This window comes from Mauremys reevesii, linkage group 6 (assembly GCF_016161935.1).
Source record: "Mauremys reevesii isolate NIE-2019 linkage group 6, ASM1616193v1, whole genome shotgun sequence".
Taxonomy (NCBI): domain Eukaryota; kingdom Metazoa; phylum Chordata; order Testudines; family Geoemydidae; genus Mauremys; species Mauremys reevesii.
In genome coordinates this window covers 118,751,485-118,823,573 of record NC_052628.1, presented here as the reverse complement: position 1 = coordinate 118,823,573, position 72,089 = coordinate 118,751,485, and the positions used below count along the sequence as shown (strand labels likewise).

Here is a 72,089-nt window from a genome sequence, read left to right as displayed (position 1 = left end):
CTTTCAAAATTCTACAAACCCACGTGGCCCTCCTCGCTATCCACCATCTCTGACAGAAGCATGGAGCCTGCACAATTCTGCAATATTGTCGTAAGGGTTGCAAGCACAGGGTGCACGATCATGGCGTATTTGAAGAGCGCAAGAAGAACCAAATGAGTGGAGAACACGACAATTCCTTGGAGGGCAGATTGCTGTGGGGCACAGCAAAAACAAATTCAATGTTGTTGGTGGCATTCACGGAGCAGCTGCAAATGGCAGAGCACCTCTTCTGGGCCCAAGAGCAAACACTGACTGGTGGGATCACATTGTAATGCAGGCTTGGGATGATGAGCTGGGGCCACACAACTTTTGGATGTGCCAGACCACATTCCTGCATCTGCACACTGAGCTCACCCCGGCCCTCCTGCACATGGACACCAAAATGAGAGCTGCACTGACAGTGGAGAAGTGAGTGACGATTGCACTGTGGAAAGTTGCAACTCCAGACTGCTACCGGTCAGTTGGGAATCAATTTGGAGCTGGGAAATCCACCGCGGGGGCTATTGTGATCCAAGTGTTGAGGGCCATTAATCGCCTCCTGCTATGCAGGACCAGGACTCTCAGCAATGTGCAGGTCATAGTGAATGGATCTGCAGAAATGGGGTTCCCAAACTGTGGTGGAGTGACAGACGGCATGCAGATCCCCATTTTGGCACCAGAGCACCTAGCCACTGAGCACATCAACAGAAAGGGCTACTTTTATATGGTTATGCAAGCACTGGTCAATGACTGGGAAGCGTCACCGACATGAGTGAGGGCTGGTCAGGGAAGGTGCATGACGTGCATCTTAAGAACACAGGCCTGTTCAGAAAGCTGCAAGCAGGGACTGCCTTTCCAACCAGTGGATTACCATTGGGAATGTTGAAAGAGTGATCCTGGGCGAGCCAGTCATAGAATCATAGAAGATTAGGGTTGGAAGAAACCTCAGGAAGTCATCTAGTCCAACCCCCTCGAAGCAGGACCAACACCAACTAAATCATCCCAGCCAGGGCTTTGTCAAGCTGGGCCTTAAAAATCTCTAAGGATGGAGATTCCACCACCTCCCTAGGTAACCCATTCCAGTGCTTCACCACCCTCCTAGTTAAATTGTGTTTCCTAATATCCAACCTAGACCGCCCCACTGCAACTTGAGCTCATTGCTCCTTATTCTGTCATCTGCCACCACTGAGAACAGCCAAGCTCCATCCTCTTTGGAACCCCACTTCAGGTAGTTGAAGGCTGCTATCAAATCCCCCATCACTTTTCTCTTCTGTAGATAATTGGTTGTACAGTAGGAAAAGTGTCTTCTTATATAACAAAACCCCCACCAACTTAGCTTTCTCAAAACTTTCATATATAATTTTTGGGCTGAAATCAAGCTAAGAATATTTCAACTCAGAAGTCAGAATATTTCTCCAAGTTATGAATAAATGAAAACAAAAGCTGTCATCAAAACAGCTTTGCTATTTAGCTATACTGTTTGTTACCAAGAAAATGCTACTCTGCATGAACATATATTCCAAAGGATTTATATTTCAATAGCATAACATTGTTACAGATTCACAGCCATGAAAATGTACCAGTAGCAAGGAATGAAAAAAAATGCAAGAAAATCAAATCAACCAACAGTTAAAATAAGCGACTGCCTAAACTGTATTGTGGAAGGATACATAATAGATGCCGTTACAATTAAAGATTCTAAGTTATCAATTTAACATTAGGGGTAATGAATTTTCCTTCTTGTAGCTTCGCTCTCTACCCACTCCCTTCTTCTATTACCACGGCATGGAATATGTCTGAAGTTTTCTAGTGCACAAACTCTCCCTTTTGAATGTGTTGTTAGAAATGTAGGAAGCTCCTGGCAATGATAGACAATTTCAAGTCATCCAAATATAGTTGTCACTGACAGCAGCCTTCTTTCTCTTTCAGGACAATCAGCCTTCAGTGAATTAATCATGCTTTGCTGTTTTGAGGTTTGTCAGACCATTAGTCTTTCAAGCCGACTCTTTAGAAGATGACCTACTTGTGACAATCACTGTATACAAACACGTTTATCTCCAGCTCCATGTCACATGGAAAACAAAGATGGAGAATTTAAAAGATTCTTAAGGTTAAGCCATGGACCCAACCGACAGTTAATAGAAATAGATATCCAGGAACTAGAAAATGTACACTTGGGAAACCAATGGGATATTCAGCTGTGAGACGAGGGATGCAGGGATTCCTTGCATCGGGAGTTTGAACCCCTTCTGCCTACATATGGGGCCCAAGTGAGCAGTCTCTGGGCAGGAGGTGGGGACACTGGAGGAGTCTGAGGCCTATGTCTAGTGAAAAGCCCTGCCAAAGGGGAAGAGCAAGTAGAGAAAACCCGCAGAGGGGAGTCCCCACCTTGACCCCTGACATGCTGTTCTTATTATATCCACACCCTTTCACCCACACCTAATCTCCTTCCCCCTCCTGCTCTGCCCCTCATCTCTGAGATCCTCCTTACTTCCTCTCCCTTTACCCACTTTTTCTCTGTGTCCATTTTCCTTCCAAATCTAGCCTATACCCCTCCCTCATACCTCAGTTGGGGTCTCCATGTGCTACCTCCCCATCGCTGCCCTTCTCCAAGCAGGCCATTCGTTCGGTTTTAAGATGCACACCCTGTTTTCCTATGGTTTGTTCGCTGTCCGGTGCTGAGACAAAACCGGACGTGGTTTTGTCCGGTATCAAGCCTGGAGGATGCCATTTTGAAGAGCATGCTGCTCCGCCCCCACCAGTGAGATGCGTGCAAGTCACACTGGCAGGGGCAGGGCAGAGCGCTCTTCAAAATGGCATCCTCCATGCAGCATGGGTGCGTGCGAGGTCACGCCAGCAGGAGTGGAGGGGTGCGTGCTTCAAAATGGCAGTCTTCTGTGCAGGAGTCCATGCCGTCCCCGGAAGTACCAGAATGTCTGGTATTCTGGGGATGTGGCAGTGGCACATGTGAAAGAGCTCTTAGGAAAAAATCTCTCACAAATGAAAGAGCTCTTAGGAAAAAATCCATCCCTGGCATAACACCATTAAAATCAGGGGGTTATTGCAGGGAAGAACTTGCCCCTACACAGTTAAGCTGTGCCCTGGCACAATTCTGATGGCCCAATAGAGTGGTAGCCATAGAAAAAGGAACATGTGACCATTAATGTGAGCAACCAGGAAATGACAGGAAGATGGGTAAGGATGTGTTGCAATGACTCTGTGTGCTGCAGACTGTTAAGAGCTGATGTAAAGAGCTGTACAGAGGAAGCCAATCACAATGCTCATCACAAGTTTTATTAGTCCTACCAAAGCCAGGAACAATGCTACACATTCTTGCGTGTCATCACAGAGTCTTAGAGTTGAAGGCCAGAAGGGACCACCAGATACTCTGACCTCCCATTTATCAGAAGTCACTCTCACCAGCCAGCCACCTCCACACCAAGGCAACAACCCAAAGTTTTACAGGCCCACCGGAGACTAAACCATAGTGTGTCACAGGCAGAGAACCCCTGTGGGACTGAAGCACTCAAAACCTCTGAAATGGCAGGGAATTGATTAGGTGAGACATACCCAGATGATCCTAGCATATGACCCATGCGGCAGAGGAAGATGAAAACCAGCCCAGGTCGCTGCCAATGTGACCTAGAAGGAAATTCCTTTCTCAGCCCACATATGGTGACCATTTAGACCCTGAGCATGTGAGCAAGAACCAACCAGCCAAGCATCTGAGAGACAGACAGAATGCTCGGTGCCACCTCACAGCCCTGGCCCTTCCTGTTAAGAATCCCATCTCCAGCTATGGCCATCTCATAGAATATCAGGGTTGGAAGGGACCTCAGGAGGTCATCTAGTTCAACCCCCTGCTCAAAGCAGGACCAATCCCCAACTAAATCATCCCAGCCAGGGCTTTGTCAGGCCGGGCCTTAGAAACCTCTAAGGAAGAAGATTCCACCACCTCCCTAGGTAACCCATTCCAGGGCTTCACCACTCTCTGAGTGAAAAAGTTTTTCCTAATATCCAACCTAAACCTCCCGCACTGCAACTTGAGACCATTACTTCTTGTTCTGTCATCAGGTACCACTGAGAAAAGGGAGAGCAAAAAAATCTACTGGCAACCATTTACATATATGTAGATATGAATTACTATCATAACGCAGACTTCAAAGACTATTATTAGGTACTTCAGATGCAAACACACCCCTGGGCAACCAGGGCTAGAAACGTGATCCTTCACCTTCAAAAATGTGAGCCTCTACCACTTGAGCTAAAGAAAATCTCACAATTGGCAGAACTAGTAAAAAGGCCCCACCTTCCCCTTGTGCACGAACCACTAGTGGGCAACACAACTCACAACACAGAGCTGGTATGTTGTAGCACGCTGAGGTGTAGGCTCTGATAAAATGTGGAAATTCTGACTATTACCACAACCTTCCAAGCATCTCAACGTGGGGAGGGTGGACGACACATACTTGAATTCTCCTCTTCTCTGGGAGAAGCAGTGAGAGCGAGGCAGGGTTGTAAATGAACAAGAACACAAATATAGCTAAGAAAAATCCCTTCTTCTGTGTTGTCTATCTAGCAAGTTATCTGCCCCCCACCCCCTCCGATCACTGTAAAATCTGAGCAGCTCCCACTTGTTAATGTATTGACCCTCACAGCACCACACGAAGCAGGGCACCAATCCCAATTGTTCAGAGGGGGGACATAGAGAAAGTGACTTGCTCAAGATCACATGGGGCAGAGGAGGGATTAGCACCCTGGGCCACTCTTCCTCTGAGCTCCCCCCTTCTCTTCTTGGTGTCTGTCTAGATTTAGCTCCTTCTAGAAAGTTAATGGCAGGATCCTTCACTTGTCCCATTACTGGTCAGATGGTTCATGTTTCCTCTAAGGCTGCACTCTTCAGACTCAAATGGACTCTCCCTAGCCTAGCTAATCCCTCTTTGCTGGCTTTCCCCACTGCACTCGCTCAGCGATTGCTTGCCCAACTTGTAAGTGTGTCACTATTCCAGGGCCACCCAGAGGCTTCAGGGGGTCTGGGGTCTTTGGCGGCGAGGGGCCCCCACCGCTGAATTGCCGCTAGGGCAGAAGGACCCCCCTCCGCGGGTCTTCGGGGCACTTTGACGGCAGGTCCCGGAGCAGAAGGACCCCCCCCCCGCCACCGAATTGCTGCCGAAGACCTGGAGCGGAAGAAGCTCAGGGGGCCCGGGCCCTGCGAGAGTTTTCTGGGGCCCCCAGAGTGAAGGACCCCGCTCCAGGGGCCTCAAAAAACTCTCATGGGGGTCCCTGCGGGGCCCAGGGCCTGGGGCAAATTGCCCCATTTCCCCTCCCCACCCCGGGCAGCCCTGCAGTATTCCCTGACCAAGCCACGGACAACAGCAAGTTGTTTGTCTTCTGCTTTTTTTTGTGTGCCTGCCTGCAGTAAAACAGTTCTTAGGCACAACTGCAGCACAGAGGCCTGCTCAACACTCATGTGGAGCGTGATGCCTCTGTTGCTGTCCTGGGCATAATTCCTGTAGTCATTTTCCTCCCCCACTCTCTTGGTCCTTAGGCTAGTCTTCAGGGAGAGCGTGTAGGGTGCTGGGATGTACTGTTCTATCTCCACCATGGGACACAGAAATGAGAAAGGATGACAACAACAAAACAGGGATGCGTGCTATCAAAACCCATTGTCTTTTCACTTCACTGCACACGAGGAGCTAGCATAGCTCCACACAAAACAAAGGGAGGGAACATTAAACAAAACACAAATGTCATCTTACTGTTTCAAAAGAATGAGACTAACATACGAAGCAGCAGGTGAGTGCATTGTTTCTAGAGTACTGAACAGGATTACTTCCCGAGTGATTTTTTTTCAACTAGAATTGGGTCCATGAATCTCCCAATGAGTTTTCTATAGGAATGAAGCAAAGTTTACTGGTCACAACTCAACAGTGCTATCTTCAAAATGAAGAATTTCACATATAGTATGATGCGCTGAAAAGACTGATCACTGGGCTATTTACTTGGGGGGAAGTTCACCCCTGTGCAGAGGGCCAGCACAAGACCATTGTGTGAGCTAGTTGAAAATCAGAATTTCCATTCTGCAAGAAATTCTGATATTTCAACTTTTGTTTTCATTCTGATTCAGGAGATATCCACATTTTCCTTGAAATAGAAAATGCTGAAAAAACTCATTTAGAAATGTCAAAGTATTTAGTTACGTTTCAGTCAGACATTGAACTGTGCCCACCTGAGCTGCTAGTATTTCATAGAAGTAGTACTCTGATTGTCTCATGTCCTTAGCCTCCAAAATGGTCTGGGCTACCCTAGCTAGACTACATCTCACATGATGCACCATGGCAGTTCAGATAGAGGTGAGACTGCAGTGCATCAAGGGAAATGTAGTCCCGTCAAAGAGCTCCTCCCACAGAAGAGAATGGGTCCATGAGATAGCTGCAAGGCATCACTCAGGCAGACACAGCTTAATATCAAATGACCAAAAATGAATTTTAATTTGGCTCAACAAACTGTTTTCATTCAAATCAATTCAAAACATTTTGCTTTAATTTACCCATCAGAAAACTGAAAAATTTCAGCAAAATCTATTCAATTTCAATGTTGCAGCAACTGCAGTTTCCATTAAAAAAGTATTTTGATGGAAAATTCCCAGCCCATGATAATCTATGTACAGTATCACTTATGTTCTGAAACCACAACGGAATACAAGAAACACACTGGCTTTGTGACTGGCCCTTTGCAGAAGTGTGAATTTCATTCTCTCACAAATAGGTGTGTCCTAAAGGTATAGCTGGAGTGAATCAAAACTGTGAGCCACACATCATTTTTTGTTCCAAACATCCCTGAATACTGGAAGACTTCAGAGCTGGGCTTGAATGTTCCATCTTCTCTAGCTTTGTTGCGTGGAAACTCACATTGCAGAATTAGATTTTTAAAGAGGCATATAAAATCAGATTAGAGTTTAATGGCTTGATTAATCATGTTTTAAGGCACCCGCCCTTTAACAATGTTTAATTTTACAAGCTGCAACTACATCTGCTAACAATAATTTGGTTACATTTTGTAACCCAGGCTAATGCAGGGTGGGCTCTTTGTCCCTCTCCGGTGGCGGCTAGATTATCCATGCAGGTTTATGAGCTCACTGTTGCCTCTCAGCTAATTTACTCAGCAAAAGCAGTAGACACCAAAGCTGGCAGAAAAATGTCCTGGGAAATTTCATTTTTTCCCATTTAAAAAAAAATGTGTGTGTGTGTCTGGCGGGGAGCATTATATAACCATGAAAACTTGATGGGAAAGCTTTTGTTTTGGTCCAAAAAAATTTTTTTTTTCAATGAAAAAATAGCAACTGATTCTGGTAGATGCCAAGGGTGAAATTGTGGCCCCATTGAAGCCAATGGCAAAACTCCCAGTGATTTCACTAGAGCTAGGATTTCACCTTTGGACTTTTCACTCCAAAGGTCCTGGGTTCAATCTCTGCCAATGACTCAACCCAGGGCGCCATTACATCGCATCACGCCCTGTAAGAGGGCATATCCCAGCTGCTACAGGTTCTTCCAACATTTTCTTTTCTGAAACATGTACATAGGTAAAGCTGAGCTGCCTGCAGCGTCTGAGTCACTCTCAGCTAATTTCCAACCCTCCGCATTATAATACTCTCATCTCCAGAATTCACATGCTTGAGCTTTTTCACTAAAAGTTTTATCACAACGACAGATTATGTGCTACTGTGTGTGACAAAAATGCTGCATTTCCATTACAATTTGAACCACTGTTTGTATTAACCTTTCCCAAACTATGTTATTACTTTCAACGGAATTATGAATAGAACATTCAGCAATGATATCTAGGCTGTTTTGATGCGTTTTAAGTACAAACACAATGAGCTTTTAGTTCTTGTCCCAGATTTAGTCAATAAAAAGACCAGCTATCCTCCTCCCACACATGCCAGTCAGGCGTGCTTTACTAATTCCCCTTAAAAGGACACTTTTCTCTTAGAAGCAGATTTGCCAGGCAGTATAATAGGAGTTAATCTTTGTAGAGTCAGTGGCACTTGCTGCACAGAAAGATAATGTTTTGTTATTTAAAGGGGTTTGCTGCCATTTGTCACAATATGACAAATGCTGCTTAGGGTTTATGTTAGAGGCTTTTTTTTTTTAATTTCTCCTTTCTTCAGGCCTTCATAAGAATCACACTGATAACACAAACAACACAGCACCAACACAAGGATGGGATTTGGGGGGAATTCTTTTGCTCTGGCAACTGTGTAACCATGGAAGTAATATTTGGAGAGATTCAGCTGCCAGGTAGAAGGCCAATCCCTTTCAAAATGAGTTATTTGAACAATAATCAAGACGAGAGACATGCTGAAGTCCCCACCACTGAAGCCAGTGCCGCCAGCTCACTTTGAGCTCTCCAGTATGTAAGCAAGCACTCTGCTGGTCCTTATTAGTTGAAGTCAACTATTTTTTGTCAGGGTCCCAATTTCTTGGACAAGGTGTAGTCAAGCTCCAGACTCCAGAGAAAATAATAATAATTAAAAAAAAACCAACAACAATATAATAAGTAAATAAAAAAATGTCAGGGTCCATTCAAAAGCATCAGGCAGTTCGGATTTGGCTCACGGTCTGTCTATTGACCGTCCCTAGTTAAAGCAATGGATTTGCCTTTTGTTGCTCTATTTAAAAATCAGGGGCTGGAGAAAAGCCTTTCTAAAGTGTGACGATGCTTTCATATCATTTACTGAGGGCTGGATGGGTATCTGGATGGGTAGCTTTGGTCCCCTTTGCTCTCAGGGCTGGCTGTGTTGGAGGGGAGGGGCTGAACATAGTCTCCACCCACTCCTATCCACCCAACAGTGCGGGAGACCAAGGTACAACGTCGTGGAGGCTGCTTTCCCTTCTATGTTGTGAGCAGCTATGTGGGTAGCCCATGAAAGGGACTAAAAGGATCCTTCCACCACCTCACCCATGTGCATGGGAGAGTGGCCAGCATGGCTGTGTGCCAATTCTCTGGATATGCCACTTGCCCTCCTCCCCCATTTCTTGCGATGGCACGCGTGCTTCTGACTACAATACATGTCAAGATTTCTTGTTTAATTTCCTCAGTAACCAGGAACAGCAGAAGGAAAATGGGTTCTGGAATGTGACCTTGTGTTGCCTCTGTTTCCCCAGTAAGCCTGAGAGTGGAAAATCGTATACAAATACATTCACTAGTCCGACGCTGGAACAACCCAGCTATATCTGTGCCCTTATTTGCTTGTCCTCTCTCATTTAGACAACACTTTTTTCTTGGCATGAAGGTTTGGGAAGGAGCTCCTCACACTACACAACTTGAAGACAATGAGGACACCACACTGGCACAGCTGACTTCCAAATAAGTATGTTTATTAACTATGTATGAATATACAAGCCTACCTATCTGTACACACCACTGCTCCAGCAGGGTTCTGATGGCTTCTGCAAGAAGTCTGAGGGCTCTCATCTCTTGACAGGGATGTTATCCATTTCCTATGCCCTACCTACAATAACTATGTTGAGCTGAACAGGTTTGAAGGTTTGGAGAATGAGGAAGGGATACAGCAAGTGGTAGCTGACGGTGAGAGGCCAAAGAAAAATGACTGGAGTACAGAAGGGTATGCTGTGCTGTTTAGGAAGATGCATGCAAAAAAAAGGGGGGGGGGCAGTGTATATATATCAAATGAGGTAAAATGTAATGAGATAACTAGCGCTGCAATGGACAATACAGAGTCTGTTTGGGCAATACTTAAATGGGAGAGGAGAGGGATAATGGAATGGCACAATATCTGATCGAATACTTTGCCTCGGTCTTTAATGAGGCTAATGAAGGGGGCTAAGGAAGTGTGAGAGAGGACCGATGGGAATGAAGATATGGGAAGAGGATCGGGATATTCTTAGGAGATTGATGACCTTGAGTATTAGTGTAGTTAGTAACAGATGAAAATAATAGTGAGAAGTATGCATTTAGGCATTTAGGGATGTCTAACAAGAACTTTTTTATAGCTGGGGGGACACCAGTTGGAGGTGGAGGAGGAGGAAGGACCTAGGAGTCCTGTTGATGATCGCAAGATGACTGAGTAGGCAATGTGATGTGGGACCTTATTAAGAGAGAGAAGTTTATGGAGAGGGGATGATATGAGGATAACGGGCTGGCTTAATAGGTAGGTCAATGTGCCTGTGTGATGATAACCTTTTTCCAGAGTTTTTGGAGAGAGTCTTTGCCGCATGCTTCGGGTTCAGCTGACCGCCATATTTGGTCTTCTTACATGCAAATGGATATTTTTGCATGAAAATGATCTTATTTGCATATGCATATTTGCCCTGAAAGTGCTCATCTGAACATAAGAATGGCCATATTGGGTCAGACCAATGGTCTGCCTAGCCCAGTATCCTGTCTTCCAACAGTGGCCAATGCCAGGTGCTTCAGAGGGAATGAACAGAACGGGGCAATTCTAATTCTTTTTTTTAAACCCAGTTATACTTTTGGCCTTCGAAACATCCCACTGCAATGAGTTCCACACTGACTGTGCATTGAGTGTAATAGTACTTTCTTTTGTTTATTTTAAACCTACTGCCTCTTAATTTCATTAGTGACCACTGGTTCTTGTGTTATGAGGAGTGATAACTGTCACTTCCTTACTCATTTTCTCCACAGCCATCATGATTTTATACATCTCTACTATATCCCTCCCTTAGACATATTTTTTCCAATCTGAACAGTCCCAGTCTTATTAATCTCTCCTTGTATGGAAGCAGTTCCATGCCCCTAGTCATTGCTGTTGACCTTCTCTGGACTTTTTCCAATTCTAATGCATCTTTTTCAAGATGTGGTGATTAGAACTGTATGCAGTATTCAAGATGTGGGCGTACCATGGATGGATATTGAGGCAATATGATACTTTCTGTTTTCTTATTATCTTATCTTATTCTGTTGGCTTTTTTTGACTGCGGCTGCACATTGAGTGAATGTTCTCAGAGATCTATCTACGATGACTCCAAGATCTCTTTCTTGAGTGGCAACAGCTAATTTAGACCCCACCATTTTGTGTGTATAGTTGGGATTCTGTTTTCCAATGTGCATTACTTTGAACTTAACATTGAAATTTATCTGCCATTTAGTCATCCATATACAGTGTTGTTGTAGCCGTGTCTGTTCAGTAACCCAGTTTAGTAAGCTCCCTTTGTAACTCTCTGCAGTCAGCTTTGGATGTGAATGTCTTGAGCAATTTTATATAGTCTTCAAATTTTGTCACCCCACTGTTCACCCCATTTTCCACATCATTTATGAATATATTGAATAGCACAGGTCCCAGGGCAGATCCTTAAGGCTCCCCCCTTTTACCTGTCTCCACTGTGTAAACTGAACATTTATTCCTACCCTTTGTTTCCTGTCTTTTAACCAGCTACTGATCCATGAAGACGACCTTTCTTTCTTATCCCAGGACTGCTTACTTTGTTTAAGAGCCTTGGATGAGTGACCCTGCGAAAGGCTTTCTGAAAGTCCAGTTACACTACATTGCCTGGATCACCCTTGTCCACATGCTCAGTGACACCCTCAAAGAATTCTAGTAGATTGGGGAGGCATGATTTCCCTTTGCAAAAGTCATCTTCACTCTCCACCAACATATGTGTATCTGTGTGTTTGATAATTCTGTTCTTTATTATCGTTTCAACCAATTTGCTCAGTACTGACTTACCAGCCTGTAATTGCCAAGATCACCTCTGGAGCATTTTTTAAAAAATCAGTGTTACATTAGCTACCCTCCAGACATCTGATACAGAGGCTGATTTAAGCAACAGGTTACATACCACAGTTAGTGGTTCTGCAGTTTCATATTTGAGCTCCTGGTGTCTTATTACTGTTTATCAATTTGGTCCCAAACCTCCTCTTATGCACACCTCCATCTGGGACAGGTCCTCAGATCTGTCACCTAAAAAGAATGGCTCGGGTGTGGGAATCACCCTCATATCCTCTGCAGTGAAGACCGATGCAAAGAATTCATTTAGTTTCTCTGCAGTGGCCTTGTCTTCCTTGAGTGCTCCTTTAGCACCTTGAATGTCCAGTGGCCCCACTGATCATTTGGCAGAAGAACGCCCTCTAACACTACAGAGTTCTGGAAATATCGGTCAAAGCACTGGTCTCTTTTATAATAAGCACCGGCATTTCAATACATTCAGGCATCATTCAATGCTACTACCAATACCGGCTTGGTTGACTCCAGTTAGCAGAGCACTCATAAAGTGCTGACACCACTGTCTATATGTGTGTCTGTAGGAGAGGTCACACTGGACAGGGGCTCAACAGGCTTTTCCTCAAGTTTAATCCAGGTAGGCATGTGCTATTCTCTACCTAATAGAGCACAGAGAAAAGAAGCTTTCCCCCTTTGTTTTTGCTGTTTTTTGGACCGGGCTATAGCGTCCTGCTCTGATTTTACAGCACACTGAAGTCAGATGCATGGGTTCTCCTTCCTTTGCATCTGGTGCTGCTGTTTTCCACCACCCGCCTCATCTGCTTATCTTTGGCTTCTGCAAAGTAGAGCGGATTATCTTAAACCTTCCCTCTTGGACGGTGGTCTGTCTATCACAGCTAAATCCATGTTTCTCAGCTCTGACTTCACAGCTCACTAGACCAGAATTAAACCATTCTCAGGCATTTCTGCTACGGCAGCTAAATATAGCCTGGATAGGGAATCCTGGGATGAAAAGGAACCCAAATCCTAAGTAAAATGCAGAAGCTACGTTGCATCCCCTCAACAAACTGTTACAGCAAACCCACAAAATCAGACTCGGTCACATTTTTTTTTTTTTTACTCAATATATGTGAAAAGAGGGAGCAGATTCTCACTCACTCTCCCCCTCCCCTCCTGCCCAAGACAGGCCGAGGCAGGGCCGGCCCTCGAGAAAATGGCACCCTGGGGTGAGTTCCCCACAACTTCAGCCCCTCCCCCGGCTGGGAGCCAGCCTGATACACCTGCCCGCTCCACCAAGCCCGGATACCAGCCAGGCCACAGCGCCTCCCTGACCACAGCACCAGTCACCCGTGACGCTCACCCATAAGGCCGGCCATGGACCAACACCACATTCTGGTCTCAATTACACCCAGTCTGGTGGAAAACTACCTGGGATTACTCTAGGTTTACAGCGACGCATCTCAAAACGAGAGCTCTGGCTCCTCAGTGGCAGTCCAGCGACGTAGCTTTGTTGGACTCAATGGAGCTACAGCCCTTTATGTCACCACAGAATCTAGACCACCAGCTCTGGAGCTCCTCGGGCCTGAATCGCCACGGTGTTACTCCAGTGTTATGTGGGTGCATGCGCTCGGCTGTCGAAGGCATTACATAAAGCAGAAGCAATGCAGCGGTGAATTCTCTCCCTGCTCAAGACAGACATTGCCAATGTCGTCGGCCTAAGGCACAGGAGGTGTGGGCTATATTTCAAAAAGAAATGCTTTATGGGCCACAAAAGATTTCCAGAAACATTTTATCGAGATGGCTGCTGCTAGAAGAGATAGATTGTTACCCGATTCGAAAGATTCATGAGCCTGACAAGGCGGAGCGCCTGCAAAGGAGCCATTTAACATATGAAATCCATGGCCTTAATTGTTAGAAGGAATAAATCTTCATGTGCTCCCATTCCCCACAGCGAAACTCCTCTCTGACTGATTCTGGGAGAGCTGCTGGGCCAAGCCAAGCAAACACAGGCCAACAGGGCCCTGCTGACTGAGTTACAGATCGCTGCGGTGTCCAACTTCTGACCCTCAACACCCCGAATGGCTCTCGCGGGAAAACAATGGGTATTCGGATAAGGCATTGGGCTGTGTACCCTCGCTGCACCCTGTGAGAAAGGAGAAGGGTTTGGATCAGGCCTGTCATTTCAGGGAGGAGATGGGGGTGTCCCCTCCACACCTGCCTCCCTGGAGCAACGTCGGTGGGAGCCAGGCACCCCCTGCAGCTGGTCAGCAGCTCCCTTCTTCTGGCCCCCTGCTGCATTGCACTGAAGGGTGGGGAGTAGCTCTGGTAGCCCCATGGCCTGCTTCCCTGCTGGGCTGTGGGAAATAGGAAAGTGTTGATGGTGGGGAAAGTGAAATATGCCAGGCCCCAGGCTGGACACCACTGAGAGCACTCACCGAAGATGCACCAGTGACGGACAAGTCAAGGCCACTCCTCAGCCATGCAAGGTTCTTTTGGAGCATGGTTGGGCTTGATGTGGGAGACGTGGTGGGATCTGTAGGTGGAACAAATGACTGTCACCAGGGGCTGAGCCAGGGACCTCCAGAGCTGGAAGCACGACGCTTTGCAGCTCGGGCTACACAGCCTGCTTCTGTAGGTGGGTCTGTGACAGACTCGCATCCTCTGGGCATTGGGGACACACGACAGACACTGACCAGCGGGTTACAATACTTCTGGGGAAAGAGGGTCTTCAGGTGGCTTTCTAGAGCAAGGGGCAGACTCTTGGAGAAAAGGCACTGCTCCTGGTGAGGAAGGGTACCAGAGTCCATCCCTCAGCCGTGGCAACGTCAACCACGGTGCACCCAAAACGAGGGTGGAAAGGCTAAAGCCTCTGGCCTCCACAGCGCAGCAGGGCTGAGGCTCTTGCCAAATGCATAACATTTCCAGCTGAGTTAAGTAATCCCAGCCCCCTCCCTTTCCCCTCTGAGTCTGATTCAGAGGTCGCCATGGAAGAACAAATGGCCATGTCCGTCTTCCCTGCTCTTTGCCTCAGACTTGCTATGACACTGCTCAGCTTCTGACTGGCTGGAGAGGCATATCCCAAAGCCTTAGCATTGGAGCCCATCACAGCACAGAAAGAGGCCTTTCATCTCCTTAACCTATCTGCCGATGCTCATTTGCCGTAACGTGCACGGGGAGATGTGTCAAACGACTTGACAGTCATTTGAATTCTGGCTAGCAGGTTCTCCACTGAAACAGGAGTAATACCAGACTCCCAACACAGACTTGAGGTTTTTGGCATTCTCTGGGTGAGACGTTTACCCAAGGAAACTCTCTCTCCCTTCGCTGGTCTTTTTAGGCTAGCGAATAAACAACTGCAACTCCTTCAGGCTCCAGAAACAGATCTAAAGTGCCCATCCTGAAGTGAGACCTCCCTTGGGGGCAAAGACCATTTCTTCATAGACTCACGTCAAATGAGACATAAGTATGTGCTGAAAGTTAAGTATGTGCTAAGCGTTGTCGTAAATAGGGATGGACTTCAGCATGTGTTTAAGTGCTTTCCTCAATTACATGCTGTAACATTTAGGGCCAAATTTTCAAAAACAGCCTCCAGTTTTGTGCATGTCGTTTTAATAGCTGATTCTTATACACCCATCACCACAGCAGCTGGGTGCATTATAAACATTAACTTAACCTTTTATGATGTTATCTGCCCACAATGGACTCCAGATCAACCATGAATAAACTAACAGTCATCCACAGGTAATCAACTAAGACAACATCTACCTGATTCATGCACATATTTTCCATAGGCATATCCAAATTGAGAGTGGTGTGTTAACAGACACATGTGCAAAATACCCAGCACTAACAGAGAGGAAAGGCTGAGGACCCTTTGGAAGTGATGCCCATATTGCCGAGCTAATAAGACAAAGAGATGCAATCCGGTAGCTGGTAAAATTATATTTCAATTCGCTGTAGCCTGCTGGAAAGTAAAACCATGTTCCATGCATAGCATGGTTTCAAATGTACTAGAAGGTATTCAAGAGAGTTTTCACGTCTCAGACCCGGGAAACCAGAAATGTAATCTACCTCGGAAAAGAAAAATGAAACAGTAACGACACCTTATGTCCAGAAGCTTGTTAAGAGACATTAAAGAAAGGGACCTTTTGTCTGTCTTGTCTATTTAGACTCCAAGCTCCACAGATCAAGGGCTTGTTTCTTACTGTGTGGATGTGCAGAATCCAGCACAATAGGGCTCAGATCTCAGTTGGGGCTGGTTGGAGTTATTGTAATAAAACAAAACAACATTCTGTACGGCAGTCATTCATTTGCTGTTTTTGTCGATTCACTTGGTTTTCAAGACTATGCCTGTCTGCGAGAGGGTGCACCTGGCCTTCCCGGCTCCCCCGCGGCGCTACTACACCCTGCCAAGGAAGCAGCTAATCAGGGCACAGCAGACTCAGATAAAAAGAGCTGCAGGGCCCAAGCAGGTCGGCTCCTGGCTGGGACACAGGGTGAGGAAGGGTGCTCTGCTCTGGCCAACGGTGCTTGAGGGATAGCCAGGGTTTGTTTCTGGCTGCACTGGCACTGCTGGGTTTACAGGGAGAAAGAGGACCTAAGAATCTTAACCCTGAGAGAAGGATGAAGCTGAAAGGAGCCAGGTAGGGAGAGCCCGAGGGAAGAAGCAGCAGCAGCAGCAAACTGAAATTGAGCAATGCTTAGCGTCTGTGCATCAGGTCCCTGGGTTGGAACCTGGAGTAGTGGGTGGGCCCAGGTTCCCCTACTGGCCACAGGCAAAGTGGCATAAACCCTGAGAAGAGAACAGGCCCTACTTTAGAGCCCAAACAAAGGGTCAAATTTAAAGGGCCCAGAGCTGGGGCTGAAGACCTTAGCGAGGGCAAATAGATGGTTAGTTACTGGACTCTTTAATGCCCTGGAAGGGGTTCACTTGGACTTTGTGACTAGGCTGGAAGGCCAAGCCACAGAAGATCCACCAAGGTCAGCTGGCAGCCCACAGGGGGCGCCGGGGCAAAAAAAAAGGGACTGCAGTACCACACCCAGCCACTAGGAGATGATCAAGAGGTGAGTACTCCCATCACACCATCTTTTTAAAACCAGGAGAAGTAGCTACTTTGGGGTTAAAATGCTTTGAGACCGTGCACTGAAGGCAGAATGCCATTGTCAATGGTCCTGTGACTATCGTGTAGGACCACTTAATACCGGGTTATGGGTTTTCTGTATTTAAATAATTACGGATTGAAATGTAGTCTTGGAATGAGGCTGAAGTGTGGATGAGTTGCTAGGATAGAGCATTGGTCTGAGGGATAGAGAGGTAGGTCGTAGTCCTTGCTGTCCTGCTGAGGAACTTTGGCCAAGTGACTTCACTTCTGTGTCCCCTCCCATCCTTTGTCTGCCTGGTCTGTTTAGACTGTAAGTGCTTCAGGGCATGGAGCGTCTCTTACTGTACGTGTGCAGCTTCTTACGCAATGGGGGCCTAGCACTGCTTAATATAACTACATACAGAGACGTTGCAGTCCTAGAGGCGAGCACGAAGCCCCAGAAAATGTGCGCTGTGGAGGGAGGGCGTTGGAGAAATGTTTTTGTGACCTCACGCTTTTAATTTGTCTTCGTAGCCTTCCAAATCCTAGCGAACAAAAATAGCAACAGTCTCTGAAAATGTCACAAAATAACTATTTTGATTAAAAGAAAGGCACCAAAGATTGAAAATAATATTCCTAGAAAATCAAAATAATTCATGTGACATTCAAGTAACCTTTAAAAATCATCCCTTCGAGATAGACGTAACCTTTTTACTTAAGCAATAAGAAACCACCTCTGCACAGGTCCACATTAGAGCTGACTTTTTTCTGATCAATTGAAGAACTGCACAGTAGCAGCACAAGGTAAATGAACACAGGGCAGCTTTAGCCACCAAAGACGACACTAAATGCAGCTGGCTCAAACCAGCTATTAGCAGTTTTCATGCTTTCAAATGGGCAGGCTTGTTTCATTGGAATCTTTTTTAATTTCAAAGGCCAGATTCTGTGGTGGGATCTGGTGGCCTCTTTGCACTCCCCACCCCGGGGGTTCCCCTGGGGTGAAGAAGCCCTATCCAGATGTGCAGGTGTCATAGCTGGCTCTTACCCCATCTCCCAACTCAATGCAACCAGAGCATTCAGTCAACCTGCAGCTAGCAGACAGTCCCTTGGTGGGCTGTTATCTGTTGGTGTAGTTTAGAGCAGCCCCTGAGTTGCTGTAAAATTATTATTACCATTGTATTCCAGTAGCTCCCAGTAGGGATCCAGACTGAGATCGGGGCCTGATTGTGCTAGGAGCTGTATGTACACAGAGCAAGGGGCAGATCTTTCCCTCAAAGAGTTTACAATTGAAATAACCAAGCCAGGCAAAGGGTGGGAGAAAGGAAGTATTATTATCTTCATGTTACACATGAGACAACAAAGGCACAGAGAGATTAAGTGACATGCCCAGGGTCGCACGTGGAATCTGGCAGAGCAGGGAATTGACCCCCGCCCCCAGTACCACATGCAATGCCCTAACCACAAGGTCTTCCTTCCTCACATTATGGTGAGGATTTTGGTAAGCTCAGAGAGCTGATAGGTAAGGTCCCATGGGAATCAAGACTGAGGGGAAAAACAGCTGAGGAGAGTTGGCAGTTTTTCAAAGGGACACTATTAAGGGCCCAAAAGCAAGCTATTCCGCTGGGCAGGAAAGATAGAAAATGTGGCAAAAGACCAGCTTGGCTTAACCACGAGATCTTGCATGAGCTAAAAAATAAAAAGGAGTCATATAAAAAATGGAAACTAGGACAGATTACAAAGGCTGAATATAGGCAAACGACACAGGAATGCAGGGGCAAGATTAGAAAGGCAAAGGCACAAAATGAGCTCAAACTAGCTATGGGAATAAAGGGAAACAAGAAGACTTTTTATCAATACATTAGAAGCAAGAGGAAGACCAAGGACAGGGTAGGCCCACTGCTCAGTGAGGAGGGAGAAACAGTAACAGGAAACTTGGAAATGGCAGAGATGCTTAATGACTTCTTTGTTTCGGTCTTCACCGAGAAGTCTGAAGGAATGCCTAACATAGTGAATGCTAATGGGAAGGGGGTAGGTTTAGAAGATAAAATAAAAAAAGAACAAGTTAAAAATCACTTAGAAAAGTTAGATGCCTGCAAGTCACCAGGGCCTGATGAAATGCATCCTAGAATACTCAAGGAGCTAACAGAGGAGGTATCTGAGCCTCTAGCTATTATCTTTGGAAAATCATGGGAGACAGGAGAGATTCCAGAAGACAGGAAAAGGGCAAATCTAGTGCCCATCTACAAAAGTTTAACTTCTGTGCCAGGGAAGATAATGGAGCAAGTAATTAAGGAAATCATCTGCAAACAATTGGAAGGTGGTAAGGTGATAGGGAATAGCCAGCATGGATTTGTAAAGAACAAATCATGTCAAACCAATCTGATAGCTTTCTTTGATAGGATAATGAGCCTTGTGGATACGGGAGAAGCAGTGGATGTGGTATACCTAGACTTTAGTAAGGCATTTGATATGGTCTTGCATTATATTCTTATCGATAAACTAGGCAAATACAATGTAGATGGGACTACTATAAGGTGGGTGCATAACTGGCTGGATAACCGTACTCAGGGAGTAGTTATTAATGGTTCCCAATCCTGCTGGAAAGGTATAACAAGTGGGGTTCCGCAGGGGTCTGTTTTGGGACCGGCTCTGTTCAATATCTTCATCAACGACTTAGATATTGGCATAGAAAGTATGCTTATTAAGTTTGCAGATGATACCAAACTGGGAGGGATTGCAACTGCTTTGGAGGACAGGGTCATAATTCAAAATGATCTGGACAAATTGGAGAAATGGTCTGAGGTAAACCGGATGAAGTTTAACAAAGACAAATGCAAAGTGCTCCACTTAGGAAGGAACAATCAGTTTCACACATACAGAATGGGAAGAGACTGTCTAGGAAGGAGTACGGCAGAAAGGGATCTAGGGGTTATAGTGGACCACAAGCTAAATATGAGTCAACAGTGTGATGCTGTTGCAAAAAAAGCAAACATGATTCTGGGATGCATTAACAGGTGTATTGTGAGCAAGACACGAGAAGTCATTCTTCCGCTCTACTCTGCGCTGGTCAGGCCTCAACTGGAGTATTGTGTCCAGTTCTGGGCACCACATTTCAAGAAAGATGTGGACAAACTGGAGAGGGTCCAGAGAAGAGCAACAAGAATGATTAAAGGTCTGGAGAACATGACCTACGAAGGAAGGCTGAAAGAACTGGGTTTGTTTAGTTTGGAAAAGAGAAGACTGAGAGGGGACATGATCGCAGTTTTCAGGTATCTAAAAGGGTGTCGTCAGGAGGAGGGAGAAAACTTGTTCACCTTAGCCTCTAAGGATAGAACAAGAAGCAATGGGCTTAAACTGCAGCAAGGGAGGTTTAGGTTGGACATTAGGAAAAACTTCCTAACTGTCAAGGCACGTCTACACTACGGGACTATTCCGAATTTGCATAAACCGGTTTTGTAAAACAGATTTTATAAAATCTAGCTATCCCATAGTTCTTGAGATCCCAGTGCCTGATGGGGCAAAAATCATTTTCTGGTTCTGGGTACAGCCTCACCCTCCCTCCTCCCTGAAAGCGGCAGACAATTGCACCTTTTTGCTTGGTGAACTAGCACAGCAAGCATGGACCCTGCTCAGCTCCATACCTTCGAACGAGGCGAGTAAGCGCTTGGAGATCCTGATGGTAATGGGGCAGATTCTATCCACTGACTGGTGGGACCGCATTGTGTTGAGCCAGCGCACCACACAGCAGGTCGTCAGGAATCAATTCAATTTGGGAAAAATCTACTGTGGGGGGCTGCTGGATGCAAGTAGCCAAGCAATCACTAAGCTGCTACTTGGAAACGGCAGGCCATAGTGTGGATGGCTTTTTTGCAATGGGGATTCCTAACTGGGGGGGCGAGATGGAAACCCATATCCCTATCTTGGCACCGCAGCACCAGGGCACCCAACGTGAACGGAAGGGGTACTTTTCAATGGTGCTGCAAGCACTAAACGGCGCAGCAAGGGAATTACTTCCCAGACCAGAAAGATGCCATGGCTCACAGCCAAACCAATGTCCCCTATGTTATTGCTGCTTGCTGTATTCTCCACAATCTGATTGACTCAGTCCCTGTAAGCAACTCCTCCCCTTCGAGTACAGCTTACTTATGCAAATAAAGTCACTCTCATTTAAAAAAAGAGGGAGAGAAGTAAGTGTGTTTTGGAGGGAGGAAGGAGGGGATGAGAAGCCATTAAAAAAAATTCAGAGTAACGACATCCTTCTGGTTTCTTACACGTCTGGGAGAGAGGAGGAGGAACATGGGGGGGGGGGAGGGGGGGGTACAGGGGGGCAGCAGCACTCTGTGATCCTGCTGCTGCTCCTGAAGCTCCACAAGACGCCGAGCATGTCAGTTTGATCACGCAGCAGCCCCAGAGTTGCATCCCGCCACCGCTGATCTTCCTGCCGCAACCGCTGATTTTCCTGCCGGTCTTCCTGCCGCCACCTCTCATCTCGGTTGTCCCTCCTGTCCTCACGTTCACTGGCCTCTTTCCTGTAATTTGAAACCACATCCTTCCACTCATTCAGATGAGCTCTTTCATTGCGTGTAACTTTCATAATATCCGAGAACATCTCATCTTCTTTTCTCCCGCTTATCTGGCGCTAGCCTTTGGGATGGAGGAGGGATGGTTGAAAAATTTGCAGCTGAATGAGGGAGATAAATATTTAGAAAGATACATTTTACAGAACAATGGTTATACTGTTTCACAGTGAACATCACTATTCACCTAGCACATGTGATTTCCTACAAGGTCGCATTTTTCATCTTAAGACACAGGTCCAGGCATCAGAATTCAGCTTGCATGGCATGGTAATGTCACTGTCTCAGTGATTCCCCCCCCAACGCATGGCTAATACCACGGCTAGCTCCTGCTAATCAACAACCCCCCTCCCCAAGAAAATACTTATACCCCTTACTTAAATTCCTGATTTTTAACCAGGTTATCCTGAACGATATCACTTTGCTGAGGATAACAGAACAAGATAAAGAGCGGATGCTTCTTGAATGCCAGCAGTCACTGCAAAGGCTTGGAGTACCTACAGGGCGCTTCATCGAGATGTCCCTGGAGGATTTCCTCAATCCCCGGACATGTTAACAAACTTTGTCCTCAGGCAATCATTAAAAAAAAAAAAAAAAAAAAAAAAAAAACATTTTTTGCTATTTGCAACACTCACCCAGCTCTCCTCCATCGGCATTTCTCTGGAATAGTTGCTTGTGAGGGCTGGCCTCCTGCCTGCATAGACATGGCAGAGATTACAACCCCCCCCCACCTCGAAATCCAGGGGGGGGGGTACTTGTGCGCAGCCCCCCCCCTAAATGTGCAGCTCAGCATAGAAGAATGTTTTTTTTTTCTGCCCCCCCGGACTTCTGCTTGCTTTCTTTTTTTCTCTGGTAGGCTGTGAGCTCCTTTACTTTCACTCTGCACTGCACGGAGTCCCTGCTGTGGCCTTTACTCACTTTTTTTTTTTTTTCTTTTTTTGGAACGCAGTTCTGTTAGCACTGAATCCTCTCCCCATATAGCGATCAGTGGGAAGCAGGAAATGAATTTCAAAAAGTTCGCGGAGAATGCTGTCCAGAGGTGGTGTGGCTGGGATATACCGCCCGAGGCCAATCCGTCGATTGCGCCACACTAACCCTATTCCGATATGTTAATACCGATATTAGCAGGAGTACAGAAACCGATTTAAAGAGCCATTAAAATCGATATAAGGTGCCTTAGTGTGGACATTAGGAAAATCGGTTTACGCCCTAAACGCTGTCAGGCTTCAGGGTGGTTAAACACTAGAATAAATTGCCTAGGGAGGTTGTGGAATCTCCATCTCTGGAGATATTTAAGAGTAGGTTAGATTAATGTCTATCAGGGACGGTCTAGATCTAGACAGTATTTGGTCCTGCCATGAGGGCAGGGGACTGGACTCAATGACCTTCCAGTCCTAGAATCTATGAATCTATGAATTACAGCCAGCAGTGAACCAGCCTGAGGTTGAAGAAGCTGTAAGCCCCCAGGCCAGAGACTTAACGACAAGATTATCAGCCTTTTATCATGCTTTAGTTATAGTCACAAGCTATAGCAAATACAGCACAGAGATGAGAAACATGGATATTAGACTTAGGGCAACTTTGCATAAATACACGACAAGCAATATTGTCCAATGTGACTTTAAATCTTCATTAAATCCCTAATGTTATGCACTGAATTAACACCAAGAAAGTTTACAGAACCTAACATTTAGCCAAGAAATGTGGGTTGTGAACCACCCCCCTTACTAAAATATCTCTCTGTCGATATCTATATTTATATCCAACTAGCTAGCCAAGCTGCTGATTATCTACATGAAATCCTCTAACTGGATGTGCTCCAAATTGTTTGATTTTTTATCAAGGAAAATTTGGCCCAGGGAAATGAGAGGGAATGCATTAATACATTGATATCACTGCTTAGGGTGTTGCCATCTTCAGAGGAACCCTAAACAGCCTTCCCCGTTCCAGCCTGTACTTACAAAATTATTTCTCCAGTGATTAGAGTCTGAAACCAACTCTTGGGAATAAATCTTCTAGTTCCCCTTTAAAATATGGATCAAGAAAAGTTCCCTACACATGTTCCTTATCAAGGATTTCATGTATCTGAATTCTGTTTGAGAGCTGCATCTTTTTGCCTCCTTTTCACTCTGATTTGTCTTTGAAAATGTCTGAAACCTAAATTCTCACCGCATCCATTGATAAAAATGTCTGATCAGCAGGGATCCGTTTGCCACAGAAAAATGTGGTGTTTGCGTTTTTACAGAGAAGCAGGTGGGGCTCCGGCTGTCAGATTTCATTTTAATCATGGGAAAATGCAGATTTTTGTAGGTTTTTTTAATCAGAGAATTTTGTTTATCGTGGAAAACTAGGATCCCTGCGTGATCAATGCTTGTTGTGTTATGTTTCTGCAGTTTTGAACTCCTCACGAGGCCCTTGACTATTGCAGAGGCAGCATTCCAGTGAGCTGGAACCTGCACTGGGTGACAAATCGTTTTCCTGCTTCAACTCTCTAAAGAGCTCCCTATTTGGGATGGAGTTCCTGAAAGAAAAAATCTTGTTAGAATTAACTTACCGGAGCTGTATTTTCAGTGCAAAGGGAATCATCAAGCAGAGAGTCAGTGAAAAGCAAAGTGAGGCTGGATGAAAAGTTCTCAAAGCACTTTATAACACTTTATAACAATGGCTTTTATTCTCCCCATCTTGCAGATGGAGAAACAGAGGCATCAAAAGAGAAGTGATTTGTCAAAGATCGTGTAGAACAAAACCCAGTCCTGGGCTATAATAATCACTGTTGCACACACACCGTGCTTCAGATATGGTAATGACTGCAAACCCAGTTTAAAAAAACCCCACCCTTGCATTTTGTACACATGGGGCTACACTGGTGGGGCTGGCACTGGGTGGGAAGCAGTTTTCCCATCCTGCAAATATTTTTGAGACTTTGAATGTTTTGCCCAATTTGAATCAAAAGAAAAAGTCGACATCTCAAAATATTTGCAAACCAAAATATATATTTTCTTGTTTTGAAAATGTTTAGTTGTCAGTCTAATTAGCTAAACTTTCTAGATGAAAAGTTGTTTTGAACCCAAAAGCTAGAATTTTTCATTTTAAAAATGTTGAAACAAGACATTTTGAACCTAATTTCCAAGTCAGGAAATTCATCAAACCTAACCTTGCTTTGTGAACAGTTTTGGTTTCAACAAATCCACATTTCTGACAAAAACAATTATCAAAACATTCCCAACCTGCTCTAAAAGGGTCTACTTGTAACCCATACAAAATAGGTCAAAATGGAGGTTCTCATCATCAAAAGACCTTCTCACTTAGAAGATGGAAACAAGAAGACCATGAGACCCAGACACACCTCTTCTACTTACTAGTGCTAATAATTCTGTGCCTTTCACCACCGTTATCACCAGGGCCAGCCCTAGACCAAACGGCAGGAGTCTTCCGCGCCTCCCCTCCATTTGTTAAGCTTTTGAATACCTTATTTTTTATTGCCTTTGTAGCCCATTTCATGACTTTGATGCACAGTTTGCATGCATGATTTATTCCTGCCATATAAAATTATACATTTGCACACTAGGATCCGTAAATCTGTATTTATTTATGCCATATATGAGCTAATACAAATATTCATTTCCTCTAAGCTTATAGAAACTTTCGAACTTTAAGAATAACTGCAACTTAGTATTAAATAGTGTTACAGTGGGTAACACTTAGAATGTTAACCCTAGTCCTTTAATTCAAAAGGTCGTTTACAATTATACAGTAAAATAAGATTCACAGTACTGCATCTGGGCTCTCACTTCACTTCATTCTGCTATCTCACTGACTGACCGGCGACTCTCAGCCCCTTATATACCCGCTAGGGCCTAGCTGACAATGTTCTAGGCGGTTCGAGGAAAATGTAGTTCTCAAAGCCTGGAAGGTTCCACGAGATTCTACAGTTCTGGAACATTCTAGGTGGTTAGTGGAAAAATGAATCCACATAGGGAATAGCTGAAACATCTTACTTCAAACATTCTATTTTCCCTTTTGTTGCTAACAACAAAAACAGCCCCCCGAGCCTGGTGCCCCCCAAGCCCAGCAACCCAGGTGGTCACATGGGTTGCCTGCCCCTAACTCCGGTCCTGAGCAAGTCCTCACACAGCACTGAGCACAACCCATATGTCTAATATGACAGATTCTTTCTGAGACTCGGTAAGGCTATATGGTTGGCTATGCTGTCTATAGCAGCTGCTCTCAGCCAGGGACCCGGGGGGCTGCAAGCAGGTTTCAGGGGGTCCGCCAAGCAGGGTTGGCATTAGACTTGCTGGAGCCCAGGGTGGAAAGTTGAAGCCCTGTTGTGAGGCAGAAGCCCAGGGCCCCAAGCTCCACCACCCGAGGCTGAAGCCGAAGCCTGAACAACGTAGGTTTGCGGGGCCCACTGTGGTGTGGGGCCCCAGGCAGTTTCCCTGCTTGCTACCCCCTAATGCCAGCCCTGGCTTTTAATCTACTGGATATGCAGAAAAACAGTTGTTGTGGCACGGGTGGGCCGTGAGGTTTTTATAGCGTGTTGGGGGCGAGGGTTGAGAACCCCTGCTCTGTAGAACAGGTCTACTCATGTACAGGTACCTCACAGTTTCAGTGTGTCACATTTCCCCTTGTAACATCTGGTCCAGAGAAGATGTCAGCCTACCCCCAATGCCAGCTGTTGGTCGAGTCCTGAAGATCTGTGCAGAATTCTGCCTGTGCGTGTTCTGTACGATTTTGCAATAAGTGTTTCAAATGAAGATTTTGGGGGTATTTTATGGGGGAGAGAACAGGTGGGATAATGAATGGGGACAGGAGACCAGGAAGCAAATAGGTTGATGGAGTCTGGGGTGAAAGAGAGGAGGCAAAAGGAAGAGATGGGAGAAAAGGCCCAGCAAAAATCTCTGTCGATTGCTGGAGACTCTCTCAAAGACTCTACCAAACTCCAGAGAAATAGTAAAGAGTCCCTCTAGGGCAGTGGTGGGCAACCTGCGGCCCCCATTGGCCAAGAACGGCGAACTGCAGCCACTGGGAGCTGCGGGGGACCATGCCTGTGGACGGTCAACATCAGCAAAATGGCTCATGGCCCGCAATCAGATTACCCTGATGGCCCCACCTGCTCTAGGGGAAAGGTGGGAATACTCAAGATGGGGGCTTTTTAATGGGTTGCATTGTAATATCATCCCACCTTTTGATTTTTCATCTATCAATCTTCTATCTAACTCCATATTTTTAGTGGTAGCTTGTTTGGGGTTCAATGTTTTACTGTTGTTTCAACCATCACCTCCAAACCCCAGAAATCAAGCCATGGATTTAAACGTGCTTAACTTCACTTCAGCTTAAAGCCATGCTTAAAGATAACCATATACTTAATGCCCTAAAGCAAAGCATTAAAAGACAAGCTGAACTTTAAGCACATGCTTAAATACAGTTGGCTTTAATAGGACTATTCATGTGCTTAAAATTAAGCATGTGCTTAAGAGCCTGGCTAAATCAGGGCCTAAGCATATTAAAAACAATCCATAAATGGATGCATAAGAGTCCTATAAAAGATGACAATACCTGTGCTTTATATGGAAAGGGATTATTTTAATAGCTAATTTGTTTTTATAGAATATTTTCTACAAAATCAGTGTTCTCGGAGCTCAAGAACAGGTTTTATAGACAAATGTGACATTTCTACAGCCTGTTTTGTCTCTCTTATAACTATGGAAATATACAGCATTTTTCCATAACGTTTTTAGGGGGACTAGTAGGCAGACTTCTGTGTCTGGGGAACTGAATACAAGTGATTAGACTGAAGATGAAAAACTTACAATGACATTTTAAGATCTTCAAAGAAACCTAATGGTGTTTACATGCCCTATAGCCATTTCTCTTGGAGGCAGGGACTCTCTCTTTGATCTGTGTCTGTACAGTACCTAGCACAGTGGGATCCTGGTCCATAAGTTGGTCTCACAGGTGCTATGGCAATACAAAACAATGTTAATTATGCTCAGGTCAAAACAATGTTACCCCTTTAGACCCAAGTGGGTAGGCAAAGTTTGGAGCCCTGTAGGTGTTTCTCATAGGAGAAAGTGATGATGGAGTCAAGTATCTTTGATGCAATCCTGTTTATTTACCAAAAAAATGTACAAAGCCTTATTTCCCTGAGCACAGGAGGAATCAAACAATAGGAGACGATTTCTTTGCTCACAATTCCAAGCCTCTTTCAGGCAGCACTCTGCCCAAACAGTTTTTGCAGTATGTTTTTCTCAGGGCCATGCTCCCCAGCTTTTGTTGAGGCAGTGTCTGGAACTTCCTTGCTGTCTCGTCTTCTCTCTGTCTCCTTCCACACACTTCCAAACAATACCCAGTGAAAACCATCCACCCACATAGTTTTAATTCCTGAGCAGACTCACATGGGCCTTTGTTTTGGGCTGTGACATATGTCTGTCTTGGTTTGAGTCCCCTATTATCTCACATTTTATCCTTAATGGAAGGCGGATGCTAAACTCACCAATTTCAAGGAGGTTTAACCCAGCCGATGATGATGATTAATAATAATAATAATAATAACAACAATACCAAATCTAAACCTTGAAGTCATATAAAGTTTCAAAATTGTCTTGATACTTTATGTAAACAGACAAAAGATTGTCAGGAAAACACAAGATTTATGCACGAATTCAGGATCACTAGACAATATTATTCAGATAAACCGTTTTTATTTATAACACCGTATCAGCAACTCTCCAGGGGATCCGCTTTTAAATACCCTCCTGAGAATGCACTGCATCAAAAAGAATGACTTGATCTGATTACAAATGTTATTGCTCTAAGCACACACAAGCTGCATATTAATGGAATACTTATTGAATTGAGGGGGACCTTCAGAAAGGGCATCAGTTTATCCGTATGGTTATATGCTGCGTGGCCTCACTAAAATGATACCAATTATAAATAATTCACATGAAAAACTCAGACACACAACCTCTGCAAACGGGAACCCTGGGGCTGGGATGCAACCGCAGTGGCACTGCTGAAGATATTAAAATACATTTGCATGTGTGTCCTCTTCTAACACTTTTCCCTCGCCTGGAAAACGATTTGAAACAGAAGTTCCATTTCCTCTGCTGGATCCCCTTTTAGGGGAGGTCTTTGTCTCTCTGATTCTTAACTGCAGGGAGGGCAGAATTTGGTTCTGGATGTGTGAAGAGCACGCACAGTTCATGCCATACCCTGCTGTAAAGAGTTCTGGTGGGATTTTCCAAAGTATCTAAGGGTCTGTCTACTCTGCACACTAAGCCCAAGCCTGTGGGACTCATGCTTGTGATCGTGGTTTTTCCAAACCCGTGCTTGAGCATCCACACTACATTGTAAACCTGGGCTGGTGAATGTAACCCTGGGTCTTAGGACCCTGCAGGGGGTGGGGGTCAGAGCCCGAGTCCCACTGTGACTCAGGTCTGCAGCTTGAGTTGTGTACACACTGCAAAATGGCAGGGCTCAGACCGGAGTCACAGTAGGATTCAGGCACTGACCCACCCATCCCCAGCAGAGTATTAGGACCTGGGTCCTAAGTGCTTGCTGACCCGAGTCAGACTGATTTGTGTGTGGACAGAAACAGGGCTTGGGCTCAAACCTGAGTCAGAGCCTGGGCTTCATGTGGAGTGTAGACATGCCCTAAGTGACTTAGGAGCACAAGTCCTATTGAAAGCCAGTGGGACTTGTTTTCCTAAATTGCTTAGATACTTCTGTAAAGCCCAGCCATAATTAAGGCCAGATCTGCACTACAGACCTATATCGGCATAACGGTGCCGCTCAGGGGTGTGAAAAATCCACCCCCTGAACAACGTAAGTTATACTGACCTAACCCCCAGTGTAGGCAGCGCTGTGTTGATGGGAGGGCTTCTCTCGCAGACAGAGCTACCTCCGCTCGGGGAGGTGGATTAACTACGCCGATGGGAGAATCCCTCCCCTCGGCATAGCTGTGCCTTCACTTAAGCACAGCTGCAGCAGAGGATGTGAAGACAAGCCCTACCTCACACTTCTATACTGTGGTCCATGGAACACTTCCAGCCTTTGGAGCATCTGCTGCTGCTCTGCAGAGAGCTGGCTGGCTCTCCGGGTTTGCAGCTGCTTCTACGGCTGTTCAGGCCCTTCACTGCAAAGAGAGTCTGGAGGCCAGGGAAAGCCGCTAGAAACAAAGAGGAAGAACCAACCAGGCAGCTGCCTCCACCGGGGTGGCGTCGATGTAAGAGGAGGAGGAGAAACAGAAGCCAAGTCCAGGTGCTGGAGCCAGCACTGGAGCAAAGCTTCCCCACCAAGTGGAAGAAAATCCAGGGGAAGAGGGCTTACACAATTCCTTTTTTCACCCTCATTTGCTATGTTCTGGCTTATGGCTACTAGGCAGGGCCTACATTTTAAGAGAAGTAGGTGTTAGGGAAACTCAAGCTTGAGTTTTTTGTCAAATAAAGTACAAATAAAAGGCATAGCTGTACAAAAAGGTAGGAAATTACACACAGAAAACATTAAAAAAGCGTGAAGGTCGCAAAGTCAAACACTCAGGAGTTAGGAGATGCCAGAACCAAGGTTCCCTCTGTCCCAGCATTGCCCCCTCCCAGCATATGCAGCTGAATCGGTGCGATTCACACAGAAAGAGGCTTGTTCGGGATTGAGAACAGGAGGCAGCATATTACAGTATTGGCAGCCCAGCCCTTTCCTGTTGGCACCTGTGGAAGCAGAGGGGATGACCAGGCCCAAACCTGGCTGCCTCGATCATCTCCACATCCCTGCATAGGTATTTCTGCAGTGGTACCAAGCGGGGGATGGCTGGATTATCTGACTCTGCCCGGAGCTGTCACTTTGCTGCCAGAAGCTCCTTCTGTGCACGTGTAGGTATCTGCACTTCTGCAAACCTGTGCCCGAGCTGTGGGATTCAGGGGCTCTGCCAAACCCAGAACTCTCTTCTAATTCAGCAGCATATTTGTTTGCAGCTTGTGGCCCAAGCTCTTTCCTTGCCAGTTGCTGAAGGCTTAGCTTGTGTTCTGGGAGCATCTTAGTGGCAGATCAACTCCTAGGGCAGAGGTAGTTCACTGCTCTATTTCTCTTTGCAGTCGCTGCCTTTCAGAGTCTGCAGGGCTTTGAAGCATGTTCCATGCAGTTCTCTAGGTCACTCGTTCCTGCCCCGGCTCTGTAGAAATGTAATCATCATTTGTGGGAATCAATGGCCCAGTGCAGGATCAGACCCTTGAACAGAAATCGTGCTGTATGCAGGGGGGAGAGGGGAGGAGGAATGTCATGGAATTAACAGACCGCAGTGGATTCTGTGGGTATACTTGATTATTACCACACAATGTAGTGACGCTGCGGAGATTGAAGTGCCGCAGCTCCTGGGGCCTGGCTGCTAGCGAGGAGGGGATGGGCAGGCTGGGAACCTCTGAACGCAGGACGCTTTGAAGGATCAGGGACGAGCCAATCTACCTCTGATCTGCTGGGCACTGCCGTCTGTGTGCAGTCGCAGTAATGCCACCAGGGGGATGGGTTAGGAGGGGAATGCTTTAGCTCCTGCCAAGGGAGAATGTGTGTAAGGAGTCACCAAAGGTCCCCGCGTGGCTGGTTTCAGGTGATGGCTCCAAACAGCCACAGCTAAGAGTAAAAGGCACGGGGCAAACAGACTCACAAAGGGCAGGGGTGGCCCTGCTGCCATCCCCTGCGTGAGGGGATTATGCTGAGCTGGGAAAACTCCCAGGGCCACATCGCTCCCTTCCCCGGAGAGGGCCATGGGCAGAGACAAGCGTGTGAGGTTCACCTCCCTGCAGCCCCTCCCAAGCAGCCCTGAGCGGTGGGAGCCCGCTCCCTGCTGAGCGCACAGAGGGCTCCTCCACCCGCCCACGTCCCAGACTCCACAGGGAAACCATCACACAGAACTGCTCTCCCCTCCCAGACCTAGAGCCCCACTGCATCCCCACAGACGAACTTCCATAGGAGTGAGGTTACAGGGGGAGCAATCCATGCAGGAGCTGAACCCCCTTGGGTCACCCCCACCTGGGACAGATCCCCAGGCGGTTCCTCCACCCTAGTGGTAGCATTTAGGACTGTCTGCCCACCCTGTGCTAAAGAAACAGAGCGCCAGGATTCTGCCCAAACCTTCTCAATGCCCTTCTTCAACATTGGAGGCAGCCCTGGGCGGGGGTTTCCCAGAGTGGGACTTCCCTCTTGGGGACGTACCGGCAGAGACAGCTGGGGAGGGGGAATGTTCTCTGAGTATTCTCTCTCTAGCTAGTAACCCAACACCTCCAAAGGTTTGTCTGGTGAGATGACAATATTCCCCCTCTCCCATGAATGGTACATTCCCAATGATAGTTATGACCGTTTCAGATCATCACGTGCTGTGGGGGCTAATTAGCCAGAGTGGCCAGACATGTTCACTCGCAGGGTTTCTACAGGACCGCTCGCGAACAGAATTGGCTTGCAGCTGGGGTGCGGCCACAGAACGCACGGAGACTGACTGATCTCTCTTCTGTCCCCTGGCCGAAACCCTCCTCCTAAAAACTAGTCTTTGGGGTCAGACATCACTGCGATAAGGGGAAAGTTATAGAGATCTGCTGCTTGGCGCTGGAGAATGACCCCTTTCCTGCATCCCTGCACCTTCTGCACTACTGCTGCTGATGGCACTATGGTTTCACAAGGTGACTTTCTCCCCACGGAGAGAGTGGGGCTCAAGGCCTGAGCTGGAGAAGGGGCACTTTCTGCAGCAGAGCATTATTATAAAGCTAAGGACGCTCTACAGAGAAGATTGCTGTATTTTTTTCTCTCACTATGGCAGGTGCTGCCCCACTTCACAGATCCACCTGCCCCTCCAAACACACTCCTTCCACTGGCTATCGGGAAGGGATCTGTCACTCGGCAGGCTCGCTACGCAAATATTTATTAAGTGATTGCAGACCATGCCAACAACTGCATATTCAACGTAAGCATCTGTGTAGCAGCAAACCACTTAACCTTTATGCAGGAAGCAGACAGTCTGAGTTTAAAAGGAGGCTAAAGGAGCAGGGGAAGGTGAGTTCTGTCATTAAGCTACTGGCTTGGGACTCAGGAGATCTGGGTTCAAATCCTACTGCTGCACCAGAGTCCCTGTCTGACCTTGAGCAAGTCCCTTCATGTCTCTGTGCCTCAGGTCCCCATCTCTCAAGGAGGAACAATACCTCCTTTATATATCTTGTCTGGAAAAATATCCCCTTCCGGGTTTGTACAGCACCTAGCACATTGTGGGTGCCACCAAAAATATGCTCTCAAACTTTTTTTTAAAAAGGTAAGTACTTGTTTTAAATCAGTTTGAGAAATGAGGGGCTGAAACTGACAGTCCCAGTCAATGGGGATTGTTCGAATGTCCCATAGAATAACCCCCAGGAACCTGGATATCTGATTCATTTCACATTATTGTCATTTCTTTCCACCAAAAGCAAATCACTTCCCACTACACGATTTTTTTTTGGGGGGGGGGGGGGGATGGAATGAAGGCCATGTCCAATTGCACTGTGGGCTCTCACTGAAGCTTTGCTGCCAGACGAAACCATGCTGCTCGTCAATTACAGTGTGAAGCAGGCCCAGGATGAAATGCAGACAACAGAGGGCTGACGCAAGCCATTGTCCATGCACGAATGAGATGCTGTTACTAATAACAATTGCCTGGAGTTTGTCTTGCAGAGCAAATTCAGGCCTGAGATTGGAGGAGCAGATCTATTCTCCTGGCCCTGTGCAGAGCAATGCAGGGCCATTCTCTCAGCTTAGTGTCCTGGCATTGTCTATGGGTTAGGGGGACCTGCGAAGGAGCCCTGTGGGAGAACCACTGCATTCTTTTCCACTCGGGACTTTGTCCTTTTTTGCTTTTTGTTCCAGCCGCACTCTGGGGCAGCATGGAACTGGAAGGGCCATTTGCTGGCTGGAGGAACAAGAACCAAGCTGTCACCGCTTACAAGGCCTGCTAGTGTAATCTGCTCTCATGCAGGCCACACCAGGAGGGTGGGCTTCTTCCGTGTCCTTCCTCTCACCCATACAAACTCCAAAGGGCTGAGCACAGTTTAGCCCAAAGAGTCTGATCTAATGTCCCTTCCCCTCTCAGTCTGCCTGGATTCAGCCTCTGAACTCTTATGTCAATACTTTACCGGTTCTCAAGTCACCCTAGAAACTTCCAGCATAGAAAAGCCCTGAATGTCTAAGGCAAAGAAAGAAGCAGCGTCTTTGTTGTGTTGTCTATTTTTGTTTTCTGTTTTTACAAACTCTTTCTAGGCCTTTTGTATACACCACAAAGATGCAAAAAGAGCAAAGTGCAATCCTATTTCTGCTTAGCAAGTCACCTTTAAACCCATAACATCACAAAGAAAACTCCCTTACATAGTGCCTGTGCCTGACTACCAAAATCTGCATAACCTGACCCAGCGCCCATTAAAGACCACGAGAGTTTTCCCGTGGACTGTGCTGAGAGTTGGACTGAGTCTGCAGAAAGCATGTGGCTTGTATTTCATCTTTCAGCTTGGCATTATTTTGCTGTCTGCAGACTGAATGCCTTCCTCCCATGGGGGAAAAAATCCCTGGGGGAGTGGGGCGAAGCCCCCAGTGGAAATTTCACAAGATGCTCATTGAATTTGCTTTGCATCTTCTGATTAAAGGGGAGGGGAAGAGAGGAACAAAGTCTACACCAGTGGTTCTCAACCAGGGGTACGTGTACCCAAGGGGGTACGCAGAGTTCTTCCGGGGGTACATCAACCCATCTAGATATTTACCTAGTTTTACAACAGGCTACATAAAAAGCACTAGCAAAGTCAGTACAAACTAAAATTTCATCCAGACAATGACTAGATTATCCTGCTCTATATACTATACACTGAAATGTAAGTACAATATTTATATTCCAATTGATTTATAATTATATGGTAAAAATGAGAATGTCAGCAATTTTTCAGTGATAGCGGGCTGTGACACTTATGTCTGATTTTGTAAGCAAGTAGTTTTTAAGCAATATGAAACTTGGGGGTACACAAGACAAATACGGCTGCTGGAAGGGGTATAGTAGTGTGGAATGATTGAGAACCACTGGTCTATGAAAGCTTGGGTCCATGGAAGAAGCAGGGTGCAGATGCCTGGTCTGTGAACTTTCCACATGGCTACAGGGTCTTTCCTCTTCCTTTGTGGAGACAGTGAGCCATGCTGCCGGTGACTGTACCTCACCCACCAGTGCTCTCTGCCCACCTCTGGGTGCTGCTAGAGATGGGGGGGGGAGTTAACGGTACTTGTAGTTAGTACAATGACCTTTCCATGGTTATCTACTCAGATAGCAGTAGGCTCCAAAGTGGAGTGGGCTGCACATTCAAACACCCCAGCAGATATTATCTAACACTAGATAATCCCCCAGGGAAAGATCCAGTGACTGGGAGCTGATGTTAGAGACGTTGAAACCAGAAATAAGATGCACATTTCTAATAGGAAGGGTAACCACCAGCTTACCTAGGGACGTGGTAGGTTCGCCATCATTTGGGGTCTTCCGGGCAAGACTAGGTGTCTTTCTACAACTATCTGCTCTCACTCAGCCAGAAGTAACTGGGCTTGATGCAGGAATCAGTGGGTGGAATTCCCTGGCCTGTGTTACACCGGAGATCAGATGAGATGATCGTTAACATTTTCTTCTGGCTTTACTCTGTAAGGGGAAAACATCGCCACGGATTTATACAAAATGTAAATAATTGATATCAAAACAACATAAAACACGCCTGGACGGAGAGAGCCCATCCCAGAGCAAGCAAAACAAGACAGCAAAGCATCTGCCTGCTCTGGGCAAAGCTCAGCTAATCATCTCTCTCTTCTGAGAGACCTGTTTCTTTCTGATCAGCATCTATCTCAAGCAAGGCTTTAGCGCTTCCTGTCTCCCAACAGAGAAATGTGCTTATCCCCACAGTGGATTCACACAGCAGAGCTGTCTCATGGTTCCAGTCAACAAACGCTGTTTTAGGGTGAGAAAAGTTCTTTTGTTATTGCCAATGTAATTGGCCCCACATTGGCAAGAGGAGCATTTGATGGGCTTTTTAAGCCAAGTCCTTTTGTTTTGGGGGTAGTGTTAATAGACTCTCCTTGCCTGGCAGCTCTGAAATACAGAGGATTGCAGAGCTGGATGAGTTTAGTATATTGCCCTGGTCTCTCATTTCCCCTGCAGTTTCTCTCTTGATCTCCTGTTGGGCCCTGCCCCCACAGTTCACATGCCGTGCCAACATCTTTAGACCCCTAATGCAGTTGTTGCTCTCTTCGCCCCAGGACACCAATGATTCTCACACCGTGCGATCTCCTTTTCTCCTCCAACAGCTCCAGATCAGCATTCAGCCATTTGTCTTCCTTTAGGAGTGAGAGAAATACTTGGTTTTCACTGCTCTGATCAGTCATTTTCTGCTTTGCAACACCCACCTGGTGCAGCAGTTCCAGCTCTTCTTAGCTGGCTGATCACATTTCAGATCCAGATTGTCAATGGTAGCCCATACGCTATCTGGCTTTGCACTGACCCAGATCTCCCCTGGACCAGGTTCCTGGATGGGGTGGGATCTTCTTGCCATCCTTGATTAGGGTTGACAACTTTGTAATATTTAAAAAAATGGACATTCCAGTAGGCATGACGGAACCTCCCCTTCCCCATCCTTCCCCCGCTCTCCCCCGAGGACATGCCCCTGCCCGCCTCTCCCTCCTAGCCCCTCTCCCCCCAGCACTCACTGCTTTTCCCCTCTCCCCCCGTCCCTGCATGGGTCGGGAGGGACTTGCCTGCAGAGCCGGAAATGCAGGTGGGGGCGGCCCTGGCTGAGTAGGGGCTGGTGCAGGTGATGACTCAGCATCTCCCCCATACACAGTAACCGGACTTTGGGTGTCCGGTCAGATCAGACTTTCCAGTCGAAAACCAGACACCTGGCAAGCCTATCCTTGATTAGTAACGTGTGCTGGGACTCCTGGGGCCAGCGTGGGAGCAAAGGAGCAGAGCCGGATTGGCCATTAGATTTCAAGCTTCTTATGCTGTGTCACCCTCTGATTACAGAAATTTTAAAATTAATAATCAGTTTCTGGGCTGGAGCTGTATGCCCAGCAGAGCAGCTGGGCAGAGGATGCCCCAGTTACTCCTCTCCCAGCTACCCGCATTACCTGGTGAACGGGGAGCAGTTGCCACCAGGTCTGGGTGGGTGGCCAGAGGGTGGGGACTGGAGATCCAGCCACACTGTGCTCCACTCATTGCAGCTGAGCTGGTGCCGAAGAGGACATGAGCTGCACTAGCAAAAGGGCTGGTTTAGACCCCTTCCTCCTGGAGCCAGGAGTTAGCAGGGGCCAGATTCTGACTCACGGTATGTCCACACCACATTTGTAAGTCCAGGCTCAGACCCCACCCCCTTCAGTCTACACACAATCCTGTCTGATTCTATCCCAGGCCAGCGGGCCACACACGGGTGGAGGATTCAAGCCTGGGCCCCGTGGGGACTCAGGTCCGAACTCCATCATTTTGCAGTGTGGACAGATCCTGGGCCCGGCTTCCCCAAGCTGGGTCCTGAGAGTCCAACAACACTATCCCTTAATCCCATGCAACTGTGGCCTTTGTCCTGTCTATCCCAAGAATGACCAGTTGAGGCCGCCCCTTGCTCCAAGTACAGCTGCTAGGCATATAACCCGTCCATTTTATTCTGACCATTGAGCCGTAAGCAGAGTGAACCGTCTCCTGCGTTTGTAATGGCCACCGACATGAAGAAGTCCTTTGCCAAGCATGCTCCCAGCTGGTCGAGAGGCACAGCCAGATTCCTGGGCCAGCGTAGCTAACGGGTGTCCCTTGCTCGGGCTGGATCACTGAGTCCCATGACAGCCCCTAACACCCTGAAAGCAGTGACCGGTTGTGTCTGATCAGACCAATGGACACACCACCTGCTCTGCTGCCCAGCTGCTCCCTTCATTCTCTTGCTTGATGCCCACAACACACTGTGCCCTCTTAAGAAGCTGCTATCAATTCCCCTCTCCTGCAGTCCCATCCTGGCGCTCTGCAGACACACTGCAGCCCATGCTTCTGCCCCCGTGGAAGGAACAGTACGTGATTCTGTAATTAGACACTGCATGAGGGTCGCTCAGAAAGGGCCTCGCCTGACCTCCTTAATGCTACACCAGGGCCCAACAGATTTCAGAGATCCAAGTGCTGCTACTTGGATGTGTTTCTTTGTGAGGAGCCATATGTTCATATGTGTGGAATTTATACTGGGTGCGTGTCAAAGCGAGCCAGCCGTGGAATATTTGAAGAATGGAGAAGAATGAAAGTGAACACGTACCTCCATCAGGAAGGAAACCCACGAGGAGGTGTTGGCAACACTGAGGGATGATGCCCCTTCATACACCACAGTAAAAAACTGGCTGCTGAATTTATATGAGGGAGACTCAGCACTGAGGATGAGCCAAGGTCAAGACACTCCAGAGAGGCCCCCGTACCAGAAAACGTTGATGCAGTCCACAAGGTGGTGACGAATGACAGGAGATGGACAGCCAGGTTCATAGCTGAAACCATGGACATCGATCATGGGGCTGTGCACGCTGTCCCCAAGGAAGACTTGGGCGTGAGAAAGGTGTCAGCAAAGTTAATGACCAGAACCTGAGCGCCGATCAGAAGAGAGCTTGACTTGACATTTCCAGGGAAGTTTGGGAACTTTGCTTCTCTGGGACAATGCATCACCCCACACATCCCAGGTGGCAGTGACCAAATGTAGCTTTCAACTGTTTCCCCAGCCAGTGTGTCCACCAGATTTGCCTCTGTCAAATCTCTATCTGTTCCACAGATTGAAGGAAGACCTTCATGGGAAGAGTTTAAATGATGCTAACAAGGTGATCTCAGCAGTCAAGGGAGTTTCTGGACATGCAGGAGAAGGAGTTCTACAAGAAGGGCATAGCTAAGGGGCAGGTGTGCACTCGACCAAGTGCATTGAAGTCAAGGGGGACTAGATTGAAAAATAAACAAATACAATTGAACACAATGATATTTTTTCTTTGACAGGCTAGAAAATTGCTGAATGCCCCACATACCATAATGCATATGCACAATGAGCAGAGTTAAGGGTGCACAAGCAACCTACCTTTTGGCATTTTCTTACTCCTCGATGCTTGACTTCACAACCTTAGTGGCATTCATTTAACGTAGCTTTTTGTACATCATTCCTAAGGTTGTTTTAAAAAGAAAAAATTCTCTGATGTGAAACAAACACACCTGTGCCTATCATCAGCAAGGTTGGAAACCTGGATCTTCATTCCTACAGAACAAACCTCTACCATATGAGTTAAAGGATACAGTACAGAAACTGGCAGGAGCAGTAGGTTGTTCTCTTTTGAGGAACAGTCTCTAGAGGATACCATGTAACATTGAGTCAGTGGGTTGCATGAGTAGCCCCCAGATTTACTGACAGCCTAGCTGAGTCCATAGAGTTAGCACATTCATTCTGAGAGATGAATTTGCCAAGTCTCTGAGACATGAGCCTGCTATGTTAGAGATCTGGGTTCTGTTCTCAGTTTGTGTAAACTCTTAGTGGTGTATGAGGCTGGTTGTAATAATAATCCCTGTGAAAGGCACAGAATTATTAACATCAGTCAGCAGAAGGGATACTTGAATTTTTGGTCTCCTGGTTCCTAGCCCAGTGCACATTCCCCTACATCCAAACATTCTGATGGGGAAGTGGAGGAGCCTTCTCCATTTTATTCACGTCCCATCTAGGAGGTTTAAGTTCTATGCATTACAATGAAGTGAGACACCAGGGCAGTACATGTGCAGTGCTAATCTAATGTTGAAGGGTTGGTCAACAAGCTAGGAACAACCTGTACTGAAGAAAATACAGACAGGAAATTCTCTTAGTTTTAGTAGATCACAACTTTGTCCAAATCTGAACAGCTCTCCCTTGTCCTCAGGGTCACCCTGCCTACCAAATTTCAAGTTCTTGTTGCAAACCATGGAGGCGCTAGCACTCTTCACAAACCCAGCCAAATAATTATAATGGAAAGTATTAGGCAACGTGAATATAGGGGTGGCCACTGCTACATGTTGACTTATGTATTGAGTTGGCAGAGTGGCAAGTCTCTTGATTCCAGTCCTCTACTCTAACCATTAAACACATCAAAGGTGCCACCCACTCACCTGCATCACTGCACACCAATTTCTAGGAGTGGTAGTGAAAAACGGCCTCTCGAACTGAAACTGCAGGCAGGCCAAATCCAAGAAATCACACCAAGATTTTGCCCATTCCACAGGGACTAGACACACCTGTAAAAAGTGCTGCGTGATCTTTAATGAGCACGAGAGATCAGGGACTCCATTTCACATTTCATCAGGAAGACGGATTGATAGACAACAGGTGTTAGCTCGTAAAAGAAATCAATTAAAGAAGGTGCTTCAAGGTGAATCCTGTATAAGAAAGGAACCTGTGTGCCTTGATTGCCGCTTTGTGGCACGCTACAAATCGCCAGCTCTCTCATCACAGGGTTAAAGTAAGAAAGTTCTTATGTGCTGCAATAGCTGGATGTGTTGTGGTTATGATTCCCTGGAGACAATTTATGCTGCATTGAGTGGTTAATAGTCCCTCTACTCCATTGTATTCTGGATTAGTGCTTTTGTATTTATTGTGGAAAAACCAGCTTTTGATTTTACACTGTGTTTCCTTTGGATGAAAAACAAGGCAGCTACCGAAAGGAAAAAAAAAATTAAAATGCATCCAGTACAGAAACCTAGTTCAACAGCTCTTATGCACACGAGTAATCCCAGTTACTGCGCCAGGACTCTTCACATGAATAAGGGTTGTAGACCCTGCCCCCAGACAAGGGAAAACAAAGAACCTGCACAGTTCCTATTGTGAATCTATTGGCTACGGGTTAGGCCCAAAGTCATGGGGCAGAAATGCAGGACTGAATTCTTCATTTAAAATGAAAGCAATGACATTGTGATCAACCGATGTGGCTTTTAGAAGAACATCTGACACCGGAGTTTGTTTTGCACAGCAAACCATAAATATTCAGGATATTTCAAATGAGATCGTCACCCACACCCAGCAGTCTGAGAAGTGGAACGAGCCCTTCCCTCCCATGGGCTGGGTTTTCTTTTGTTTTCTCTCTTTCATTTAAGGAATCAGACTTTCAATACCAACAACAAGGCTGCCAAAACTCAGTGAATTATTCAAGTGAAAAAATAATGCAACTTATTAATCAATGGCTATTAAAGGCCATCTTTCAGTCTGGTAAATAATTCCACAGTTCACGCCCCATAGCCGGTGACATTTATACTTCATCAAACATGCTTGAAGAGGCATTGATTTTAACCAGATTGCACAGAAACAGTTACATTCCAACAGAGCGTAGAGAAGAAAGAAGGCAAAGGGAACAATGGATACTCATTTCACACAGGGGCCCAGGTTGTAGCAGGGAGCTCTCCTTTGTCCTAGGTGGAAAAGAGGAAGAAGGCCCAGTGGTTAGGGCACTAGCCTTGAACTCAGAAGAGCACAGTTCAATTCCCTGCTCTGCCACAGATTTCCTGCGTGACCTTGGGCCAGTCATTTAGTCTTTCAGTGTCCGAGTTTCCCATCTCCATGTAAAAAGGGGGTAACAGCCCTGCCTCACCTCACAGGGAGGAGGAGAACATTAAACATGGTGAGGTTGTGGTAACAGGGGAGGAAGTGGGAGTCATAAATGTGCTGTATTTCTCCCCTCTTTGGGCGTGGCCTTCCTGGCACCAGCATCTGTGGGAGAGGATTGCACGAGGCCCCCACCTGCAGTGCTACCCAGATTCCCCCCTAGGCTGCATCCACTCCTCTCCAGTGAGGAAACATCCGGTTTTCACAAGCAAAAACTTTTCATTTGAAAAATTCTGACCAGTTACGGTCGTAACACTGTTGGGCCCTGCCAGCCTGCAGGTAGCCAGCCCCAAGTGACTGGAACACCAGCAAGTGTGCTAAGCATTGCCTGATTGGTCTCTGGGGAAGTCAGTAGGCAAGAACACGATCAAGCAATCAGATGTTATCCGCTTCCCGCGATACAGATGGATTCTTGTAAAGGCAGGCCCTGAGCCACCATGGCACCAATCCAATTGTACATCAGCACATCAGTCCATGGGCACAAAACTGCCAACAGGGGGCGATAGAGGAGACAGCTGTATGCTACCCAAGGCCTGCCCCATGCTGGCCAGTCGTGCTGACTTCCCAGCTCCGGAGTGGCATAAAGGGGATGGGATTACACTGTGTCTACAAGAAGGGTGGATAAATCATACGAGAGAGTCGTGCAAATAAACAGGTTCAAAACCAATGTGCTAGAGTAAAGAGGCACAAGGCCAGACCCTCCGCTGGTGAGAATCAGCAGAGCTCCATTGATTTCAACGGGGCCACGCCGCCTGACAGCATTTGAGGACCTGGCCTGCTAGATTATTCACCAAATATTCCCATAAACAGCTCTCTCCTGCTCAGACTCTTTCTACGGCACCATGTAATGACCTTTTATGCCATCCTCACTCCCTCGCCATGAATAGTATGCGCCTGTCTCAAGTCCTGTAATTAGCTGTAATTCACTGTAGTATCCAAATGAGGCAGGCGGAGGCACAACAGCAGCGGGGCTATGAATAATGCCTATTTCCGGCTGCAGAATGCATGTTGACAAGCCTCAGGACACTTTATACTGAGTTATTACTAATTTAATATTTAGTAGTATTATTGTTCCAACCACAACCATTTGCCTGTCTCTTTCCAGCTCTGGACTAGGCAAAATTAATTGCGGCTCCTTCTAGGCATAACAGACAGCAAGCAATAATTAGCAGTAAATGGGCTAAATGAATCCTTGGTGCAGCTTCCTAACTAGGGCTGGTGATACCAGGGGTGAATATGGCTCAGGCAGGCTAGAGCTGTTGAAACGCTCACGCTTGCCTTTGCAGATACAAGGGGCTCAGGGCAATAGACGCTGGGTGCAGCAGAGACGGGGAGTGTCACAGGGTTCACTCAGTGCTAGAGCACCTCCTTCTGTCATTCACTTGTCCCACAGCCCCTCTCTCTCTCGGTGACTCGGGGGTTCCCTCTCTTCATGACTCCCTGGCTAGGTCACTATAGAGTTCCCCCTTCGGGGTACCAACGTCCCTCCAGACCAGCTGTCCGTCTGTCATCTCCAGCAGTCCTGATGGATCCAGACCAGGGACCCTACAATCAGCAGCTAAGTTCTGTATAGTCTCTGTCTTCTGGCCTCATTGTTCTTTCCCTGGGCTACTTCCTACTTCGCCTCCCACAGGCTCCCATCTGGGTAAGCCCTTCCCTCAGTGCCAGAATCCCAGAGCTCCTCCCTCTCCCTGATTTTTCTCCTTTTCCCTCTCCAAGCCTAGAGAGTGACTGCTGGCTTCCACACTGCAGCCCCTTTCTGCTGCAAACTTCCTGGCTTTATACCTCAGCCAGCTTCCTCCCCACCAGGGCTTTATCGGTCATTTTCAGTCAAGCCAGACTCTCCACCAGGTGCAGCCTAGACAGCTAATTGGCCCTTATCTGCACCACCTTAACCCCTTCAGAGCTGGTGTGGGGTGAACACCCCATCACAGGTAGTCACGAAGGAACCAGTTACCACTGCCAGATTCTGAGGCTGGTTTATGCTGGCTGCTCTGAACTATGCCAGGTAGTTTTGGACCCAAGGGAGCAGCTCACCAGCTGGTGAATACGTTGGAGCTGGTATAAATTGCTGCACAAAGGAACAGTGTACAAGTTTTATTGTCCTACTAAACCCAGAAACTATGCTACATATTCTTGAGTGCCACCTACTGGCACCTTTTCTATTTACACATATACAAAGACAGAGAACTCTTGTAGCAGTCACAGCACTCTTGTAGCAGTGCCCCATGTCGATAGGGGGGTGATGTTGGAGACCACTGTACATCACCCAGGGATTCCCGCTGGATAGGCATCCTTTGCTGGCCCATCATGATGGCTTTTCAGCTCTTTGAGCCCCCAAAGTGGCACCAAGGAGTCTGAATGGCATCATATACCTGGTTTCTTATCGCCAAGAAGAACGTTAAAACAAGGCAAGAAGCAGTAAAACTATTCAGGTTGCGGGGGAGGGATAGCTCAGTGGTTTGAGCATTGGTCTGCTAAACCCAAGGGTGTGAGCTCAATCCCTGAGGGAGCCATTTAGGGAATGAGGGGGGAACTGTCTGGGGATTTGAGCAGGGGGTTGGACTAGATGACCTCCTGAGGTCCCTTCCAATCCTGATATTCTGTGAAAAAGAAAGGCCTCCCCTGCAGCTGAAAGACTAGACATTGGAACAGAAAGACTAACAAATGCAGAGACAAATAACAACCTGTCCTCCTAGGTCATAAAGCTCTCTGAACTCTAGTGTTTCAGCAGCAATGCTTCCCTCAAAGGCCAACATTCTCCCTGATACTCATCCTTCTCTTCAGTTAAAACAGGAAGCTGCAATGGCCCCTTTGTGTGTCTAGCTAAAGGTAGTGCTTAAACACAATTCCCACCAGGTGTGTGGGTGAAATAATATGCCTTTGTCTCACTGTCCCATCTCCTGTCAGCCAGGAGAAACTCAATGCCATCCTTGGGAGCCAAGTTCTTCCACGACATGCCCAGCACAGGACCCCTGGGAAATTGTCCACATTTACCTGACAGCAGAACTTGGTCCATGGAGTAGGTCAGATTAGTAGAGCCCACAATGTAATCATTTACAGGGCAGATTTCGGTCTCCATTCTGTTGAGAGCAGACATTGATCTCCATTTCTGCTCTGGGATACAATCTTGAGCTAGGAACATATTTACATAATCAGCAAATGGCTTACTGATGTGGACATAAGCTGTTTATTAGCTTTTAAAATCCATCTTGCCTGTCAGATGTGAAAGGACTGGCCTCTTGAGATATCAAGAGCCATTATGACTAATTAACTATCTCTGTCCTGCTTTTCCAATCAGATCAACTTCCAGCAACAATTACAAGTCCCACTTTGATTGGGATAATTTTACATTAAAAGCATTAACTAGTATTATATTCTCATTGTTACACTAATTTTCCTTGATCTGGGTTATTTTCCTTACAGATTTCCCCCCACCCCACCCCCCCACACTTTTATTTGTAGATAACAGCTATTACAGAATAAGCTGCTCATACAGCTCTGCCATGAATTTCCCAGGATATAAGTTAAAAGGCATGTCTGTCATAAGTAGGAGTCTAAAGTTGGGCTTCTAAGTTCACATTTAGGCACCTAAACAGCTAGTCTGATTTCAGAAGTGATGAGCATCCTGTAGCCCCCACTTATGACAACAGCAGCTGGGGGGATGGGCTGCTCACTGGCAAATCGAGCCGCTAATTTAGCTACCTAACCATGGACTTAGGAGTCTAACTGCAGGCCAAGATTTTTAAATATCTTGGTGTAATGGGGTTGGCACTCACCTCTCACAAATGCCCCCTTCAGGTTGGGCGTGACTGCGTTATTTAGTTCTGGTGACCCCTTTCAGTCAGGTTGGTTTTCAGCAACTCAGCATTTGGGCTGAGTCACTGTCTGCATGTTAACCAGCACAAACCCCTTCCAGGGTATACAGTCCACCGGGGCCACTCTCAGTACCCCTCTGGTGGTGTCTATCTCTATAGCCCTCCCTGGGCTTTGGTCTTTAAGTAGTCCAGTCCTGGTATCGGGGGTATCCTCAGGGCTTCCTCCCTGGAGACACTTTCTTCCTGCAGCCCTCCCCAGCCTCAGTCCCTACTCAGTCCTAGCAACCAGTTGCCTCAATGCTCGCCTGGTCTCTGCTAGCAAACCCTCCGTGGCCCTGCTGCTCTTCCAGGCAGCCAGGACTGCAGTCCTTTCTTCTTCTGCTCCAAGCTCCTTTTATATGAGCCTCCTGGGCCCTGATTGGCAGCCACTCTAGCCTGCTCCTTCCTTAGGTGGGTGTGGCAGAACCCTGAGGCTTCCAGCCGGGGGCCTCTGGACCTAGTCCACCCCATCACACTTGGCCAATGTAGAATAAAACAAATGGAATTGTCAATATAGTGTAAATAGTTTCAGGATAGTATTTAAGATCAAGCCCTCATTAACATCTCGCTGGCTTCGCCCCTGCTTGTGATTTTTACAATGCAAATGATTTTCCTGCAATCTCTGATACAAATGAATAACCCACTGTCCTTGGACATACCTGCCTTGAGGTGTCAGCCGCTTTCCTTTGTCTGGAAAAACCTGTTTATCACCTTCCCCTGACGTGCCTGGTTTAAACACATTTGAGTCACATATTACCAGCACATCTGTATAATTCTGTGTAGGTTAATGGTACAAACGTCACTTAAGAATATTAGTGATCTGTCGTGCATCCGACGAAGTGGGTATTCACCCACGAAAGCTCATGCTCCAAAACATCTGTTAGTCTATAAGGTGCCACAGGACTCTTTGCTGCTTTTAGTGATCTGTGAGTAATTAGATTTCCAATTTTATATGATTGCCACCTTTCGGATAAATATAACAGCATGTGAGGTGCACTGAGCATATCGGGCCTCACAAGAGCTGTTGACACAGAGTAGAGAACCACCAATGGGCCTCTGTGTCACAGGGGCATAAAAACATAAGAATAGCCATACTGGGTCAGACCAAAGGTCCATCCAGCCCAGTATCCTGTCTACCGACAGTGGCCAATGCCAGGTACCCCAGAGGGAGTGAACCTAACAGGTAATGATCAAATGATCTCTCTCCTGCCATCCATCTCCACCCTCTGAAAAACCGAGGCTAGGGACACCATTCCTTACCCATCCTGGCTAATAGCTATTAATGGACTTAATATAAAGATAATATAATACACCTCTACCCTGCTATAACGCAATCCAATATAACACAGGGTCTGGCTGCTACAGGGAGCCCTGGGCCCTTTAAATCACTGCTGGAGTCCTGCCACCCCTACCCTGACATAACAGGGTTTCAGCTATAACGCAGTAGGGATTTTTGGCTCCCCACAACTGCATTATAGCAGGGTAGAGGTGTATATGAGCTAGAAAGGACCTTGAAAGGTCATCAAATCCAGCTCCCTGCCTTCACTAGCAGGACCAACTACTGATTTTGCCCCGGATCCCTAAGTGGCCCCCTCAAGGAGTGAACCCACAACCCTGGGTTTAGCAGGCCAATGCTCAAACCACTGAGCTATCCCTCCTCCCACATTAACTTAGCATGATCCTGAAAACCTCTTGCTCACACAAGGAGACTTTCCTCTTTCAGGTAGTCCCATTCACTAGTGTAAGGATTACTTATGTGGACCTAGGTTTGCAGAATCTGACTCTAAATTCCACCATTTCCCCACAAGTGAAAATATGAACTGAAACGATCCATTTTGCATGTATTTCAATACATCTCCAATTAGCTTGAGGAAAGGGTGAGTTAGCAGCACGACTGTTGCTTTTCACTTCTCTTTTTAGTTGTTAGCAGAGGGCAACATTTTCAGAAGCCGCTGCTGATTTTGTGTGCCCACCTAAAAATTGAGGCACACCAATGTGTGACAGCATTTAATGTACACGCCACCGTCCTTCTGATTTGCCAGGGGTTCCATGAGCAAACAGCAGGGTCATGAAGGAGCAGGGGCAGCTCTAGGCACCAGCAAAACAAGCTGGTGCCTAGGGCGGCAAAATCTAGGGGGCGTCCCCTGCGGCCGGGGGGGGCGGCAGGCTGGGCCGGCGGACCTGCCGCAGTCATGCCTGCGGGAGGTCCACCGGAGCCCCGGGAGGACTGGACCTGCTGCAGGCATGCCTGCGGGAGGTCCACCGGAGCCCCGGGAGGACTGGACTTGCCGCAGGCATGACTGCGGAGGGGGCGCTCGTCCCGCGGCTCGGCTGGACCTCCCGCAGGCATGACTGCGGCAGCTCAAGCGGAGCCGCCGGACCCGCGAACCGGGAGGTCCACCAGCGGTCCCTCTTCAGTCATGCCCGCGGGAGGTCCGCTGCTCCCGCGGCTCCGGGGCGCCTCCCGCGCATGACTGCTTGGGGCGGCCAAAAAGCTAGAGCCGCCCCTGTGAAGGAGACATCAGGGAAAGATGCTGGCCAGCCATGGGGCAAAACATACTTTACATCTTTATTTCTAATGTTGGAGAGTTTGGCTTGAGAGCAGGAAAGTGTTTCTCCAATGAGATCCACAGAGTACTGTCAGCCATAACAGAGCCACTTCCTGCCCCCAGCAGAGAGAGAGGTGGAACATGACTGGCATTTAGGGGTTCAGCACACCTTTGGCCGCTCCCCAGGAAGGAGACTAGTCTATAATAGTGTTTAACTAGGGTTAGGAGAGCTAAGACAACTCCCTCTCAGATATCTCGGGGGCGGGGGCAGCATTCTCACATACATACATATTGTGATGCTGATAGGTGCTAATAGCCATCAGGGGAATCTTAGATCCAAAGACAATCACAGCGCACATTAAAGTCAATGGGCGCCAGGCACCTACGTCAGACTCAACAGAAGGGGCAATCAAATCCCTTTCCATAGTAAATAGCTGCAAAAAATGCCGGCTACTGCCCAAGGCACTGTGACGCAGGTCTGGGCCAGAGCAGAACAGAACTAACCCAGACGGAGAACACGGCTCCCTGGTTGCCAGCACAGGGGCTAGGACATCGGTTAAAGGCACCATGTGTTAGTGGCAGAAGGAAACGTGAGTGTGACAGTAACGGGGTGACGACTCACCCCTGCGGCGCCTCCTGCTGGTTGTCCAGGGAATTAGCTCACCAGCCTCCAGAGCGCCCTCTGCAGGCTGGTGTCTCACCTTGCCGCTGGTCCCAGTGTCCCTCCCAGACCCCAGTGCCTCTTCTCTCAGGGTTCTGCCCCCTGCAGTACCCTGCAGTCTCGCTGGGTCTCCCCTCCCCGGGGAACCCCCAACCCCCTATCCCCACCTCGCCTCAGTCTTTGGCTACTGCCAGTCACCATCTAGCCCCCGCTCACTGGGGCAGACTGCAGTGTACAAGCCACTCATCATTGGCCAGGAGGGTTTGGACCTGCTGCCTCTGCCTACCCTTGGGCTGCCCCCTGGCAACCCCAGTACCTGTTCTGGCCTTTAGCAAGGCCTGCAGCTTGGGGGTTTTCCAGACCAGAGCTCCCCAGCTCCTCTCACCTTCCCCCAACCCTGCTCCACCCTAGGTACCCTGCTCAGCTCCCAGCAGCCAGACCCGTCTCTCTCAATAGCTAGAGGGAAACTCACTTAGCTCCAGCCTGCTATGGGCTGACTGGGGCGTGGCCCAGCTGTGGCTACCTTCCCCAATCAGCCCAGGCTTTTCCTTCAGCCCCAGCCCTCTCCCAGGGCTGGCTGTACCTTTTCAGGGCCGGAGCAGGTGACCACCCTGAGCAGTGGGCGCTGTCCGGGGTTCTCTGCTCGGTGTCCCCGTCAGGCTTCCTTCTTATGACCCTTTGACCGCACTCCTGTCCCTGTTTTTTTATTAGTTGTCCCCCGCAATTAGTGGGTTTCTGAGGACCTGTGGAACCTCCCCTTAGGCTGGGGGGAGGATCCGTTAGCATGGGGCAGGCTTTGCCCGCCCCGTTTCCCGGAAACCCAATAGATACAGTGACCCAGAGAAGATGCAAAGAAACAGAATGCTTCTTGGGCACAGTGCTTGCTGGAGGGTTGGGGGTTTCTGAGCAAGGCTACTGCCTCTTCAGGAAAGCTGGACTTTGTATAATCTTGTGTATTTGCAAAAGAAGTTAACAAAGAATATACCTGACTCTCTTCGTTGTCTCATCCAAATGGGAACAACCCTACAATGCCCTGAATCTGGGCTAGCTGCTTGGACCAAAGGGACCATAGTAGTATGGAAATTTCACCCTCCACCTTGATGACGTGATGTCTCATTGTTCCTTCAAGCCCGTCAAGCAACACTATACATAAATCATTCTCATAACACGGCCTTCCAACTTATATACTTCCACTCAGGCAGAAGTCCATTTATTATTTCCAAATGCTCAGCCTCTTGCTCGGTGAATAGGAGTTTATTTCTGGTTGTATGGGCCAGTTCCATCTGTGCTTGTTATTTACATTCAGAAAGTAACTGCAAAGCAGTAGCGCTACACAGAGCAGTGTGTATTCGAACAATGAAGATATTCTGCGTTTGACACTGTGTGTTCCAAAACAGATGCTAAACGGCACAAACAATCCATCAAGCTTTCTCGAAAAACAAAATTAATAGCTCTCCATAAACTACAGGCATCCTTCCCTTTGATTTATATATCTTTGTGGTAGGATAGTAGGGTGCGTCTCAACCTTAGGCTAGGTCTACGCTGGAGGGGAGTCGACCTAAGACACACAACTTCAGCTATGTGAATAGCGTAGCTGAAGTCGGCGTATCTTAGGTTGATTTATCTGGCCGTGTGGACGGCAGGGAGTCGACCGCTGCTGCCTCTCGCCACGGTGGAGTTCCGGAGTCGATGGCAGAGCGATCGGGGATAGATTTTATTGCGTCTACACTAGACACAATAAATCAATCTCCAATAGATCGATCACTACCCGCCAATCCGGCGAGTAGTGTAGACATACCCTTAGGGAAATGTAGTGACTGCTAATTGACTGCTACTGGTAGTTTGTGGCCGGGACATCTGCAGTCCCAGTTCACACTGACACAGGGCTGCAAGGTAAGCCTCTAATCTGGCCATTGTGATCAGCTGACTTTATCCTAAATTTATACTGTTAGCAATATGTCATCCAGTTTACATTTAGGTCCTACAGGGAACTAGCAAGCATCCGTGCCTGTGCATTTGCTGTTTATCTTACTCCATCTGCTGGGATATGCAGCTCCCTACAGAAGTACTGCAAAGGATACTAATTTTAGCCATACTGGGTGGTATTTGTGTCTCATCATCAATTTCTTTAGCAGAGCCAAATGCTGTCGGTAAACATGCTTTTTTTTTTTCCCAGGAAACTTTCAGATAGCTGGTCAAATAAGACTCTGAAATATAAATGGGAACCAAGAGCCAGTGTCTTAGAAACCTAGCAGCCATATGGAGACAGAGCTGTGAGACAGCAGTAAGGTGATCTCTCAATGACTCTTTCCATTTTAAGGTGGAAATATCAAATTAACTCTAATATTTTGTAAATTGTCAACCAGGGAGGGATGATGAATGTTCCTTTTGGATCCCTAATGTCACAGTAAAGAAAAAAAGAATGAAACTCTTGGAATACAGTTGTTCTGCAGGAGCAGTTTGGGATCCCAGAATTAGCTGTTCTGCTGTCCAACACACATTTATTATTTGAATGGTACCGTCTTGTGGCCCCAACCTAGATCAGGGATCCAACGTGCTAGGCACGGCCCAGACCTACAGTGTGGATCAGTCCCTGTCCTGGAGCCTCTGCAGTGTAAATGGAGAAGACAAAGGACAGGAGAAAGAAAGGGTTCGTGTTCCCATTTTACACACGGGAAATGAGGCAGAGAGATTAAGCAATAGGAAGTTGGTAACAAATCCTGAAATGGGAGCCAATCTCCCGAGTCCCTCCTGCTTGAACAACAATTCTATTCTATACCATTCTAGGCTGCCCCTCTCGCTGTAATGGCTGAATGCCTGCCAGTAAAGCATTAAACGACATGACAAACATTTGTCAAGCGTCAGCTTTTTGAAGCCAGGGACTGTCTTTTTGTGTCACTGTGCATGGACAGCGCCTGGCACAATGGGATCCTGGTCTATGACAAGGGCTCCTTGCACAATGGTAATACAAATAAATAATAAATAATAATAATAATTAGACACAAGGACCATCCTTCCACTTAGAGTCACCCTGCTGTTCTGCTTCCATACTTGAAATGTGCTAACCACTAAACAAACAAGGACAGATGAGTTTCACTTTCAACTGACTCTCCTAGATGCAGCTTAGTTCTTTTGCAGCTTTTATCTGTTAGTTCTTGGGTTACCCCAAATGTAGAAATAATTCAAAAACTCTTAACATATGTTTGCAAAAGGGCTCTGAATATTTTCACACCAAGTACAAACAGTTGTTTGAACATGTGTGAAATTGGCTTTCAAACAATACTCTCTTGGTTGCATAAACAATGCTTTCTGGACGGCTTCTGCTGCATAGATGAAAAAACTGTACTGCATGAAAATGTGAGCTGCACACACATGCACACACACAGAGATCAAATTTCCTTGGTGCATTATGGCAGATAAACAATGCGACAGCAAGACCAATATCCTTAACCCACATGAATGAAAAGGAGGAGCAACTGAAACCACTGAGAAGTAACTCTCCTCAAGAATCAAGAGAAGCTGGTTTACAAACTGAAGATATTAAAGGGATTTTGACATATTCAAGCTAATTGTCACAAGGGGTCTAAACTCAAGTGTAACAACAATGTCAGAGCCTTCCCACTTCCAGGTAAATATTCCACGTGGCTTTGCAAAAATAAATGGACTTGTCCTGTAACCTAAGGTGATGAGCCAGGTGCGTGATAAGACTTTAATGAAGACTGAACAGGCATTAAACTTATGGCTTGAAGACATGAACCGTAAACGTGTGCCTATCAATGGCAACAGGTTGCAAGAAAAGGCTCTTAGCCTCTACGCACTGTTCAAACCTCCCGCCTTCTGATGAGAAGGAATTCAAAGCCAGCTAAGGTTGGCTTAACAGTTTTAGGAACCACTTCAACCTCAAAAACGTGCAATCAAACCTGAAACAGTCAATGCATGTTGGCGAAGCCTATGGAAAGAATGTGTGAATGATTTTAAGGGTTTCCCGACCATTGACAAAGAAGTGAAACACATTGTTCAGGTGGCCAGGCAAGTGGGTGGTGATGGCTTTGTCGACATCCTTGAGGAAGAAATTGAAGAATGAATTGAGGACCAGAGAGAAACATTGACTAATGAAGAGTTAGAGGAACCGATAAAATCGTCTAGAGAAGACGAAGATGATGATGATGAACAGGAAAAGCCAGCAAGTTGGAATCTTCATAAATTTGCTAAAGTGTTCCAAGCAGCGAAACACTTGAATGATTTAATTTCTGAATACGATCCTTCTATGGAACGAAGCCTCAAAATCACACGTAGTATGTACTCTTTATTATATGCTGTACATTACTGTATACATTATACATATTACTGTACAGGGTTGTATACACAAAACCATGTACAATATACTGTACTTTATGGGCGATTTAAGGGATTTTCAAGGGTAATTTTGACTATATGCGATTTTCACCTTACGTGCTGACTTTGGAACCTAACCCCCGCATAAGATGCAACTCCCTTGTATTCGGTTCAGTTCAATCCATGGCAAAGCCAGTGGTACAATCATGTAATAGACCTAGGGTTTATTATACATTCTCTAGCCATCACTGCCCCCCATGGTTGGGAGAAGGCAGCATTTCTTTTTTACTTTCTGATACCAATTTCTTCTTATACAGGCTATCGTGGAAAGGAGAGGGTGTGTTGCACTGGAAAAGATGCCAGTAAAAAAAATATCAAGTGCCACATTGACACAAGGCAGGATAAAAGTTGATAAGGAACAGAAACCTTGTTCCTTTCAAAGCAAGGGTCAACTCCTCACGGCCACGGGTTAGCAAGAGAGTTTCCCTGTGGGCAGGTTATTCCATGATTGAGCTGCTTGCCTCTTCCAATGACAGTACCAAAAAACAAAACTGCCTGAGCTGGGGCTGTGGTTCCTATGTACCTCTACCATTTTCTGGAAACAGGTAGCTCAGCTATTAAGAAGATTCAGGCACCAACACAAGTTGTCTTCATCTCTTGAAGACAGATATCGCTTGGCACAACACTTCTCAAGAACCAAGGCATTCTGGGACTGGTAGTTTGATGGGACACGGGGAAGTGTAAGCTGGGCAGCAATGCATGCTGGGGAAAAGGACCAGGAAATAAATGAGCTCATTTTTGTCCATTTTGGAAGAGGCCAGAGGGGAGTCCAGACCTGTTGTGGGCAGGGCCGGTACTACCATTAAGGCGAACTAGGCAGTTGCCTAGGGCGCCAAGATTTGGGGGTGCCAAAAAGCGGTGCCCCCAATTTTTTTTTATAGCCGTTCCTCCCCGAGTGCATGGTTGCTGCTCCACTTCTCCTGCCTCCCAGGCTTGCAGCGCCAATCAGCTGTTTGACGCCACAAGCTTGGGAGGAGAATTAGAGTGGGGCAGCGTGCTTGGGAAGGATGTAGAGCAGAGGTGAGCTGGGGTGGGGAGGTGCTGCACGGCTCCCGGGGCGGGAGCCTCAGGGCAGGGGGGAGCTGCCGCGGGGTGGGGATGCCTCAGGGTGGTGGGGTGGGAAGCTGCCGCAGGGCTGGAGTGGGGGGGGCGCAAATGGAAGGCACGAAACTTCCTTGCACCGGCCCTGGTTGTGGGTTGCTGTAGACAGAGACTGAAACCTGGGGGAGACCATATCAGCTGGCAAAATCCAAACAGCTGGGAGGGAAACCACAATTCTCACTGTAGTCAGCTTCTTGAAGCAATATTCATATTCTTTAGCTATGAATATTACAACATAAGTCACCAGCTTCATTCTGAACCTCTTCTAAGAAAGGCTGGAAAGTTATGAGCTAACACCTTACTGAACATCACAGACAGTAATTTAGTTAAAAGGGGGCTTTCATCTATTATGCTTCAACAAGGAATTAATAACCTTAAACCTTTACGTCAGATAGATTGTACCATTCCACTAACCAGACTGCAAGAAGCCACAGCCCCCACAATAAAACTGTGAGACTCAGGTTTCATTGTAGATGGCGTCTTTTTGTAACTTAAACCGATGAGGCAACATAAGGCAGTTATTGATAGTGGCAGCAATTGCACAGCTCCCACTAAGCCATTCATCATTATGCAGGTCAGATACTCTCAGAGAAGTGGGCACAATTTCCGGTGACTTCACTAGAAGCTGTGAGCATGCATCCCAGGGCAAGATTTGGCCTTAAATCTGACAAGTCTGAGAGATTACTCAACCACTGCAAAGATACAGAAATGAGACCGTTCATTCTTCCTTGCCGAAAAACAGCCCAAACAATAGAAGTACACCATTTTATTTTCCAAAAAACAAAGTGAAGAGAGAACTTGATTCTAACCTCAGCTTCAAGCCGGATCACGAGTTCATAGCAAGACCAAATGGGAAGGGGAATGAATTTGAGATTACTGCCCTTACTTAAGGGCCACAGTGTGTGCAGTGTCCCATCCTCTACTATTATCGCTCTGATTTCAGCCGGATTGCACTGGGTGTGCAGAGTGGCTTCATTTGGCCCAAATGAGGTTGTTAGACTGAAATAGCAAATGGTTTGGCTCTTTGATGCTTTCCTGCCATTCTGCAAGTGTCCATAAGACTCTGGAGATGGAACCCTGCTGCTAGTGACTGACAGTAGCTGAAGACAATGTCGCTTCCACACGCTTCCCCCCCCCCCACTCCATTTTTTTATGTTAAGACTGTAGATTTGGGGGACAGGATGTAGAAAAAAATCTAGCTAAATTTTTACCTGCTCTCCAGCCTGTTAAAAGCCAGCTTCATGTTTTCTGAAAGCCGTGTATTAATCTCTATGATCGGTGCAGCCTAAATAAACACACTTTTTATTCCCGTTGTCAGGGAACAAATTGACTAGGGAAGCTACCAGTGGTTTGACAAGGGAAGGCAGCAGAATCAGATCAGGGCAATTAAGCAGCAGAGCAGAATCGTATCTGCCTAGGAGGCACCTTAAACCATTACATGTCAAATGGAAGGGAGCTTCCAAGGTGCTGCACATTCACCGCAATAAGCAAAGCGGTTTGTCTCTATTCAACCTCGTTTCACTTGGAGCAAACAGGAAATTTTTCCAATGCCACCAGGGCCCTGCCTCCTGCGCCCCCTCCCTCCCAAGGACAACACCTGGCATGCAATGGCAGGCCCCTGCAGACCTGAGTCCACTGTGCTCATCTGATGGGGCTAGAGTCAAAACTGGAACATACACATTTTGCATTTTAAAAAAATAAAGTTGAGGATTTTGGAAGGTTTGTCCTTGTAGAGGTAAAGATCTATTCACCAGAACTATTCATGTCTCAGGGAAGGAAGGATGAGATTGTTGCTGAGGCACAAGATTGGGTGACAGTAGATCTGGGCTCTGTCTCCCTGTGTGACCTTGGGGATGTTCCGTTAACGTCTCTGGGTAAAATCCAGATTGTCCCCCTGCAGCGTAACCTGAGTGTTACCATGCTGTTCACCACCACTGCTGCAGCAGAGGGAGGGGAGTGCCAGGACCACTAGCCCTTCCCTGCTCCCTGGCTGGGCCAGATCGCAGAAGCTTGGGGGCCACGGGCCTCAGCAGGCTCTCTCACACCCTCAGCAGGCAGGAGCAGAATGAGCAACATCCAGGCTGGCTTACTGAAGCTCCTGCTCCACCAGCAGCCTCTGATCCCTGCCCTTACAGAGCCTGAACATTGCGGGCTCTCACAGGCCATGAGCGCATGCCACCCTCTGGCTGCACTTCTCACTGTCCCCTGCTGAAACCCAGTTCACCCCCTCCCGCTGCCTCTTGCTCTGATGACTCATCCACTCTCTTTCCCTGCACTCTTCTCTTTCCGCCAATCCCCAGTAAGGGGGGAGGGAAAAGGGAGTGGATAATTGCATCTATCGCCACCACCAAGCATGCACAGCCTACCAAAGAACTGCCATGGTCTTGCTGGAGGTGTGCAACCCTTGTTCTCGCGTATCCTCACCTCCACCTCCCTGCTTATGCTTTCCCCATCTGTCTAGTTCAGGTTCATGTGGTCAAATCCCACCTTCACTCCAACCTTGCCTGCGCGTTCCATTTCCCCACAACCTCTCTCTGATGCCACCCTTTAAGTCTGGGAAAAACTCTGTCAAAAAATACCACCTTATCTTTCAAATTCCTCCTTAAAATCTACGTCTGGTCAGTGTGTCACACGGCCCCACACCACTCCCAATCCACAGACGACATGGGCCTGGGACAGATCTGACCTGGAGCACAGGGCTTTTTAGCTCAACCTATCGCAATTCCTGTTTTCAACTTGGGAGGTCCCTAGTTTAACCCCCACTGTGCTAGCCAAGATGGCCACCATCACATCGCTACAGTCTGACGTTAGCTAAAGTGCAACTGTTTGGACCATTGAGACATCTTACTGGTATCTCTGGGAGCTCCATCAGGCCCTGACAGACCTTAGACATTCTGGCCTAGATCCACCAAGGTATTTAGGCTCCTAACATCCATTGAAATCAATAGAAGTTAGGGTTGCCAGTTTTGATTGGATGGATTCCTGGAGATTTCATCACATGACATAATCTTTCATTAAAGATTAATCTTTAATTCCTGGAGACTCCAAGGCCAATCCTGGGTGGTTGGCAACCCTAATAGAAGTGAGGGGCTGGAATCAAAAAGAAACTTAGGATGGCAACTGCAATGGGAGTCAGGCACCTAAGTCCGTTGGCGAATCTAGCCCTAGGAACCTCAATACCTTCATAGATCTGGGCCTTCAATATTTGACCTCTGCAAGAATTGAACTCCACCAGTGATGCTTGTGCATTCCATACGACAAATAGCAGGAATAAAAAATAAACACAAAAGGTGTTGGGCCTAAAAATCTACCATCTTTCATGACAATATTGAAAAATTAGAGCCTGCGACTGTTCAAAAGAATCTAAAGATTCAGCACAAGCCGTAGGGTGCAAAGTACCATCAGGTTAATCCTATCACAAGTGTCAGATCCCATCCTGAAAACTGAGTACCTCTAAATACAAATAGGAGATAAAGACAATAATTGTATGTACAACACCACACGCCAACCACAGATGATAAGAAGGACCTGCAGGGATAGACAAGGCCACACCACCCTTTAGACTGTCAGCTCCTGGCATGAGCAAAAACTGCTAGTGAAAACTCTCTGGCATCAGTACCTGGGACGGACACACCCTCCATTGGAATGGGCGTACACAAGCACTCACAGAACTACTCCACCAAACAAGACCTTCAGGATGAACATTCCAATAATAGAACTAAAGTCAATGTCTAACTGACAGTAGCAGGTCAGAGGCCATTATTTAAACACTGGGGAACTATTTCACAACTGGCCCAACTGGTTTTGCTAGGTGTGAATTTGACCAGTGGTATTGTGTCAATGGGAGTTAGTACTTCTGAGACTGTCAGCGATTATACTCACATTCCCTAACAGCATTTGACTCTGCTTTAGCAAACTGAGCAAGACAGTGTATAATTTCTATTTGTTAGTTTTTCTCTGTAGCTTTCTCAGTTTTATGAAGAGATGATAATGACACAAATCTGCAGTTCTACAGCGCTGTCTGCACTTCTAGAATTTCCAGTCTCGGAGAACACAACTTTTCTTTTCATTAGCAAATGGTTTGCTAATGATTGAAAAGCTGCACCTGAGAGTTTATAAAATGGCCACTATTATTTCCAAACTTACTTTTTTCCTGATTTGTCATCTGGAGTTTTGTTTGTTTGTTTTTTTCTATCTGTCCCTTGGACTTCTAGGGATGTCTTAAAAAATTCTGCTAGGTGGTCAGAGGACATCTTGAGGTTATTAATTATGAGTAGTTCCCATTTGTCATACAACGGCAGGTGGTGTTATGACAGCGCAGAACTTTTTGTAGTTCCCAGTGTTCCCTCAGTGCAGGCCATTGGCACAGAAAAGGAATCATATCTCATTTAAGTCCTAACAAATTGTGCAGTACTTCTCATTAAAATACACTTATTTTTCTATCTTCTAGTCTAGAAATGCTGTATTCTTGTAGTCAAATGTGGCACATGAATGACTCAGCCATAGTAATTAATTTCAGCAATTGTACTTTGGAACAAGAAGCTGAATAGCTAAAGGAAGGAACTAATTTAATTAGTACAAGTTGGATTACTGGATTATTTGTCCATAATGTTAACATCTCAGTTCCTTCTTTGATTGAGTCAAATGTATGTCTTCTGGATTTGGAGCCCATATCAGTTTACATTTAACAATCAATATTGATGCCTAGGTATTTGAAAATGTCATTCTTGGAGGACAACTTCTTTTGATTGGCTAAACAAATCTATTAGCATTTACGCCTCTTACCCAGTTAAATAGTGAGGCTCAACTTAGGGTGACCAGTCAGCAAATGTGAAAAATCGGGACAGGGATGGGGGGTAATAGGAGCCTATATAAGAAAAAGACCCCAAAATTGGGACTGTCCCTATAAGATTGGGACAGCTGGTCACCCTAGCTCAACTTGACCTTGTAAGTCTGATAACATATAGGAGAGAGAAAAAAGGTAGGACTTGCTTCATCTAATTCCTGTCTCTTATAGCCCTCAGAGTCCCCTCAGCACATGGTATGGAGTCACTGAATAATGCTCCTAAAGTTCTCCTGGTGGAACAATGTGAAGAGATCAAAGAGAGACTAAGGAACATGATGGCAACAAGAAAGAGAAGGGCCCAGGGAACTGTTCTGTCACAGGAGGCAGAAAAAGGGAAATAAATTAAATCAGACAGCTCCGGAGACAAAAACAAAATGAAAAGCTGGGGTGTTTGGGCTTAGGAAACGTAGTAGAGCTTTTGATCATGCAATGTACTGAGCACCTTCTGTGAGGTCCAAGTGCCCTCAACCCCAGCTATGCCCTGATTGTCAGCAAAGCAATTAATTTTAAGCACATGCTTACTTCCAGTGCAGTCAGTGGAACTGAACTATGTGTTTTGCTGAAGCAGGGCCTGAAGTGGGAGCTAAGATTCTCAGCACCTCGTAGGACCTGGCGCAAAGATACCAACATCATCATCGTCCATGCTTTTCCTGACGTGTCTGGAATGTTCTTCCAGGTTTGCAGCCACTGAGCTCAGAACTGAAGCGATGACTTGACCCCAGAATCCAACTTGGCCGGAATATTTGGCGAGACATATAAGTTCTGCAGAGTGAATATCTGGAGAGCTGAGATTCCAGATGCAGCAGAAGGGAAAAACCCAACAGGTTCTTTCAGTGCTGAAAGTAAGAGACTAAATTAAAAAGTGGTCCAAGGGCATAAAACACTTATTTCCTTCCTGGAGAATACAGAAAAGCGGGAGATGAGGGATACAATGAGACCGTATAAACTCACCGACAATCAAACACGCAGAAGCAGTCAATGAGGCAAACCAGAAGGGGTGCAAAGGGAAGTGGTTTATTCATCCCAAGGTTTCTCATTTCATTTTCAGAAGGAGAAAATTATTCTTCCCAGCCATGCAACAGCTGAGCTGAAGGCGTGAGGTCCATGATGTGCTGTTTACCCGGCACGAAAGAAAGAATTTCCAGTGGAAAGATGGAGGAGAAGAAAGCTTCAAATGACTGCAGTGGGTTAAAGATTGAGAGAGAGAGATGCAATAAAGGTAAATTCATTTTGGAAAATAAATGGTGTTCTTTCCTTAGGTGGGGAAGTGCCCACCAGGCAATTCCAAACACGAGATTTTAATTGCTTCCTTTGATTGACTCAAGTGAGAGGAACAGATTTAAAATAAGGACTGCACTATCTTGATAGACAGAGGGACTGCAAGTGAATCAATTGCTGCTGATTTTTATCAATTATATAGATATATACTTTATCTACGCAGCAAAACATCCAAGCATCATATTGCAGAGTGAAATATGAAAGGAAAATATGCAGTCAGACTTTGCCAGTTGTGGCATTTCGGGAAAGGAGCAGAAACAAATGGTAAACATATTGGAACTATAGGAGAGGAACGGAAAGGTCTGCAGAGGGTCGGGTGAAAGAGAGAAAATTTGAGAGTAGAGAAAACAACAAAGAAAAGGACTTCATTTTAAGTGGTCTCCTACAGCATGTGTGAGCCCCTTATGCTAAGCAATCTGTCCCACCTTGTGTTTAGCTCAGACACTCTGGGTACCTTTCCAGACCTGTGAAACTCGAAAGCTTGTCTCCCTCACCAACAGAAATTGGTCCAGTAAGAGAGATTCCCTCACCCACCTGGTCTCTCTCATCTCCTGGGACCAACAAGGCTGCAGCAACACTGTAAACAAAAGAAAGGAAAAGCAGAAACAATGACCAAGGCCCGATGCCCATGGGGGTCACTTAGCACAGACCTCTCCATCCACAGTTGTGTAACTAGATCAGGGGTCGGCAACCTTCAGAAGCGGTGTGCCGAGTCTTCATTTATTCACTCTAATTTAAGGTTTCGCATGCCGGTAATACATTTTAACGTTTTTAGGTCTCTTTCTCTAAGTCTAGAATATATAACTAAACTATTGTTGTATGTAAAGTAAATAAGGTTTTAAAAATGTTTAAGAAGCTTCATTTAAAATTAAATAAAATGCAGAGCCCCCCGGACTGGTGGCCAGGACCTGGGCAGCGTGAGTGCCACTGAAAATCAGCTCGCGTGCCGCCTTCGGCACCCATGCCATAGGTTGCCTATCCCTGAACTAGATCAAGAAAAATATGCAGGGGGACTTGTCAGGAGAGAGAGAGCTCACGGTGCAACAGGAGGGCACTGCTTCAGAGAGGGTCAGACAACAGGGATTAGGGAACCCAAACCTCAGCTACCTCCTCCTAACTGACCCACAGGACTCAAGCACCACCTAAGCAGGAGAGCAAATGACAGATGCCCTCAGCTCTCCCGAACCACAGCCGCTTGTGCTCTTTCCTCGCCCTTGCGTTCTCATTCAGTCCTGCATAATCTGTTGACACTCACGCGGGGCAGAGTCTTCCCTGCAGAAGGGCAAAGTACTTGCAGAATGCTGTGACTAGGAACCCACGGTGTAGGCGCAGCATTCCCCCATCAGGAGAGGGGCTTGCCACGACACAGAGGGGACGAGGAGCATGCTCCCCGAGGGCTCACGGGGACACGCACTCTCCTCTCTGCAGAGCTTGAAGCATCCGTTTGCAAGGGGAATTGGCCCTCCAGGCAGCATCCCCTGCTCTTGGCAGCATCAGGAGTCGCGCTCCGAATGGCTCCCCACCTCCCATCCCAACGCCAGGCTGACCCTCTCTGAAGGCTTGGGTAGGTAATTTCTGCTGGGGCATGGCAGCTGAGCTGCTGGGTAGCAAGCCACAAAAAGTAGCTGCTTTCCCACCTTGCCCCCCAATTCCAGCCTGACATACGGCTCCCAAAGCCCACGAAGGACTCTCCATAGCAGCAGGAGAGGAGCTCTTGTTTGTATTATGGTAGCACCCGAAGGCTTAAGATCAACGTGTCATGCTAACTGCTGGTGCGCGAGAGAGTCCCTGCCCCAAAAGGATGTGCAGCAAAGACTGCATTCTCCCCATCTCCATGAACCACAGTCTCTTTGAGCATCTCCCTGCTCCTTCGGGCCTCCTTTGCCATGCTGCAGAAAGACACATCTTATCCGTAGGGTACATCAGAGGCTAGCCACTGGAATGCATCCCCCTGCAATTCAAGCTTGTTAGATCAAAGTTAGCTCAGGTATGTCTACAAGAGCAGCAGTCACATCTCTGATTGCAGAGCAGACATATCTTAAGATACTTCTGTTTTACCCAGATCCCATCTCCTGTGTGTCTGTCTTCCTGAGAACTCATGGCAACAACCGGAGCAAACGCAACGACCGTTCACTGCAGCTGCCCACCACCACCCATCAAAGTCCATCCTCGCAAGGGGTTTGACCACATCACAGTAAACGACAAGAGCAGACAGCCGTATGCTTGGCTGCCACACTGTGGCATCACTGCTGTGCAGAGTGCGACAGGAAAGTATCTGCTGCAGTGCGGAGCGCTCTGACAGGCTGCATTAGAAAGGATACTTTTGGCCAGCCCGTAGCTAGACTAGACCCTGGGAGTTTGATTTCTGAATGCCCTGCGGTATGTCGTTAGCGTGCAGCGGGAAGGTTGGTGAACTCCGGTTTTCTGATTAAACGGCTTCAAACAAAAATGTGGCAGTCTGCACACCTGGACCTGTGCGTGGCATCAGATCAGTGATACTTTCGCCTTGCTCTGTTGCAAAGCTGTTCTGTAGCTTCATACAGGTTTTAATCCGTGTGTCCAATCTTGCCTGGTTTTTATTAGTTTTATGGCACAAGGCAAAATCTGCGCTGGCTTTCCTATTTATCTCTGAAGTTCCAGTGACAGCGTTTGATAGCGCAGGCCAACTTTAAGTCTGATACCCACCCACTCAATACCAGTCTGATATGCTCTTCTGGCGGTGGGGAGCGCTGGGGCAGAGCTGGTGGAGATTGCAATTTTCCTCAATCTGTGAGCTGCACAAATATGTGGACACCTGGCTGCAACAGTAATACCGCTGGAAAGCAGGCTTAATTGCTGCTGAAATCATGTACGTAACCAAGATCCTTATTCCTCGCCTAAGTGCAAGACAGAGTGGGTTTAAAAAGAGAGCCAGCACATCTCAAGTAGGCTGCAAATTCAGACTAAACTCACCGATCCACCTTGGGGTTTTTTGAGATATTTTGTATTCTCATCCTTACTCCTTTTGCTCACCGGGCGTGAGTGGTGATTTATTGCTTAATTAGCCACCTTGGGGCTCACGCGGTAAAAATTGCAGTGAGTAATTGCTGGTCTTGTAGGGCCTCGAGGCTACGCTGATGCAGGGTTAAGGGGGTGGAAATACGGTAGCAGCATGAACTGCTTGTGAGAAAGCCTGCGCAGGAAACACGGAGAAGGGTCACCTTGAAATCCCTGCTCTTGTCGCTGCTTCTTCTAATTGGTAGTGAAGTGAACAGCAGAAGCCAGTGGACAAAGTATCTCCCAGAAAGCAAGGGGCTTTAGCTTGAGGATTTGTAACTGAGTGTGCTATTAATTATGACTGGGTGTGCCTCCTTCACCCTCATTACAGCACTGCTGCACTAAAATTAGCCTCCTCCCCTGCCCTCTGCCTGAGAGCACACAAATCTGTAGTGCTGCCTCTTAAATAGCCTGAAAAGACGACGTCCACTGAGAAATGAGAACACATTCACAGCCCTAGCCACGCTGACATTCAGACAGCGGCAGCCATAAAAAGCTGCTGAGTCATCTTTTCCTGCCGGATTCCGGCTCTGCAGCGCTTTCGATGGATGACACAATTCTGGAAGCACTTTAATAGCAGAAACCCCCACCAAAAGAGGCCCCACCATTCTATTCCGGGGGCCCCTAAAAATGCGGAGGTTGGTTTTGCTTGTGTCCATCCCTGATTAGATTGAGGAAAACACTGTGCTACTATGAAAATGAACTTAGTTAAGACACAGGCCCTGTTCTCACTAGTGAAAATTGTGTCAAGCACAAAGATAGACAGACAAAGGACAGAGAAATCAGAACTTGGGAGGAGATGGGGCATTCTAGATGCGTCTGGAGCATGATGGTCCTTAGACCCTGGTGCTGCAAATTGGCCTGTGTGGTCAAACCCCCAGGTGGAGCCGCACTGAATTTACTAGGGCTCTGTGTGGGCACAGCCCACCTTGAAAGATTGGCTTAGAGCAGTGGTTCTCAACCGGAGGCCCGTGCCCAATCAGCACACAGCTGAGGCCCATGTGACATCCTCATACGGGTAGCATAACTGTTGTGTGGATGCATCCCACATAACATAGAGAGCGCTGCATATGCAGCCCACACTGGTAACTAGGTTGAGAACCACCGGCTTAGAGTCTGAGGAGCCCAAAGTGATATTGCTGCTTATCATCGTCTAAGCACCTGTCTCAACAAGGAGTGAAAAATAACTCATGACCATAGATATGTAACAACTTGTTGCATAAAGCATGAGAAGAGGAAGCGGCGGCTATGGAATTCCACCCACGTCTACATATCAACGGACTCACACGGCCCCCCATCAATAGGCACCAATTCCGTGAGTGCTCCAGCTCAGCACCCACCAGCCACAGCTGTTTGGCCGGGGTCCTGCTGATCAGCTGATCTGAGGAACCGCCGATCAGCTGTTTGGTGGCTGGGGGAGGAGCTTGGAGGAGGGGAGAAAGCAGCAAGTGGCGGGCAGGTGGGGGGTCTCGGGGCGGGGATGTATCAGGGGTGGGAAGAGGTGGAGTGAAGGTGGGGCCTCAGTGGAAGGGCAGAGTGGGCGGCCTTGGGGTAAAGCAACTTGTGTGCCCCTATCATTGTTGCATCCAAATGCTCAGACATTCACTCAACCACCACCCTGTGAGGTGAGGTACTTTTCCCGCAGGGGCGCACAGGGAATATAGGACAGAGCCAGGAACCGCTCTGCTGTCCTGCCTCATCTCCTGTAGCTTCCAAGTAATGCTCCCCTCAGGAGGGCTGGGTCTGCAAAGGCAGCACAGGCCGGGCCTCCAAACTCTACAGAAAAGGAAGCCCCATTCCCATGACGGAGCAGCCCACTCACACGGCTTTCCAGGTACTCCGTTCGCCTGGCCACCACTGCCGCGAGCAGGCATGAGTTAAATCTCACTTCCACACAAGCATCATACATAGTGTAGCTGTACCCATATCAGTCACAGGATACAGGGGGCTAGCTCAGTGGTTTGCGGATTAGCCTGCTAAACCCAGGGTTGTGAGTTCAATCCTTGAGGGGGCCACTTAGGGATCTGGGGCAAAAAATCTGTCTGGGGATTGCCCGCCCCTTCAAGCAGGGGATTGGACTAGATGACCTCCTGAGGTCCCTTCCCACCCTGATAGTTTATATTAGAGAGAGAAAGTGGGGGAGGTGATACCTTTTATTGGACCAACATCTGTTGGTGAGAGAGACAAGCTTCTGAGCTTACATAGAGCCCTTCTTCAGGGCAGCTGATGGTCCAGTAAAAGAGATCACCTCACCCACCTTGTCGCTTCCACATACACACTCAGTTTTGAGGTCCCGATATAAAAGATGTATACATAAATACTAAACTACAGACCAGCTCCTTGGCATCTCTAGAGCTTTTGATCCAGATGCCCAGCTAACTCACAGTCTGTCTACACTGGTGCTGGGGTGTCATTTCCAGCTCGGGTAGACATGCATGCAGGCTTTGATCAAGCCAGTGCACTAGAATTAGCAGTGTTGCTGCAGTGGGACAGGCAGCGGGATGGGCTAGCCACCCCAACTACCATCCATACTCTAGGTCCGGGACAGGTACCTGGGCAGCTAACCCACCCCACCAACCATGTCACCATGGCTACACTGCTGTTTTGAATGTGCTAGCTTGGTAAGAGCTAGCACACAACATCTGCCCAGCCCGCCCCCCAGCTGCAGCATAGCAGTAGAGAACCAGTGCATCCTTCCAGAGCTGGCCCCTAGAGCAAGGACCATGTAGCCACACCCTGCCTCACTTCTGCTCAGTCAGGTTCGTAAACCTCCTTTCTGAGCCTAGAAGGGGATTTAAATTGGGAAAGTCCTTGCTGCACCTTATGCCAAACTTGAGGAGGATTTCCCTGGCCCACTCCAGGAGACTCTTCAGGAGAGTGGGTGCGGCTGAAAATGACAGGAGACTGTCCTGGCCTGCTGAAACAAATACAAAGCTGCCAATCAGACATGCTACATGAGCTCAGAGAAAATAAGCCTATCCACAGTGGCCAATAGGGATGGTGAGAGGGAGGCATGTACAAGTCTCAGAGTGGTTAGCGCATGGTCAAGGCTGGTTCCCCACTCTGTCACTCCGAGCGCAGAAGGTGGGGCCCGCAAGGATTCTAAACATTAATACTGGCCACTCCAAGCTTGTATTAAACTCCCCAGGTTACAGCTTTTATCTGACCATGGCTTGGTAAACGCTGCCACCACCCAAATGCAAACATCCCTCTTGGACCCAGGAAGGAGAACTTGGGAATTCCTCCCTGTGGGGCACCCTCAAGCCCTTTCACCACCCCCCGCCTCCGGGGAACAGCTGAGAAGAAAACAAAGGAAATTAGCTGTTGCCACCAGCTAATCAAACAGCATAGGCACAAATCTTTTAGGACACAACAATCCAAATCCTGTTCTTAAGGTAAATTTTGTTAAAAACAAAAAGACAGACAATACAGCTGGAACTTAGGCTTTTGCTAGATTTTAAAAGAGCAATTCCAAAAATTAAGCGCCCAAAATAGCTTTCTTGGAAGTTCAGCTTAAAGGCTGTGTGAAGAAAGAAATGCCACTCTCAGGTTGGAGGCAACAAAATCAGAGACAGCTTTATTCAAGCAATTGCAAGGGAAGAATACAGCTGGCAGAGAGCATCTCAGCCTCAGTTTCTCCAAAGTACAAGCAAAATCACACAAGCTTTTATACCTCTTTGTGACGTGCATTAATTAAAAACATCTGCATTTTATTTAGGCTATTTGCTTTCTAGTCCAGTATTTTCTCACTTTCTCTTCTCAAAACATCGTTCTCTCAAGGCTGGGTCAACTGACTATTCTGCTGTTTTCCACTCACTTCTGATGTGAGCCCTGCTTCTACGGGTCTCACGATATTAGGCTAAGACTTAGCTCAACAGTTGCTCTGCCTCTGACACTTAAATGGCTGCACTTAAACCCTCTCTTCTTTCCCTGCTTCCACAGCTAAAAGCAAACAAAAGCATCTGGGGTTAGCACAGAGGAGAGCCACAAGCCAAAATAAAGAAATAAACCTGATTGCATTTATCTAAACATTTCCTATGCAAATGATTCTTTCTAGATATGGAAGATAATTTTTCATACCTGGTTCAAACCTTACACAGCATTCCTGCTCTGGGTCCCTGCAGCCCAAAGAAAACAACAGACAAAGGGAAAGTTTCTTTCCCAATTTTTAAGAGTTCTACCCAGTGGCTTTTTTGGTCAGGTGCCCACCTTTTTTTTTTTTTTTCCTTTCCCTGGGGATTTTTTAACCCTTTACAGGGAAAGCATAGACATAGAATATCAGGGTTGGAAGGGACCTCAGGAGGTTGTCTAGTCTAACCTGCTGCTCAAAGCAGGACCCATCACCAGAAAATTTTTTATCTCAGTTCCCTAAATGGCCCCTTCAAGGATTGAACGCACAACCCTGGGTTTAGTAGGCCAAAGCTCAAACCACTGAGCTATCCCTCCCCACAAAATAACTGGAGCTATACCTATCTCCTAGAACTGGAAGGGACCAGTATTATCTGTTCAGACCTTGTTCACCAGAGCACTGAGTGGCTCAAGGGCGTGCCCCTCTGTGGAAAACAAGAGCTGTTGGTCCTAGAGGCTCTGAACCCGCAAGGGCCCTGAATTGTAAAGCGGCTAATGTCTCCAAAAGGGGACTTAATCCTCAGGGGAGCCAGAAAGAAGGGGCACATTGACCATCATAGCAAGAAAATCCTCTACTACCCTGACTTAATCCTGAAGACACTGAAAGAGAGACGGGAATGGAGCAACACTGGGAGACTCAGTAAGAAGAGCATCACTCCCAGCAACTTGGTACCCTGCAGGACTTCCCTTTGTGTTCCATGCCAGTTCTTCAGGGCACAAGTAGCAGTTCCCCTTCCTTGCAGGCTCAATGGCCAATTCCCCTTGGGCAGCTGGGGAAGAAGAGTCTAATTTTGCTTTAGCCAAACACAAGTTATGGTCTCAGGGCGGGGGGTAACTGGGCAAAGTTTAGTGGTCTGTATTATACAGGAGGTCAGACTACATGATCTAAAGGTCCTTTCTGGCCTTAAAATCTACCAATCCAATTCTCGTCAGCTAATTCCCTTTGTCAATGACATGGCTTTTTCATTTCTTTTCCCTGATATTCTCTCTCCCGTTTTTAATTACACTAGGGACCATCGTGTGTTCAGAACAGCTTGGGATCTGGATCCCCTTCACATTACTTCTCAAATCTGACCAGCTCTCACATTCCTAGAAGAACAAAACAGGAAGCAGCCCAAGTCTGTTTACTTTTTATTATCCTTTTGTTTGATTTCCTTTTTGCAGGAGAGGGAGGATGGAGGGGAGGGGCAGCTTGCAAAATGCTGCTCGTCCCTTTCCCAGCAGGATTTTTGCAGTTCCTATGGAAGGGTAGAAATGAACCACGACCGCTATTGTGCTTTAAAACCTGAGCATTATATTCAAATACATCCTTTCAATTGAAAGACCTTCTTTAGCAATGCAATGCTCAGGCGTTGCGTTTAGGCCAAGATATTTCAATAATAGAAGACTAAAGATAGGCAGCTTGTAAGCCGCTTGATTTTCAGACGTGCAGAACAGCACAGCTCTTATTAGCTTCACCGGTGCTCAGCGCCTTTGAAAAGGTTAGTCATGTCGGAGCCTCGCTTTAGACTCCTATTGCTGTAAAAGGGTGATTTATCTTAAACCACTGCAGCCCATGAAGTCTCCTGTCTAAGGTACCTATATGGTCCCTGGCACTCCAGTATCTGGGCACCTTTCATCACAGCACCCCATTGTACAGGTGGGGAACTGAGGCACACAGAGGCCATGTGATCGCCTAAGGTCACCTGTGCTAGAACCTGGGTGTCTTTGGCAACTGCCCTAAGCCCTGGACCATCCTTCCTCTGTATTTGAGCCTATTTTTCCCAGCAGCTACACATCAACACTGACTAGAATCTGGGAGAAAATTGTTCTGTTTATGAGACTTTGCAAGTGCACAGAAAAGCTGATTGACTGAAAGGTTTAATTCTGCAATAAACCTTCTTGAGAATTTCCATTTAGACAAAGAGCTAAGTTCCTGATCCTGTCACAGAAAGCATTTCCTCATACTCAAAAATACAGGGACATTATTCAACAGCAGAATGATGAAGAGAACACAACTGTCTTCTATTTCATATTCAGTCCCAGTTCAGCTAACACAGCTATTGACAGCTGCATCCCTGACATGGGGAATTTTCATCCTGTAGACCAGGCCTAAAAGATGCAACCGCCAGCACACTGGTCCAAAAGCGTGCAGGGAATGTGCTTCCATCAGTGGTGGGGCCAGGGCCAGCTCCAGGCACCAGCTTATCAAGCAGGTGCTTGGGGCAGCAACTCCGGAGAGGGGCGACACTTTCACATATTTGGCGGCAATTCGGCGGAGGGTCCCTCACTCCCGCTCAGAGCGAAGGACCTTCCGCTGAATTGCCACAGATAGCAATTGCGATCGCGGCTTTTTTTTTTTTTTTTTGGCTGCTTGGGGCGGCCAAACCCCTGGAGCCGGCCCTGGGTGGGGCTGGTACACTGCATTGCTCTTCTCTCATACCTCTGCCATTGTGGAACTAGCAAAAAAGCTGAATGTGAAAAGCATCGTAGGTGCTTGGACAACATAGCCCTGTATGAAACATGGAAATTAATACAGTCTAATGCAAAGAGAAGTCGGAGATGGTGTGAAAGAACAGAGAAGGGGATGGCAGTGATGTAGAATGGCAGCTCAGATGGATGGGCAAGATATTTTCAGTGCAACTGCTCTGGTTTTTGACAATGCGAATTAAGTTGAGGAGCTCAAAAGTCTTCGCCTGCCTCTCCCTGGTCAGCAATCAGACACAACTGGGGAAGCTGTCAGCCATTTCTCTGTGAGAGAGACAATAAAAAGCAAATGCAGGCCTTCTATGAAAAGGTTCCCAAATTAGTTTCCTACAAAGGCAGTGCATTAAATGGGCAGAGACTGCACTAGATTGTGTAATTACAGCGGTCGGAGATATAAACAGCAGCTCAGAGAAATGGTAACCAGAATACTCATCTAGAAACCTAAGCCAGAGATCCCAAAGTGAATTTTTACATGAGGAATCATTGGAGGATAGGCATAAACTCAGCCAATATTCCAGAGCCAGGCTGTCTTGTGTGTGCAGATCGCTGGCATTAGCTTCCCTTCTTTCCCTTTCCACAGAGGCAGAATAGGGCCGATAACATTTTATTTAAAGCTGCAGCCGTCGTTAATCCTGATGAAAACAGGAGTGCCGCTGCAGTGGTTTTCACAGTTTAGGAAGAGCTGGTGACATCAGCACCCATTTGCCATGCAGCAGGGCACTCAGCCAGGCCTCCTAAAAGAAATCCTCTTCCTCTAATGTCACTGTGGGAATGGGAATGGGCAAAACTGTTCTATAAGAAGAGGGCAGAGAAACAAGTGAAATGCATAAGAACAGTCGCTAATGCAGCTGCTTGAGCAGAGCAAGGGCAGGGGGAGCGATATCCCGGCTGTAGCCTCACTTCAGATGACGGCTGGTCAGACACACCGACCACCCTCCTGAACAGTTCAGCTTGCCCACGGCTCCCCAAACTGAGAGGGATTTAGAGCCTGAACCTGTTTGTTGGGGGGTGACTTCATGGTAAAAAGGGGGTGTAGGCTGGACTGCAGCCTGCAGCAGGAGGGAACTTTTGACTCCTCCCTCTCTGAGGAGAGCATTGCTCCCCATCGGGCTGTGAACTCCCCTGCCTCTTTCAATTTGCAGCATGTCCCTGTCATTCCCCTCCCAAACCTCGCCTGGGGATTTGCCCTCTAAACCCAGGACACTCCCAGAGGCCATGGGTAACCGTGCGGAGACCAAAGGCCTCTCCAGTGACGCCAAGGCCCCTTGTCCCCATGGCAACACTGCACCCTCCCACTCGGGCCCCTCTGTGACTGCCCCTGAGGTCCTCTTCAGGGGACTCACCCAGCCAAAGGGCTCGGCCCATAAGAGGATAACGGTGATGTCAACATTAACTTATTACCAGACCTTAGTAACCAGGCAGGTGGCTTGGAGGCAGCAGCAGGCACATGCGACTGTCGCCACAAGGAGGCGACACAGAGCCCAGATGTGTAGGTGTGGGTCATAGAGGGACTCCCCATGGGCCATTCCTGAACCCAGGCTCTCAGCCTGCAGAACAGACCACACAGGCTCCTGGCGCTCATTGCTAAAGAGTTTCTCTCACTTAAAGGGGCTGAACCACAAACCCACCCACCTTTCTCTGTACCTGCTCCCCTAAGAGGAGGCTTTGCTTTATGCTTTGCGGTGACTCTCCCTTGAACTGGCTGTGCCTTTATCTGCAGGGTCGATGCGTGTTTCTGTGGCTGTCCCTTAGCAGCCCCGCTGTGTAATGTCGCGCTTGCAGCCAACTGGGATGATGGAGGAGATGCAGCTGTCCGCCCCACACATGACATGGTGGTTGCCGGGGTAGAAAGGCTGTGCACGGGAGCTGGGCAATGAAGCCCTGGTTGGGGGGCCTTCCAGCATTAGTGGGAGATTTAGGGATGTGGCGGGGTCAAGATGGGGAAAGAATGGCACAGCCTACAGATCTGCCACTAACAAGGTAGAAGCTAACGTCTAGTGGATGTGGCACTGAACTGGGACACAGGAGACCTGGGCTCTGCCATTAATTCCATGACCTTGAGCAAGCCACTTCCTTCTCTGTGCCTCAGTTTCCCTCCACCCTTTATCTGTGTTATTTATCAACACTATAAGCTCTTTGGGGCAGGGACTTTTTCATACTATACATTTGTATGGGGCCCGGCACAATGGGGCCCTCCACAATGGGGCCCTCATTTTAGCAGGAGCCCCAAGTAAGACTGGAATACAAAAAAATAAAATTCAAAGCAAAAATCCCACCGAACAACACCAAATAGTTTTCAAACACTGAATATGAATAATGTTGGAGTATTTTTGACATTTAAAAAAAAATAAAGCCAAGGATAACTTTAACATCCACCTCCGCCCAGCCCCTCACTGCCACACCAAGAAAATTGTGTAGAAATTCTATGGGGTTCATATAAGCCAAACAATGCTGGAGGTTCCTGTCTCCTAGCTGTACTTGTTCTTGGCTCCAGAGCTGCAAGTATCATGCATCAGTGGTGACATTTTCAGCAGATGGGGAGCTTGAAGATAATGTGCAAGAGAAATAAGTTTATTGACCACTGGACTTGCTCAAATAATCCTGGCCAATCAAAGGGAGGCCACAAGCCCTAGTCTGGAGTGGAAAACCCTCGTTAATTCATTCTCCACCCAATAAACTGTCTGAAAGTAACTCTCTCGAGGTTTTTCAGGGCTAAAACTGATAAAAAAAATCCTGCATTCCCACATAGAAT

At 47.1% G+C, this 72,089-nt stretch overlaps 2 long non-coding RNA genes across 3 annotated transcripts; one reads left to right on the top strand and one right to left on the bottom strand.

Annotated features, from left to right (window-relative positions):
* The first annotated feature begins 25,419 nt into the window (after positions 1–25,419).
* Positions 25,420–62,029, top strand: LOC120408190. The gene is made up of 4 exons (XR_005600495.1): positions 25,420–25,565; positions 50,264–50,376; positions 58,601–59,648; positions 61,770–62,029. It is a non-coding gene; the product is annotated as an uncharacterized LOC120408190 (long non-coding RNA).
* LOC120408191 lies at positions 28,199–44,976 on the bottom strand. Of its 2 annotated transcripts, none has more exons than XR_005600496.1 (4): positions 44,800–44,976; positions 44,018–44,155; positions 34,863–35,052; positions 28,199–30,549 (listed from the first exon to the last, which is right to left on the bottom strand). It is a non-coding gene; the product is annotated as an uncharacterized LOC120408191 (long non-coding RNA). The 2 variants fall into 2 exon arrangements; XR_005600497.1 differs by lacking the exon at positions 28,199–30,549 and adding an exon at positions 30,846–30,923.
* Positions 62,030–72,089: the final 10,060 nt, after the last annotated feature.